This window comes from Chelon labrosus (assembly GCF_963514085.1).
Source record: "Chelon labrosus genome assembly, chromosome: 5".
Taxonomy (NCBI): domain Eukaryota; kingdom Metazoa; phylum Chordata; class Actinopteri; order Mugiliformes; family Mugilidae; genus Chelon; species Chelon labrosus.
The window spans coordinates 19,635,335-19,702,422 of NC_140341.1; the positions used below are offsets into that span (position 1 = coordinate 19,635,335).

At 41.8% G+C, this 67,088-nt stretch overlaps 2 protein-coding genes across 2 annotated transcripts in view; both read left to right on the forward strand.

Moving 5' to 3' along the window:
- nlgn4xb (neuroligin 4 X-linked b) overlaps positions 1 to 280 on the forward strand; it is a gene marked incomplete at its 5' end in the record, with an annotated part of 21,532 nt that extends 21,252 nt beyond the window's left edge. The window contains one exon of the mRNA XM_084544993.1: positions 1 to 280. This exon is cut by the window's left edge and continues 1,275 nt beyond it.
- Positions 281 to 37,670: 37,390 nt separating this feature from the next.
- LOC311488089 (matrix-remodeling-associated protein 5-like) lies at positions 37,671 to 53,703 on the forward strand. Its single transcript, XM_084544597.1, has 12 exons — positions 37,671 to 37,798; positions 38,341 to 38,566; positions 38,772 to 38,901; positions 40,446 to 40,687; positions 41,217 to 41,368; positions 42,090 to 45,784; positions 46,660 to 46,801; positions 47,498 to 47,633; positions 47,919 to 49,112; positions 49,226 to 49,433; positions 49,941 to 50,162; positions 50,247 to 53,703. The coding sequence occupies exons 2-12, from the start codon at positions 38,379 to 38,381 to the stop codon at positions 52,410 to 52,412; spliced, it is 8,475 nt and encodes a 2,824-aa protein (XP_084400723.1). The 5' UTR covers positions 37,671 to 37,798; positions 38,341 to 38,378; the 3' UTR covers positions 52,413 to 53,703.
- The last annotated feature ends 13,385 nt before the right edge of the window (positions 53,704 to 67,088 follow it).

Genomic DNA, 67,088 nt, shown 5'->3' on the forward strand with positions numbered 1-67,088 from the left:
CAGCTATGTGTTAAACTCTTGTAAATAGAATGGAAAGATACAGATGATATATTATGATTTATAGCATTTACCTGCTCTTGCATTAAAACATGACTTATTTAACCACATTATTGCTTTCATTTCAGATATTACTATATTATTGTATAGATGTCCTGAAGCAAGGCTGGTTGTCTTTCTATCTCACCCACTGTAGTATGTACACAGTACCTTTATTTAAAGCTATATTTGCTATGCACAGTCATCTCAATAATTCTTAACTATGTGAGCATTTAGGTACATGTTTAGTAGTTCAAGTATAAGACATTTTCCACACCATCTTGTCTAATTTTTGACCATTGGACAATGAGCTAGTACTGTGTAGATAATGCAACATAGGTTTGATGATGGAGCACCAGCCAAAAACCATTATCCCTTTGACCCTAACCGCTTCCTGTTTTCCTTTCCCCCTTTGTTCCTAAAAGTTTTCGTAAAGGCCTCACTCTTAATCCCCACATCCAACACAGATTAATGTCAGACAGGCAGAAAGGTAGTGATGATTCAGGGGGTCCTAAATCAAAGAATGTCCCAAAAATTCAAGGATGTCTTCTCCTATTTGTCTGACCTTTATGTTTTACAATTTACCAGGGGTCTCTTTTGAGAAGAACCCCTGATTGAACTACCTATCGCTGACTGTAACCCTGTCAGCTTAAACGCCACCAATTAAAAGAATTGAACCTACAATATCATTACGCCTCCTCTAAGACAACTCAAATGTGTAGCTCAAAATCCCCCCACACTGTCAGCCGTAGTCTGTAGAGAAACTGTGGCTGTGTCTCCCACATTTTTTAAAGGCTGTCGTTTGGCTTACTACCTGCCACGGTGGCGTCAATTGTATGGAGCCGAATTTGATTAATGAGATGGAGTCAGGGTGGAGCTGAGAAGGGATGATCACTGTGGCTTTTGTGTGATGAGAGACTTGAAGGCATACACGCCTCTTAACATGCTGCCTTTTGAGCCTTAATATTCTCCTAAGGGAGCAGTATTTTCTAAAAATAGTAAATTTCCACTTGGTTTTAAAGAAATGAAATTAATTATTAAGACCCCAACCAACATCTTTTGGAAATAATGACAGACTTTTACTGAGGTTTTCCTGCTGACTTCACAGTGAGGGCTTGAGGGCTATAGTGGTTGCTGCTTTGTGCCACCATATTAAGATATCAGGCTTTTGAATATCTGCTCAGAACTATTCATATGATGTCATGTATTTAAGATATGATGCTGTTATGAAAAACACAAAATAATCGAACCCTGTCTCTCTGATGAAGTTGAAAAACCATTTCATATTTTCCAGCTAACCCAAATTTCCAGTCCCCCCCCCCCCCCCCCGTTCCTTGCTCCCTTTCTTTACCCTAATCTGCCCCCCCCCCCCCCGTCCCCTCCCAGCCTCATCTGTGCGACTACATGCAGCTTTGTCACGGTGAGGCCTATTTAACCTCCGCTCATCCTAAGTAGCTTCTTCATGAGACATTTTAGTTAATTGTCAACAAAATACATGAAATATGAAAGCTGAGATTTTTGTGGATGGTAAGCAAAGAACTTTTACAAAATGATACAAAAATAACGTTTAAGAAGTTTGATTGACTGAATATTTTTTTTTTCATATGGGTTTGCTGACTCAGCGGGTGGCTGGATTGTGTCAAGCATAAAACATTTCTGCTGCATTTTTGAAAAATAAAAATACCAGTATTTTACAATTTATGAGCATTTTAAATGTCTTGTATTGATTCATTTCAAAATATTCACAGATCATTTGCAGTAATACAGTATGTCATTTAAAATATTACAAAAAGGTGTAGAATTGTACAGTTCTAGCTGAGTTAGCCTAGTGTAGCCAGAATATGAGCCTCATAAATACATGCAATTGGATTGTTCTCGTTGTACACAAATTCGACTCACTGGTGCTCAGATTACATGTATGACCACATCGCTGTTGTTCTTTTGTCCATCACCACATAAATTCCACCTTAATGATCTAAGTGGCCTGGCGGATCTTTGCTGCAGCATAATCATTTCCCAATGGAATGACTCCAGATCAAATTTACGCCACAAAAACTTTGTTGGCGGGACTTGTTGGGTCTGACTTCCACGCTAGAGCTAGCTAGCTCTTAAAGCTTAGCTTAGCAAAAAGACTAAAGGCAGAAGGAACAGTTAGCCTGGAGGACTCTGATAGCTAAAATGTCCGCCTTCTATCCTCTCTGAATAAAGAAATGGGTCATTTAAATGGAAAATTCAAGTCCAAGTTATCTGCAGAGTAATACAACGAAAATCATCATCAATTTAATCTATTGACAGCCTTAATTTAAATAAATATTGACTAAATATATAGAATAAACAGTGACTTCCTAGATCACACCTCAGTTAAAATCATTGTGCCCAGTCAAGAGACTTGGAAAACCACACTTGCTAATCTCAAACTTTTACATCTATTCACGAGTTTTAGAAGCGAGTGTTGAGGATATTTCCCCCAAAGTATTCCATTAAAGTTTAAAATCACGTCAGAGGAATTTTATATGGGTTATCTTCAGCTTTGCTCTGTAGTGCATATGTTGTTCAATTACTGAAGTCACTACTGCAGCAAAACAGGGAGACATCACTTTAAATCATCATGGACCAGCAGCCCCTGCCAGCTGGCCAAAGAGACCCTGTGAGATGTGAAAGAACCAAATTCATGGCTGACTTCCAGACCAGATTGATGTCTCCTACATTGTGTCCCTGCTCTAATCCCATTAACTAGATATAACTGCAGTTGATTTGATTTATAGAGGGCAACACATCAGGAAGCATGAGTTCAAGTCATGACCAGGTGTTTTTTTTTTATGGTGTTATTGTTTGACGTCAACATGTGCACACGGGTCCCGGAGAAGTCAGCCGAGGAACTGAAAAATCCTTCAGTTCAGGAAAAACTACCTGCTGACGGGCTGCAATTTTATGAAAGTCACTTGCGCACTTTTCTATGAATTAAACACCTCATATCTTAGCCTGTACTAGAACAGTTCGAGCACCTTGGCATAGTTTCATCAGGATGTTTTGAACAAATGCACTCAGAAATTATGCGTGTAAATGCGTGCAGATGGTGGGGATTCAATCATTTTCACAGACACCTGACTGATATTTAACAGCTGAAAGCAAAGCATCTGGTGACTACTTAAAGGTAGTATATATGGCCGAATGTTACCAACTTTTGGAGGTTTATTTTGCATTTGATAGCTACTAAATCACAAGCACCTTGGAGATATAAATTCATCTCTGAAGTGTTTTAATGCTGTTTTTTAATCTAAATGCTAATCTCCAGTGTTCGCTGTCCTGCTTGTGGTATGCTGTGAGCATAGTCAATCACTTTTTTTTGCAGACCACTTGCCCGTCTCATTTTGAAGAATAAACATCACTTGGGAAATTTGCTTGAGGAAGAAGCAATGCAACACATTCTTAATGGTGTTAGCACTTGTTTAACAAAGACTGGGCGAAGGCAACAAGACTAAGAGTTTGCAGCCATGCTGGCAGCTTTGAATTAAATGCTTTCTCATAATGACTTAAAATAACATGCTAATTGGCTCGAAACACAAAGCAGAGCTGAAGGATATGATGTTAATTTTGCAGCTATTTGGTCATGAAGAAATTACCTCACACACGAATCCTCCTCAGGGAAATATGAATGTCTAGACAAAATAACGTGGTAGTCCATCCAAAAGTAATTTCAATCTGGACGAACGTGACGGGCTGGCAGGCTGACAATGCCCCCTGAAGCCTCAACACATGTGTTGTTTGCACAGCTATCAAAGAAAATAATTTGATTGCAATCCAGAAAGTGATGAAATGCTGTCTGACTCTGGTCACGTTCTGGAGACACTTGCAAATCGGGCTTCTGATTTGAGCAGATCGTGCTTGCTCGTGTCTCATCCCACAGTCTAAAAGAGCGTGACAATGTCATCTCCTCCGATTTTTTTCTTTCTTTCTAAGGAAGCTGAAGGAACAAGCAGAAGAGGGAGGAGCTGGAAGATAAAAACAACAACAAAAAAAGGCAATTGAGCGAGGAGATATTGAAAGAGGAGTAGAAGCGGAGGATGCAAGATGAATGATAATGGGACATATGGGAGAGAGAGTGAAGGAGATAATGTAATGGAGAGTAAATAAAGGATGCATGGGTAACAGATAAGGGTAACTCATTAAGGAATGGAACACAGCCGACCTGGTTGTTTATTGGCTGGCAGTCACGCAGCACTTAATCACACCTGCTGACGTGCACACATAAGCAGTCGCTCCCCCGCGTGCAAACTCACACATTTTTGCCTTTGCATTACGTCTCCTAATACCGATGCATACATGTGAGCACATGTTCATGCATGCCTGCCTCATACCCACTTAATACACGTATCTGCACGCACACTCACACTGCTGCCCGCCTCATGGCAGCTTGAGTCACTGAGTCATTTTCTCTGTCGTTTTCATCAATCTCTCTTTCTCCCTCACTATAACACTATCCCCCTTTTATCTCTTAACGGTCCCCCGTGCCTTCCTTTCATCATTCTCTCTCTATATGTCTTGTCTTTCTCTCTCCCTTTTCCTGCCTCTTGTTGGTCTTCTCCCCCAACACAACCCGCCCCCACCCATTCCTTTGTCACCCTCCTCCCCTCCTCCCCCCGTCTGGATGGGTTCCCTCTTATCTAACAACCTTGAAATGATCTTCAAAGCGTCATTGCAGCAGAGCATGTGAGGTCACAGCGTCTCCAGTATCGTTTCTCATCTGCCCGCTCCGCTCTCGTTCCACTCCTCTCTCCTCTCCACTGCACTTCACTACACTTATTTATTTTTTTTTTTGCCTCGCCTTCTTCCATCTAATCTGCCGTCCTCCTCCACTCTCTCCCTCTGCATCATTCTCCTTTTTTTTTCATCTCACACTCCATTTCTCTCCTCCTCTGCTACAATCTATCTCTACCTCATCTGGTCTCATCGCCTCTCATCTGATCTTCGCTCCATCTCCTCTCCTCTCCTCTCCTCTCCTCTCCTCTCCTCTCCTAACTGATCAACTTCCCTTCTTTCCTCCCTCACCCTCTTCTCATCAGAAATGCAGTGAACAGAGGTGATACGAGGTTCCTTTGTCGTGTGTGTACATGCTTGTTGTTGCACGTGTCTGGGTTTTTGAGTGTGGGTGTGTTGTGTTGGGGATGGTACAAGTCTTTCAAGCAGCCGCGAGCCCCGCAGTGTTTTCCCTCTCTAATTAATTAAGCGTGGGATGCTTTAGTCTGTTTCTTGCTCCCGTGTCTCACTTGCTTTTTTTTTTTTTTTTTTTGTCTGTTGGCCATCTGTCTACGTCTCACCTTACTATTGCCATTATGACACAGTTTGCATACCTGCTTGGACATCTGTCTGTCAGCGTTTATGAGCCTGTCTCGCCCGTCTCACCTTCCTCTCTTTCTTTCGGTTTGTCTCTCTCTGTCTGACTGTATGCTCCATTAGACTTTCTCTCTGTGGGAGAATTGCTACATAATTCAGTTCTCTGTTGCCCGCTGCTTTTCATAAAGGAGCGTAAACAACAGCAGTAGCTCTCTCGATCCAGCTGAGGTCAGCATTGTTCCTGACTATTAAGAGAGGACATGCCTTGAACAGAGAGTCCAGAGCAAAGTTTCACTATTTAAAAAACCTTTATGTGCTATTTACTTTAGAGCAAAATAATTATGACATTACAAGGGCCCGAGAGGGAAGGGAAACTAATTTGTGTGTGCAAGCTGTGTTTTTAAAAAGCAGCTTGTTCACCCATGAGTGCAGGAATATTATACAACGCATGTTGGGCCTGTTTGCATATTAGTGAGGCATGACCTCCTCTGCTTTGTGTGTCATCAACTCGCAGTCATATATAAAACATAATTTTTTGCAAAACAGCACAGATTCACATCGAATGAATGCTACTAATACATTTCTCAAACACAGTTTGTTTGTGGAAAAGTGTTTTGGGGTAAGTGCATATTTTCACCAGGGTATATAACCTTAATAAATACAAAAAATATATATATTTTTTTAATTGTCCATCAGCATTCATCCCTTTCCTAAAGATGCATGTTTGCGTGGGTGTGCATCACTTGGACCAACCCTGTCTGATCTGCATGCACTACCCTCAAGTAGAGAGATAGATAGATGAAAATAGAGAGAATGTGTGTGTGTTATTGTTGGCCTGTGATGTCTCTCAGACAGGAAGGAAGTTTGGCTTTTCAGCATTGACTTTCCTCTCTGCAAAAAACTCTCATACCAAACGCACATGCACATCAACACACATGCACATGGTCAGGTTTCCATCCTTTCAGTGGACATTTCATTGACTGACATTCTCTTCCTGCAGACGTACCAGATCTTTACCCTAACACTTAACCATATAATCACTATGGTGTCTTGGTTTTTGGCCCCAAAGGGAAATTGAGTCTGCACAAAGTGAATGTGTAAACAGATTTATGTCCCCACAACATGAGAAAACATGAAAAACACACACACGCACATAACAAGGGTGTGAACTGTGTTTCTGGGAAGACAAAATCTGGTCATCGCACGCTCTGCACCCTCCGAGGCTGCAGGCAGAAAACTTAAGTCATTTCTATTTACTTTCAAATTGTTTACAAGTTTGCATAGTTTATGCCACAGTGTCCCCTGAAATAGCCAAGGAACCAGCCTAATTGGTATTGCAGTGTGACCTTTCGTGTCACACACCAACCCGCTGTGCTCTAAGTTTGTCTGGCTGCTTGTGTTTGCTTAATAAGAATTCAGTGCATCTCTGTATTCCCACTGGGTCTCATTTATTAATTTTTCAGTATGTTTGCTACATTAAAATGAGCTGACTAACCGAGTGTAGCAAATTAATGCGGAAAATATCTCATTGTTATTGCTCATGTTATTGCTCGTTTTGTCTTCTCCTGCCTGCACTTTGCTGCCTCAGCGATACCATCTGAGACTAGCTCCATCCAAGGTTCCTTATGGAGTTAGAATCATGCCAAAACCTCACACACACACAAAACATGTTTTACTCACGCCCAACGATTCACAAACAAACTCAGTGTGGTTTGCAAATACAAAACATCATTCACAAACTAATGTATTTTGTTTTGCAAATAAGAAACGTACCTATCAAATAAATAGATAATGCTTCAGAAACAAATGCAGTACGTTTTACACATACAAAGAAACATATTTCTTCAAGTACAAAAAAATATCCTTCGAGTACAACAAAAAATCCTTCAAGTACAAAAAAATATCCTTCAAGTACAACAAAAAATCCTTCAAGTACAAAAAAAACCCCAATTCTACAAATACGAAAACTGTCACGTGACTTTTGGCACAATCTTACCACTGTCACGTGACTTTTGGCACAATCTTACCACTGTCACGTGACTTTTGGCACTAATTTTCCGCCTTGCTGATCCACACACAAATGCCTTCAGATCCACACACACAAATGCCAGTAAAATGTCCTGTAATTCACACTCCATAACAGCAGGTGGCGCGGTTGAGTCAATTTAAGGCCGCCAGGACGAACTTTCCCTCCCCCCAAATCTTTATTAAGGCCACCAACAGGAGCTAGCCTACCATGTGTGGATTGGACTTGCCGCCATCGAATTTAACGCAATGAGCAGCCAACAGGTGAGTTTGCGGTCGTTGCTGGTGAAAAATCAAATGTTAAACTCACCTGTTGGCTGCTCATTGCGTTAAATTCGATGGCGGCAAGTCCAATCCACACATGGTAGGCTAGCTCCTGTTGGTGGCCTTAATAAAGATTTGGGGGGAGGGAAAGTTCGTCCTGGCGGCCTTAAATTGACTCAACCGCGCCACCTGCTGTTATGGAGTGTGAATTACAGGACATTTTACTGGCATTTGTGTGTGTGGATCTGAAGGCATTTGTGTGTGGATCAGCAAGGCGGAAAATTAGTGCCAAAAGTCACGTGACAGTGGTAAGATTGTGCCAAAAGTCACGTGACAGTGGTAAGATTGTGCCAAAAGTCACGTGACAGTTTTCGTATTTGTAGAATTGGGGTTTTTTTTGTACTTGAAGGATTTTTTGTTGTACTTGAAGGATATTTTTTTGTACTTGAAGGATTTTTTGTTGTACTCGAAGGATATTTTTTTGTACTTGAAGAAATATGTTTCTTTGTATGTGTAAAACGTACTGCATTTGTTTCTGAAGCATTATCTATTTATTTGATAGGTACGTTTCTTATTTGCAAAACAAAATACATTAGTTTGTGAATGATGTTTTGTATTTGCAAACCACACTGAGTTTGTTTGTGAATCGTTGGGCGTGAGTAAAACATGTTTTGTGTGTGTGTGAGGTTTTGGCATGATTCTATCTCCATAGTTCCTGCCCTTTTCTACTTCGTCCTTGAAAGCTCTCCGGACTCCAACTTAAGAATACACAAGTAAAGAGACGTCAACACAAAACACAAACAAACGCGCAGTGTGTGTGTTTAGTTGTGTATAACTTGAGGAAGCATTTTGGTCGGTTAATGACAACACATCACAAACAAGAATGGCGTTATAGGTTGAATGCCTCCGTCTACGAGTCAAGTTGCAGTTCGCATCCATCCATCCAGACTCATATACGGTGTATGTAGTGAAGACTTTGGAGTGTTTTTGCACATTATTATTATGACGTTTGACCTAAAACGTCATAATTAATCATTGCACCTCACATTTGTATGAAATTTTGTCGTAATTAATATATTACATGTTGAGGCCAAGACATCCTACTAGGTCATAATTCCCAAGGATAGCATGTACTTATTGACAATCCAGAAACATAATGTAGTGAAGCAGCACATTATCCTTTAGGGGTCTTAGTCTATTTTGGCCGTTGGTGAATACTTTTTGATTTTGCCTTTATATACCAAATAAAAAATGTTTACCATAACCATGTTTGGTATTTATTTTTTAGCACCCATATGATCAGATTATTCATTTGGCGCCTCCCCCAATCCACATCGGACCTCGCTGTTATATTTATCAGGTAGGGCAGTATCAGCTGAACCGACCACTTTTGCTCGTTTTGTGAGATGACAAAAAAATAACGAATACATCGAAAGAAATGCAACGCCTGCTCGTCATCCCACTTTTACGCATTGACGTTTGACTTATTTTGTGCTATTAAAGTATCAGTACCAAGTATCTTTGGTCCAGTTTCAAACTGCACTTTCAAGTGAAGTTGACAGCAGTGCTCCAGGTGACCTAGTTTTTTTTTTGTTAATGTGCTTTGAAAACGTTGCAGCATTTGATCACGCCGGTGTCATCATGGACTAACAGGTTATGATTTCACTTTTTCATCATCACGCATTTTATTCTAATAGAAGTGAATAAAATGTCATCACAAGATTAAAAAATATATATACTGTATGATTTTTTTAAGTGACAGTGACACTAATCCGTTCAGATGTAAAGAAGGTCTATTTCTACCTGTGCACGTCTAATCTGCCTGTTTAAGTCATCGGACCTGGAAAACTTCCTGTTCAAGATTAGTTCCTGACTTCCTGGTACCTCCCCCCTGATCTGCCTTCCATCGTCACCCATTCATCCGGTGTCCAGGTGTCAGTGGCAACCAATCTGACCGCTGTCCTCATCAGGAGTTCTGTTTGAAAGCTTCATTCAACTGCTATTTGAGGCAGCTGTGTGGTGAGGTGAACAGCTTGCCTCGGCATCAGGTTGTCCTCAGATCTGATCATTAGTTGCATGTTTTTGATTAGAGCCTTTCTGCACTTTTTTGCGAAACTTCTGCTTTATATTAGGTTTGTTTTTCATACACCCAATTTCTGACGTCTGCAAGTTCATTTTTGTTTATAATATATTTATTCGGAGTAGCGGCTGCTTCTGCTCCTCTTGATTTGTGTATTTGTTTTGTTTAAATCTGCTCCTATTAAATAATCATCATCCATTTTAGAACCTGTTACCATCTGGTTCTTTTTATGTTGCTCTGCTCTACCCCTAGGGAGCTGGGCCATAACAATGTCCATCAATGTTTTACTGAGATGTCTTGTTCTCAAGAATGGGCCATGCACGTACATGTATTTTGTGAGGTTACAGTGACCTTGGCCTTCGACATCTGACAAATTCCAATCACCTCACCCTTGAGGTCCAAGTGGACATTTGTGTCAGATTTGAAGAAATTTCCTCAAGGTCTTTCTGAGATGCAACCACAAGACTGTGATGCATGCACAGACATAAAGTAGAAAAATGCTGCAAAGTGAGAAAATAGTCACACAGTCTGACATTTGGTTAAGGTGGCCTTTTGTGAATCATATTTACATATATAAAGCAGACTCAGAGCACAAAGCGAACCCTATGGATTGTCTATCACAACTTAAGAGTCAGTGTCTGTCAAATAGGTATCTACAGGCTTATAGTGATAATCATCCATAATCAGGTATAGCTACAGAGAATCTGTAGCCTTGTGCTCATATGATGCCAATTTGTGCCAGTTCCTGTCTGAACAAATCCACATCAGCCCCTGCAAAACATAAATCAGATACTGAAAAAGCATGATGGCCTACACTACACTCAACACATTCCTTTGGGCTCTTTATTTTAGGCCGTTCAAATTTTGTATCCTCGATGGAAGCTCTTCTGCTCTGCATAATCCGATCTGCCGTCACATAAATGAATTACCTCTCAACATTAACAAGGTCAAATGGCTCTCATTCTGCAGATTTCAGTCAGTCTCATATTGCTCTATTGTTGAGTTAGTTTTGCACTAGGTTTACGCTTGCCACCACACAACCAGCTAAAGAAAAGCTGGACTTCCTAAACATAAATTTGTGCCGTTGCTTACACTTTGCCTCTCTCTCTCTTTTTTTTTTTTTCACCCACAACCCTCACTCATTATGCATGTGGAACCGCTCTGGCCTCTGTTTAAGTGACAGGATTTGCTGAGACAAATGGTCCTGCTTATCCAGTCTGGTCATGTAGAGACAGATGAGACAAACAGAATCACTTAGCCAGAGCCAGGTACTGTACTGACTGTGTGCTGATTCACTCGACAGATGCACGGCCACAGCCCGCCGAGACTGATGTATTCCTAATTTTATCTGGCCTGCTCCAGACCTGCACAAAGGCATCTGCAGTGCCGTGTGCGCTATGTGCATGTCGCTGTGCACGTAAATCTTCACCTCCTGTGCATGTTTGTGCGTCTCTCTCTCTCTGTGTGTGTGTGTGTTATGTAAAGTACTCCCAGGTGTCTCTCTGAGCTGTGATGTAACTTAGGTTAGTAGGCTCACAGCTGGGAGACACAGATAACTACATGAATGCGTGTGTGTATGTGCATGGTAATTTTTTTTTCTGTCCCCTGTGCACCCTGAATGTGCCCTTACAGTATGTATTTAAGCTGATTACATCTGAGCAAGGTTCTCATTTGACCTTGTGACAGTGCAATGTCTTCTTAGGAAAACTGACCTCAGCAGCTTGTTCTAGAGGACTCCAGCGTACCAGACGGTGTTCACACCTTTTTGTGCCTCATCAAAAGATCCCAAAACCCAAAGCAAAAGTCAGTCCAGGCTCTGCAGACCCTGCAGTAAGTGAACATATCAATTTATATAGCACAGTTGAAAAGCAGAAAAAAAAGACGCAACTTAAAGATTTCAAATGCAGAGTTTCTGGTAACTATGTGTGTGTGTGTAGAGACAGTGGTTGTGGTCAAAATGTCTTTGTCATAGAAGATGAACTTACCTTGGAAAATGCTCTTGCAGTCATCATAAGAACTGATCTCTTCAACATTTTCAATAAAGCTCAATGTGGTTAGAAAATTAATAAGAACATATTTCATTTTTACTACTGACATGCAATCAGCATTATCTGATTTTATTATGCATATGTGACTGCTCTAAAAGGCAGAAAAGTAGAAATTAGGTGGACTCAATAATCCAGCAATTGTAAAGCGACACATCCTTAAGCTGTTTACTTCTGAAACTTTAATATCTTCTTCTTCGTGTCTGCAGGAAATGAGAAAAGAAGAAGCTTCAGCTGTTGTTGGTGAAGGCAGCTTTGTTGACACTTGGGAGCAATTTTGTATTCTGCTCTTCAGTTTGTGATGGTTGATGCTGATATGACTTCCTACGAGTGAACACACTCCACACCAGAATACTAATAATCGGGACAAACGGGGTGAAACTGCAGTTTCTCAATTAGAGGGAAGGTGACACTTGGCTCCAGTGTAGCTCCACTTTCTGTTTTTTTGTCAGATGAGGCAAGTGCATTATTGCGTTTTGGAGTCATTATAAACCTCTGCAGTCTTTGCATCTTATTCATAACACAGCCGTTCATGCTTATCTGTGAATTTGTATAATGTGTGTTCCAGGGTGAAGGATTCAACTGGCCTTTATTTTATTTGAAGTGCCGTCTGAGTGGGTATTTGTGTTTGAATGGGACGGAGCAGAGATAATGATATGGAGCAGGCTGTGCAGAACAGAAAGTCAGAGGCATGAAAACTGAAAATGGCAGATAACAACTTTCTCTGTGTCGTGTGCAAGTGTGTGTGTGTGTGTGTGTGTGTGTGTGTGTGCACTTATTAAATATGTTTCGGAGTAACTGTATCTTTATAGGTGTCAGAGGTCAAACCTTTCTGGCCTCTCCTGCAGAGGTCAAACTCATATTTCCTTTTTCTTCTTTGATGTTAAGGTAGCCTCAGTCTCCTCCTCTCCTCCCCCTCCTTCACCTCCCCTTGTTACCTCTGCCACAGCACGCAAGGAGAATAGCAATTTTTCATCGCCCATCTTGCTGCCTTCCCCAGGCCCTGTGACTTCTTCTTTCTTCTCCATTCTTTCTGTTCGACCTGCCTGCTTTATTGCCTGCTTTCTCCCTCTCCCCCTCATTCTACCCCTGCTAACTCCTCAAGCAGAAGGTTTCACAAAATTTTCATCTGTGCATCTGCCGTAGTCCAACTTTGCTGGGTAGGAATGTTTGTCTCTTCCTCTATTTCTTGCTTCCCCTCTGACTATCTGAGTATCGAACAGGCCTAATAGCTCCTTTTGTAGAACTTGTCGAGAAATCAGAACTCTGTAGTATAAACACTCTGCTGGAGTTCAATATCTGCCGTCTGCCCAAAACAAATCCACTTGTCTGGGAAGCAGATTGCTTCGCCATTGCACAGCAGAGTTAACTTCCCCATGGCCAACTGAGTTACGCATTCACCAACTCAGATTGACTTCAAACGACTTCTCCGTTCTGTTATCTCCTTTCATCTTTCTTTTTCGCTCTTGTGTGTTTTTGCTTCTCGCTCGCGCGCACACCGAGACTCTTGCTGCCAAAGCTGATGGATTCCCACTTAAATTTCTGTCTGAACAGGCAGGTACAGTGCAGGTGTGTCAAGGCCAGCAGAGACAAGGCTACGGACATCAAACAGGTGTGTGTGTGTGTGCAAGAATGTGTGTGGTGCATGTAGCTTCCTGTGTGCACTTGTGTGTCACTCCGGGGGAGCGTGCAAGACTAGAGGCTATGATTTAGTTTTAGCGCTGACATTAGTGAGTCTCTCAGTGCAACTCGGAGTACAAACTACTACCTATGTTTCCAATAAATTCTTAACTAGGCTTCTGTGCGTGCAGCTTGTGTGTCTCTGCATGTGGCTTTTCATGCCGGTGCAAGAGTCTACGCAAGTGTCCAGTGGCTGAAGAAATGGAGCAGCCAGATGTCGGGGAAAGGAGCTCTTCCTTTAGCCAAAGAGCATCGTGCAACTCTGGTATTTTACTTTCAGACACAGAGAGCCGTTGTATGTAACCCTACATTCAGACTCACGGGTGGTTTGATATCCACTGACTGGAGAAACACTTAGACAAACAACACTCTCCATTGGGTAAGATTGCCTCTTACAGGAATCAGTGACCTGCTTGCAATAACCATCTTTCATCTGAGTTTCATCTTCAGCATTGCAGAATTTAAACCTGAGCTGCAATCTGCTTTGTCAGGAAAAATGAAACTGTAATATTTTAGCTCAAAGAGATAAAAAATTGCTTGTGGAGATACGCACAAGTACACACATTGCACACAATGATATAGATCAGAATTATATCATGGTATGCATTTCTGCAGACAGGCATCTCATCCTCCTCCATAAAGTGCTCTCAGTGCCAGGGAAATAAATCATAAAAAGGATCAATAACCTACAGTAATGTCAATGATTAAACTCTGTAGAACCATGCTTGTAAACATTACTGACATCACTTCTAACTAATTACAATCGGATAAAATGCATTTACATATTTACATTATATCCTAGAATCTGTCACCACCTTCACTAATTATAGCACATCAGAAACAGAATCATTTTCAGTCTCATTGTAAATATTTGGCTTGCGATTTGTGGATTTATGAAAATGTGATTATAACTGTACACATAGATGATTTCCTTCACCTGAGTCCCAGTTTGCACAGTTTAAATAATAATGGTGGTTAGCACTGATGCCTCACAAAAGGTTCTCGGTTCAGTTCCATCTGGGACCTTTCTGTGTTTGCATGTTCCGGGACCGGGTTCTGCCGGGTTCTCTCCAGGTACTCCGGCTTCCTCCCACCGTCCAAAGCTTGTTACGTTAATTGGTGATTCTAAATTGGCTGTGGGTGTGCATGTGTCTGTCTCGCTGTGTTAGCCCTGTGATAGACTGGCGACCTGTCCAGGGTGTACCCCGCCTCTAGCCCAATGACAGCTGGGATAGGCTCCAGCCCCGCCCCCGTGGACAAGCGGTTACAGAAGATGAATGAATGAATGAATGAAGTTTAAGATGTAGTCATGCATGCTGCTTCACAGTTCGTCTATCTTATCTTATCTTGTGCAGACTTTTGTCTTAATTGGAATTGGATTTGTTGAGTTGTTGAGTGGTGGCCAAAGGTTTCGTGAAGTCCCAGTCACATAGACTTTTGACCTCCTAAATCTAATCTGTTCATCCTTTAGTTCGACTAAACATTTGTGTTTGATTTGATAAAAGTTCTGTTGGTGTTTTCTTTAGATATCGAGATCACAAGAATGGGCCAGAGGTACTTACATTGGTACCTCTGGTATGTACAGAAGAATGACTTGAAGCACCCCAGGACCAATGTTGCCAGGGGGAGACAGGACTGCAGATTTGAAGGAACCCTCAAATGTGTGTAAAACTAGCTAACTGACCCGTAGGTTATAGTTGGTATTCCCCTTGTTCACATGTTGCCATGTTCATGGGTCAGTATAAGAAAATGACAAAGTAGGTCATTCTGACTTTCTACGGTGTATAAAAGATGGTATGACACATTACAGATGTTCACAACTTGTGAGTGCCAAACTCAGAAATTAAACTGTCTCTTCACACTAGAAGGTTCCTGCACTTTCTGAGCAGAAAGTGACATGTTTACTACATACTTAGCACTAAAGCTTTTAGTTTTTAGAAATTAGAGGCAGTTGTTCTGGGACAATTTGCTTCATTTGACCAACATTAACTTGGCTGACATTCTTGTTAATGTCTAGGTTAGCTGCAGTAGTGGTGGCGGTACCTGCAACTGTTTTTACTGACAAAAAGGCTCCATCATCAGGCTCTTCATTGCTAGGAGTGGTTCGCTTGCAGCTCCTCACTGAAGAATTTGACTGTTGAAGTGTCACGTGACTGTGTTCATGTTCTTGTTGTGCCCTTTTAGATTCAGGCCAACTTCACTGGAAGACTATGAACGGAGAATGTTATTTATACGAGCCACCGAGAGAAAAAAAGCAAGCAGGGCCAGTAGGGACAGGTGAGAGTCAGATAGTGCCCCCCGGGTAATGTAGTTTATTTAGGGCCACTATGAATCAACCAGGGACATTTGTTTAACTGTATGTCAGTAGCTGTCAGAAACAAACATCATCTCTGCCCTCTTTGTTCCCTCCAGCTGAACATCACACACACATTCTTACAGTTTGGCTGCATGGACTTAGGTTACTTTATTGTCTTCTGTACAGTAAAGTAAAGTAGTTTAATTTGCTGTCTTGTCTTACTCTTTTCACATCATCCAGAATATCTAGTAAAAAATGTTTCAAACAACTCTTTCACATGATTTATTTAATAACACTTTTTAAAGGTTGTGGCGCCATCCATTTATAGGTTTCTATATAAAAACATATTTCACTGCAACAAATGAAAAGGAAATAATTCAGACATAAACACCATATATACATATATATATATATATATATATATATATATAAAAAGCATGCAGATTTGTTGCACCAACAACAAAGAAAAGAAAACTTATACATATCCCAAAGTAATTTATAACTGTGCCACGTAAATGCGTAGACTCCTCACAGTGTGGGATACATTTCCTCCATGTCAGTGCCCCGGTTGGCTCAAGGTGAAAGGTCGGGTGTTATGAGTGAAAGGTGATGTAAATGGAAAGGCAAACGCTGGAAGTGAACTCTTCATGTCTGCCCGGTCATCTTGTCTCAATCTCTGACCTTCTGTCAGTGAATCTGTTAACGTCTATCTGCGTCTCCTGTCTCTACTGTGTGTGTCAATACTTGGCTGTGTATCTTGACTTGCACCACAGGTCATGTTTGTTTTTGTGGGCCAGAGAAACTGGAGGATCCGGTGATACAATTTTCCATCACCAGGGTGGTACCATAACTCCACATTTCTGATAATCAAAAATAAATTGTCCAGTTTGCGCTGGCCCTGAATTTCAGGCAGTAGTCCCTCATGAGATACTTTTCATTTAATTATATCCAAGGCAAAAGCCATCAGAGAGTGTGATCAAGATGGGAAATTTGAATTATTGAATTTGGTTAGCCACTGCAAACATGTATTCGCGACAGGGGAGACCCTAGATTAATGTGAATTGTAAACTTCAGTCTTCTGTCTGTCTGGTCCTGTAGTTTGGGCGTCTCTCCAGAATAACTAAGTTAAACAAAAATGTAACTCTATCACAGGGCGTTTCCCTCCTTCTTCGATGTGTGATGCAAAAACTGAAATTTTATCTTTATTCATTTTTTTCTAAAATAAACGTTTGAATGAAAACTCAATTTAAGACAATGTGTCGAAAGCAGTTTGTTAATCCTGTCATCTAATCTGTCCAGATTACACAGCCAGGTATCAAATCATTGTTTATGGTCATTCAAGAGATCATCTTGAAGGGAAGACAAAGAAGCAATGTTTCTACAGACTGCATGTGCTCATTGTTTGAAGACAAATGACACAACCAAATCAAATCATGCCAACCCAGCCCACATCAGGGGGGGAACCAAATAGGATTAGGCAGCAAGGTTTGGTGTGTGTGTGTTATGTGCATATTTTATGTGCACAAAAGGCCGAAAGATACAAATGTGAGTATTCTTGTGTACAAAATTGTTTGCACGTGTGTATTTGCCTTGTTGGTATACATGCATACGCGTGTGTGTATGTGTGCGAATGCCGCAGTACTTGGCTCTTTAATCCTGAAAGTGTTTCCGTGTGTCAGTAATTATTCTTCTGTAGGTGGTCACACAGAGGCCGGGGGGGATATGTAATACCTGTACACTCATGTACGCGCGTGCAGCGTATGTGTTGATGAGGACGCTGGGCGCGGTCCGTTGATGAAGCCTGTGTGTGTGGTTTTGATAGCGTCTGTATCATTTACCATGCTTTAGTTTGTCATGCTTTTGTTGATTGCAATTATGTGCTTTTCTGAGCGTGTGCATGGATATAGTTACGTGTGTGTGAGCTTTTTTAAAGTGTGCTTGAGCGTGTGTTTCTGTGTGTTTTTGTGTGTGTGTTTCTTGGCCAGGCAATGGTCTTACTGGTACCTGGGGATCAATGATGAGTGTTATTGCTACCAGCAGCCGCAGACAATCAGTTGAACACTGGACTCATTCATGGTGAACAAGAGGTGTGTACGTAGGTAAGGTGTGACTTCACATACCTTACACATGCAGTGCTCTTGAAAATGCAGATGCAGGAATCCAGACGTCGGAGACAGGTAACAATTTGAGTAAGTATCACCTGATAAGTAAAATCAAATCTCGCAAGCTCGTATTAGTGAAGAATATTTGTTTGAAAGCTTTTACATTTGGGTGCTTTTGAAAAACATGCTGTAGCTTTAATTAAACATTTTTCTTGTTATCAGGTTATATGCACTTATCTCCGCACTTTTCATTTTCCCATTTTGTTGCACTGTTTAATTATACTACACATACACTCTCTTATCCTTTTACATAGCTTTAAAATGCATCTCCCCTTATATCTGCAGTGGCCACGTATAAAATCCTCTCACACTTCCCCGCTATATGTGCAGATTTTACATATGCTACATCCATTGGGACAAAGTAGAATACTGTGCAATCAGCTGGTCAACACAACGCTAACGCCATTACAGAACCCTAATTACCGTTTGCACTGTTTGCAGTGTGCGCATGCTAATATGATATACAATGTGGAACATATAGATATTTATTTATTCATCTCTGCTGAGACCTGCACAAAGCTCAGATTATAACTTGAACCCCAGAAGCATCCAAAGGCATCGTAATCAGCAGTGATTGAAAAATAAATAATAAATGAAATAATAAAATAAAAAAAGAAAAAGAAAGAGCCCGGTCATTACAAAAGAAATACCGTCAATTAACTCCACATGAATAATCTGCATACATCAACACAATCATATTGGCTAGTTAACCACATGCCAGTAGATTCTTATGATTACACACAGCCAATTCATATTCACTATTTTAATTCGTTAATGAGTGCAGTTACTTAATGGCTAGAGAGGTAAAAGATACTAAAAGACTCACCCTACCAATGAACAAACCTCACAGTGTGTTCCTGGAGATCATACCTAGTGGCGCATTTGTGCCTTTCTTGAATGAGTGAGGCAAAACTCTGCAGCCACAGAAGACATCAGTTGAGTAGGCAGTCCGTCAGTGTGGCCAGACCTCACGTATGTCCACACTGCTGAAAGAATGTGGTCAGATTTGACCCAAACCACCTCCAAATGTGATCTGAGCCATTGGGTGCGTCCTTGATACATCAAAACTCTACAAGTCCAGTTGCCTTTCTTTAACTTCTTCTGGCTATAACATTACCTGGATGACTGAGAACCTTCACAGACATCTCGGGTGTGTTCACACCTGTACTTGCCACTTGTGATCTGATCACTCAGGATGTAGGCCTATGTTAACACCCCATCTATACAGGGCTTCAGGCACAGCAGCAGACATCCTGCCTTATTTTAGGCCTTTAGTAGGACAGATTTGATCTTTCTTTGTTTTTTTTCAACAGTCACAGCATGGTTTCCTCTGGTTTAAAAAGCCAAAAGATAATCTTATCTGTGTCACAGTTTCTCTTTCCGTGGACTGAATTGTATCAGCAGATTCGTTCTTCTTTCATGGTGAAAAATTAAAAGCTGGGTCAGAATTTAGACTTGTTCAGCGACTGATGTTAGTTATGTAACCCAACCTAAAGTCCAGAGGCTTTACACATCCTCTCCCCGCCGGTCGTCATAGCAACATGGATTTAGATAGAGGGGGGCCGTTACATTTTCAATGATTTTACCATGGGACGGCGGTTTAAGTGTCTGTGTGTGTCAGTAGGATTGATGAGCCCCTGGTTTTCTTGGAGACAACAGGCGGAAAGCAGCTTAACCCTACAGCTGGAAATCTCTACTGTTCATTTGTTAATGAATGTTTCATGTGTATGTAATGTTTTTTTAATCACAGAGAGGCTGTTAATGTTTATGCATGTCCACAATTTTCTTTCCCCCGCCCCCCCAACTTCACTGCCTCTCTCTGTTTAGTCTTCAACAAGCCACATTAATAAGATTTACCACTGGTGTTCACAGTTCCTTTGAGTTTTTTTTATAGTTTGTTAAACCAACAGTGGCAGAAAAAATGTCAGGCAGAATTTGATGAATACTAAATGGAGTTTAGTTCTAAAGATGAAAAATAAGAAAGTCTGCTTGTTAAGCCCGCTCAAAAAGTAATCACAGGGCTTTTGATGGTCTGATCAGGAATCTGCTGCTTGTTTGTCAGAGTGGACGTTTCTATCGGAGGCATTAGTGAGATCTAGACATGCTCTCGCCACAGGGAGTTTTCCGCTGCTTTCTCAAAGGTCATTCTTTGAGAACAGATTGGAGGAAAGTGTGCTCTTTATCAGAGGGGCAGGAGACGGTGAGTCAGTGGACGCAGAGCTTTGATGAGCTCATAAAACCAAGAGCAAAACTGGACAGAGATTACTCAGACGTATTGGGTTTAATTAATCTCTTTGGGTCACATCTCAGGTTTGGCATGGACACATGGCCAAAGCTGTAGTTCCAAATCGGACTGTGCACACGCAAATGTGTGCACACGTATGTCTTTTTTCATCTTCAAAGGGTTTCAAATGACATCTCCGAAACTGTCTCTGGTCTTTCTCTGTGGGATTAGCTACTTTAGATTGCTCTGAATCCAGGGTACAGATTACACTGTGCTTCAGTGTCCTCTTGGAATAATTTCTGCAAGTGACTGAATAAATATGACTTTGAAAAGACTGAAGTGGGAGCCTCTTGAAGAGCACATGACAGTGAGCAGAACAGAAAGATAGAAATTCAGAAAATTGCATGGGAATGAGATGAAACTGTGTGTACAGTTGTACGCAGTCAGACAGTGTCGAGGTGAATCAAGTGGGTGATTCGACCTTTCCTCCAACATGAAGGGATTTTGTACGTATAATGTGGGATCAAATTAGACTCGGTTGTCGATAGGCCTGTCAGAAAAACTGTCCTTTTTTTTTATTCTCATCTAGATCCCGTGTTCCTCGAGCAAAACAGCTTCTCTCTTTCTATTTACATGTTTGCGGCCAAGTCTGAGCTACCAGCGATCCACCACATGAGAGAGAAATCTGTGGGAAATCCTGCAGAATTTCCTGTTTGTGGTGTTTCCTTTGCTCTACCAACACATCAGCAGCAGCCTCTGTATACATCCACTGTGTGCATTATACAGTACGTGTGTGTGTGTGCTTCCGTGTCTTACATGGGCACAGTCTCATTATCTGTATGTTTGTGCATGTGTGTGTGTGTTTGCATGCAGTGGGTATACGAGCGCCTGTGTGTGTGTGTATTTTATGGAAGTTTCTGGTTTTGCTCTGCCTTTCATTTAGTCTTTGGCTGTTTCTCTCCCATTGTAAAACGTATATGCAGTAACTGGATGCACATGTTACGGCAGCTTTCTATAGGAAACGAGAAAAGAGCAGGAGAGAGAAAGTAGTCAGCTTATTCCCCACGCTAGACATCTACCGCAGCCTAATACTCTTTACAATGAACAGACAATACCAAGTGTCAGATTATCTGTCCATCACGAGCGGCCAACCAGAAACTTGGGAAATGGTTTACAGACACAGAAATACGAATATCGACTGTGTCAGTTTTGCCAACGAGAGGCAGACGGAGAAGTACTTAGCTGCATATATGATGAAACAAGAACCAGCAGCCACGGCAAAATAAAACCCAAACACCAAAGGTTTGACATACTGTTGGGACAAAACAAAATTCAACTTTAATTTGGGTCAGAGGATGACATTGCTGCAGAAGTAGCCTGCGGGGAAACCAAACTGCGCTGAGTTGTTATGAAATCTACCTCCTCTTTTTGAGATTTTATTCCTTCCCATGAATCTTCCCATTATGTTCAGCTGTTAAACTATGTCCCATCATGTCATGTGATATATTTCAATCAGAAACACAACCAGGAACTGATCATCTATGTAAAATTTGGTAATAGATTTAGAGGAGCATAAATATTCTTGGAATCTTTTTGCATACATGAAAAAAAAGTACAACACAAAGAGGTGTCAGAGGGAGCTGCTGAGGAGGAAAAGAGGCTGGCATCAACATAATAATCGTGTCAGCTTATAGCATCGCTTTAGAGTATACCTGCATGCATATAATTGGATTTTACTAACCATAGCTGCTGTGAATGACTTCGTAATCCCAAAGCTTGAATTAAACAGCCAAATCTTAGCAGCCTATGCAACCACGCTTCTTTAATATTTCTTTTTTTTTTTTTTTTTTAAATAGATCTGTTTGTAGCAGGTTTCTTTTATTGACACATAATAAGATAGTATGGTTTAATGTTTGTGCAATATGTTTTCACATCTTTTTTTTTTTTTTCCTGAATTATTATATGGCACAGTTTTCTCAGCATTCTTTGGTAACGTTTTACTTAATCACGGTCATATCAGTCACACACATTTAAATATAAGCAAGAGGGAGGAAGAGAAAGAGGAAAAGAGGGGAATCCATTTTATGATATTCAAAAGGAAGACGGAAAAAAAGAGAGACAATCTGGAAGAGTCTCCGCGCTAAATCTCCTCTGCTTTCATTCTTAATCTCTTCATCTCAGTTACCCTTTATCTCTGGCCATTTTTATGTGTCTCCTCCTCTCCCTCTTACTAGACTCGAGGAGCATTACATTGTCCTTTAATGCTGAGCAAAATAAGAGAGCGACAGGAGGATGAAAGAGAGAAAATGTTCCATTCCTTTAGGATTAGACTGCTTTATCTCACAGAAAATGCGTATGCCCAGGATAAAGCACACACACGTTTCCCTAGCCCCTAACCCTAGCATCTAAAACCAAACTCTAACCCTTACCCTAACAGTAACCTAACTGTAACCTTTACCCTGGAGGTGTGGGCCCCAGCAAAAAGGGCCCCACAATAACAACACGGCCCCATAGTGTTAGATTTCGCAAGAGTTAATAAAGACAACTTTTGACTGTGTGTGCTGGACCATGTGCAAATGTCCAAAACCCCATGGAAGATAGCACTAATCCTTCTAAGGAATTACATTGACCTTACTTTTCATCTTTCTTTACAAGGTCCTCATCCTTTCAACGCTCTATCATGCTCTCTGTCTCGACTAAACCTCTTTCCGCGTCCTTCTTCCAGTTTTTGATCATTCTCTTGCGCGTCTTTCAAATCCACTTCCTCCTCAAAGGCCTGCCACTATCAGATCTCCAGATCACAGTGAGCTCTAGCCACAAAATCCCCCGTCGCATCTGATGATTTGAAACGGCAGATCACCCTATCCAGAACAACACAGAGCAACAGAAGCCTTTGAAAAAAAGGTTTGAAGACGAGCCATCAAATCTAAGACTGCCGACATATTAATTTATTTATGTGCATTCGCTTGGTTTTTCTCCATCTGTCAGTCTCCCTCCCTCTCTGTTGTTGGTCATCTGATTGCTCAAATTGGTTTGAAACATTTTCTCTGTATCAATGATTTGCTGTTGGCTTGCCAGTTGTGCGTGCTCAGCTGTCCCATGGGATTTTTTCTGCAAAAATAAATGCCCAAAACTCTTTGGCAAAGGCAGGATTTAATGGTACCCGTTTCCAGATTTTTCTCCCAATTGAAAAGGATTCAGGCCAAATATGTTGCAATTTGCTGGCTGTCGTTCAAGAAAACAGAAAACATTTATTTATGCTTCCAGCCCTGGAATTTGACTGTTCTGACAAAACGTGCCTCTGCAGAGTGCCACTGGTTTGCATGGTTTGGTTTTTAGATGGTTTGTATCACAATTTCTACACCTCATCAATCTCTATATTTGCTTTGTGGCTTTGTTTGCTTCCTGTTTTTGGCGGGTAGCCTATACACAAACTGTGCCATGAATTACTATGTGTGTGTGTGTGAGAAGGGTGGGGGGGCAATCACTTCACACCACAGTGATGAAGCACAGTGCACTTCACTCCAGCTGGTCAAAGATTAGAGAGCATGCCCTCCACCAAAACACACAAATACTCACATCCACTGTGCCCACTGACATTTGAGATTCGCTCACTTCACACTCAGCCTTCGAATGCAACGTGCGGAGTGAAGGCTGTATTAGCGCTGATCAAAGGTCTTGGGAGTGCAGGCAGGACAGAATCAGTGAAAATTTTATTTTACAAAGGCGATCTACAAAACAGCTTTGTCTTACCTATTTCAGACATGCTCTTTGTTGTATTTTTGCTGTGAGGTGTGTGACACAAGCACTGTGTGGTAGAGTGAAATCCCTTAGGTGAGGCTGCGGGGCAGATTTCGGAGTAAAACCGTGTCTATACTGATCAAGAAAAATAAACCTCCCCTCTGAAAGCTCTCTTGGGAATACAGAGAGCTAAAGGCGCTGCGGATTGAGATGCTCCAAAAGAAGGAAGAAGGCAAAAGTACTTATGGGGATAACATCAATTGCTTGTCTACAAATCTCCTTCCAGATACCTTGCATTTGTCTGAATACACACAGAGGGACAGAAATAGATGTGCAAAGAATGAAAAATGCTCTCTTTAGAGAAAAGTTAAAAACCTGCTTGCGTTCTCACCTCAACTTAACTGGGCAGTCGCTGTGTGAAGTGGATTATGGGAGACTGGGTTTTGGAAAACTGCATGTGGTCGATGTCCAGCCTGTGATGATGGCCACAAGCTGACACATGTCAGTCTAACAATAACGTTGACCCATGTACTCTGTCCTGTAAGCGTTGCTTGAGTTTTAGTCAATTCATGCTTTTTCCTTCCTCCTTGTACCTTAGAAATATGTAAAGTTGAACCAGAAATCAGGCGGCACAGTGGTGTGTCAGGTAACGCCTCACAGCAAGAAGGTTCTGGGTTTGAAACCATTGGCCGACTGGGCCTTTCTGTGTGGGGTTTGCATGTTCTCCCTGTGTCTGCATGGGCTCTCTCCGACTTCCTCCCACCATCCAAAGACATGCTTGTTAGGTTAACTGGTGATTCTAAATTGGCCGTAGGTGTGAGCGTAAATGGTTGTCTGTCTATCTGTGTTAGCCCTGTGATAGACTGGTGACCTGTCCAGGTTGTAAACCCCATCTCTCACCCAGTGACAGCTGGGATAGGCCCCCCCGCAACCTTCCGGAGGACAAGCAGCTACAGAAAATGAATGAATGAATGAATGAATGAATGTACCAGAAATCCTGACTCTTCTTTGGATAATTAAAGAAATTTTTGGAATTTGTGTGATGAAGAAAACCAACCACCAAGAATACAGGCACAAGGAAGTTTACACTATGTTAGGAGGATATGTACTAGAGCGGTGCTTTGGCGGTAGGCAGATTTAGACAAATGTATGCTATTTAGGATTACATGATGATGCCGATGGATGGAAATATTAAGTATCAGCAATCAATCTAGCCTGAGGGGGGCTTAAATGCCTCTAACAAATATCACGGCAGTCCATCAATATTTGTTGAGAGCTAGATAATTTAGTCCCGACCAACGTGATGGACCATCAGGCCAACTGTTTCGTCCGTAGAGCCACAGTTTAACATAAACTATTAAAATGTAAAAAAAAAACACCATATGACATACAGGGACATTATGTATGCTCTTTTGGCTACAAGGAAACAGCATAAAATCTCATTGCCTCACTACACTGTCAGAGCAGTGCTTTCAGATGGATCCATTTATTTTCCTTTGGAGGATGTAGTTAAAAATATAAGCTTTTAGTAATTTGCAAACATTTTTTGTCATAACAAAGCAGCCCCTGCTTCCAAGTGTGCTAATTACCTGCTGAAACTCAGTCCAGCACTTTGAAATGTAACCTCTTCTTTATTTATGACATTTCATGGAGGCAGCGGGGCTTTGGAGGTTGTTATTTATATGTGCACGATTGCTTTTGGCGTCATAGAGTGCCAGTTCACTGCCATGTTTTGTTTGTGAGACTGCTCTTGTTCCAACAAGAGTGCCTGTTGTCCTGCAAGTGTATTTATGTGCGTTAATGAGGCAGCCTCCCCGTGTTATTGGACAGTTGATAAGCTAAACTATAGGTTAACGGTTTTTACAGGGGTTTTTACCATGGTGTTTAGGTGTCTGCATGCATTTGTGTGTATGTCTGGAGCCAAGCGAGGTTCCCCCGGGGCGTCAGACTCCTCATTAACCTTCACTTCATCTTCCATTCCTCTCTTTCCTCTCTGGGCTCAATCCGACATTCCCTCCTCCTCTTACTTCTCTCCAAATGCTAACATTCACATCAAAGAATATCCTCAATGGTAATTTACTCATTCATTAAAGCTTTCCATCTGTTATACAGTGTTTTTTCTTCTATGCTTTACTCTTTTTTTTGTTGCTTGAGGGCATTTCTTCCATTTAAAGACACCTGTTTTGTATGCGTGCATGTGCATATTATGAAATTCTGCACATCTAACCGTGGGAGCATTACCATAATTTTAAACTCAGATAGATAGATAGATGTAATAATTTCTTTGACATATCTCGTTTGTGTCACTTAGGGTTAAGAGCCAGATGTTCGATATGAATCCAGGCTAATACTCCCTTCGTGATGTCCTGTCCTCGTTTAAAAGAAAAGCCAAATATGACAAATTATTTTTCCAAGATATGTCACAACATAACATAAACATGCTGTAACCCCTTTTAAAATGCCAAGTGACATTGATTTTGAATATTTAAGTGCAATACAGATTCTGTATTTCAAAAATCAATCTGCGATTTCACATTAAACATTTCTCTTAATGGCAAATAAATGGATCTACAATAAAGCAGCAATGTATGTTCTGATGAAGGAAAAACCAGTTCGCTTTGGAAAGCGGGGTTACAATTGTAAAGAACAGCTTTCTGATGTGTTTTCACTCCATGGGTTTCCCTGTACAGAACGTCCCCTCAAGCGGAGTGGAGTTTAAGTGTTAGCAGTATTGCCACCGTTGTGACAAGAGAAGCCTCTTTACTGTCCTTTATCGCTCTCCCTCTTTCTCTCTCTCTCGTGGTCTCCTTCTGTTCCTCACACGCTTCATTTGTCTTTTCTCTCCCCTCCACCCCTCTCTCGTTCTCTGTCTGCTCCTCTCCCAATCTCGCTTTTCCTGTCGCTGTCAGAGGGGAATGACGACCATCTGCAGCCCTCCTGCCCCCTGACATCTGGAGATGGGCTGAGAGACAACTACGGGAGCGTGCACACACTCACACACGCGGACTGTCGTCATGGCAGTGAAAGTGTTGCAGCAGAGAGAGAGGAGACAGGGAATGAGGTATAGGGTGGAGCAGAGTGAAAGAAAGAAGGAGCAGAGAGGAGCTCAGAGATATGGATGAGGTCTAATGGCAGTCACATATCACGCCACTGTCGGACTGTCATTATTCAGAATAGATTTTATTCTCGTCAGGTAGACAGTAATGTGAGTTATTAAAGCAGAGTAGAGGAAGCTATGTTATGAGGGTTGCATGGCCTTCTTTATCCTCGGGATGTCACTTGCATCTGTACCTGTACTGTATTTCTGTCAAAGAAGCTGTCCTATTATTTATTTACCATTTTACAATTACATCTTCACACTTACATCTTTAAATTTCTGTCCTTACTTGTGTTTTGGTTTAAGGGCAGAGCATAAAGAGGAGAAAAACAAGAGAAATGCTAAATTGAAACCATTATTCTAATAAGATGGGAGCATGCAGAGGAATAAAAAGAAGGTTTGACGTTTTCTATTTAAAGGCTGATCTGTCTCAGTTGAATACTTCACCCTGAAGCTTGCATGTGTCTTACCTGTTCTATACTGCAGCAGTAATTGATTTTCACCGTGGGACCATTATAATTGCCATTTTTTCATTTATGTTTCTTTTTTAATTTTGAAATCTTCTACGTTAATGGTGCGCATAATGATTTCCATTATTATATCTTGGCAAAAAGCGCCCAACCACTCTTTCTTTTCTTTCCTCTGTGAGGTTTTGTCGGTTAGAGATGATGTCATGTTTAAAACTTTTAAAGCCACATTTTCTTATGCTTGTCACTGAATCCTTCCAGGACAACAAAGCTTTTTTCTATTTATCCATATCAGAGCTGCTTTGGTGGCAAACTGTGCCGTATTATGGCGTGGTGTGCGGAGAGATGCAAAGAGCAATGTGTTTAAGGCTTTGACTGCAAACATGTACAACATGTGCAACAACTCCTGTGGACTCTAACAAATTGAATGGATTGTGCATGCGAGGAATAATGCTCGGCTAACACAGGTATTATTCCTCAGAGTTCAGAAAGCATTTTCTGCCTCATCATGCAGAAATAATATTCCCCCAGGGCTTACAGTCCCATGTAGCTGCTGATATTTTCAAATAAAAACTAGAATTAAGTGATTTTGTGGCCACTTGTGAGCAGTAATACAAGCTGTTAAACACAACACTGACATATTTTTCTTTGACAACATTACATTCATTTGGAACAGTGTTTTGTGCTCTTGATCATAGCTTACAAAAACTCTGTATTTTATTTTTTATAACTACTAGGGGCAAAATCTGCCCCTTTAGCTGGTAAATGCTGAACTTGGTTCTCTATCTTACTGATAGCTGTGTAGCTGTGGTCGTAGCAGCATCACTAAAAACAGCTGCCTGCTGGCGCTAATGGAAACAATGCTCATGATAGCAGTGGGGAACAAAAGAACAAAACAGCAAAGCTGTGGGTAGGAAAATCAAAGGAATGAGCTGGAAGATGCCACAAAGCATAAAGCTGAAGGAAACTCAGATTTTTGGGTTGTTAATTGATCTGTTGTTAGCATACAGTCTTAATTATAATAGCTTTAATACCACACACGGCTCTAACCAAAGCAGAAAAGATGAAACAAACATTACGGCATACCTCCAAACCATGTTGCATGTCAAAGTTCGGTATATTTCATAGTCTATTGTCTGACGGCTTGTCATATGGCTGGTTCATAGCACCTCTGAAACTGTAATGTTTGTGGTTGCTCCCTATCAACAGAGGTGAGTACCTGCTAACAGTGACCTGAGGTGGGACAACCCATGGTGGCAGGGTGTTATGGAAGGTGCTGCAACAAGTCTGATTTGCAGTGGCTCCAAAACAGTGGAGTTCTTAAAGATCCAGTGCTCAAGAGGGCGTATGATGGACCAAAAGCATCGTAGCTACTTGGGGTGGGATCCAACCCTTAGGGTGTTGTTCTGAGTATTTATAGTGAACACCCTCCCTACACAGAATTTTGAATCTAAGTAAGAGTGTGGCATGTAAATTTCAATAGTAACATTATAAACTTTCTCACAGGGTGAGTCACTTTCTAGCCTTGAACTTAGCCCAAGTGCAGCACCCGCCGAAATGATGGATGGCCAACTTATCGTCTGAACTAATTAGGAATACAAGCTCTTGAAGTGTATGAAGAATAGTATTTCCACCAGAGTGAGTTTAATCAGCTTCCTTCATCTCAGTCATACTTAGTGCTAATACAAAGGACAAGCTCTCGTTGGAGATGAAGGATCATATTTCTACTGAAACAAAATTAAGTTGTCTTCTTCATCTTCCATAATAGGAGAAAAGCCCCACTAGTGGTAAACAAATGATTTGATTACAAACCCTTAAATTGCACAAGAAGAGTAAAAGCAAATCACCTTGATGTGTCTTTCCCAGACATGGTTGCATTTACACAGTCAGCTGTGTAAATGCAACAACATAATAGTTTTATAAATGGTTGCACCACAGGTTTAATGGCAGTTCCTGATGCTCATGGTTGACTGGTTGACCATTTTGGTCCAGACTGCAACAACTATCCAATCACTTCCATTCATGATGCTTAGAGGATAGATCATACAGATTTTTTGACACAAAATATTTGCAAACCTCTGCACTCAATCGGACAGTAAGGCCTAGGTGGATGTTAGTATTCTGTCCATCACCACATAACACTCGCCAAGACAATTTCATTGTTCCGGGGCATAATCAGTTCCCAACGGAGATGCTCCAGACCAGAAATCCCCCTCAAAAATTCTGTGGATGGGGAAGTTTGGGCTGGCTTCCGACCATAGAGCATCACTAAAAACAGCTGCCTGCTGCTGCTAATGGAAACAGCGACTGATGAGAGCAGTGAAAGGGAACCAAAACAGTAAAACTGTGATAGATCATCAATAGATCAGTGCTTTAAATAAGCTGTGAACATGGTAAATGGTAAGCCTACTAAACATCAGAATTTTGGCATCACCATTGTCATCAGCCAAACGTTACCATTAGCATTTAGCACAGAGCCACTAGGAATGCTGCAGAACTGACCTGCTGTTTCCAATTACATTATTTAAGCCTCTTCCTGCCGCTCCTTCACTTCAGAAGGGGCCAGTTGAGGTGGTTCGGCCATCCATGGATGCCTCCAGGGCGCCTTCCCTGGGAGGTTTACCAGGCACGGCCACCTTGGAGGAGACCCCGGGATAGACCCAGAATTTCCTGGAGGGATTATGTACAGTAACGCGGCCGTCCTGGGAACGCCTTGGGATTTCTTGTTAAGTATAATGTGTTGCTAGGGAGAAGAACATCTGGAATAACATGCCAAGCCTGTGTGTTCAATAGAGAGCAGATGAAAATGGATGCATGGATGATTTCACCCTAGTAAAGTTGGCTACAGTGGCAAGTGTCATCTAATTCCAGAAAGGCTTTTTAAAGTTTGACAAACATGACTTTGTAATAAGTTTGCTGCAATTATATGTGAGGAAAACCCTGGTGCTGGTGGTCATCTATATCGAAAGATGAGGCAGGATGTTGACTCAGCCTTGGCGCATAATAAATGTTATTACTCACTGCGGCCTTTCTTTTACCTCTTTATAAATGTAGGATACACTCTGCAGTGCGGTAAATGCAGGTGCAGACGTGGAGACCAATAATTGAGACGCATTAGTGTGAAATTCAGACATTAGTTTAATTAGTGTTTTCAAGATGTTTCTGTCTGAGGCTGGCTCTTACATAGGAAGGCCTAAATTCTTGTGTGAAGGTTCAAAGCAAAAGTCAGAGTGTTCCACTGAGATAATTACAGATTCAGTGTCTGACCTGTGGGGCAGCTAATGTGTCTGCTCTGGCGCATTTGTGCATGTCCATAGGGGCTGATTTGGATGTAAGGCCATCTTGAGGTCTATGTGTAAGAGAGAGAGAGAGGGATAGAGAGGAGGAAAGATAAACAGATAAAAAGTGCATCAACAGAATAAGACTTCCAGTGTGTGTCTGAGTGAGAGCACCGACAGCTCTTGCTTCTGGTTGTGTGCCTTTGTGGGAACTGGTGAAAAGCTTTTGTCATGCTGAGAAGACACTCTTTGGGTCCAAATTAGAGCCCCTGTCATTCTTCAGAGGACATGTTTTCTCAGCCTGCAATCTGACACTAATGCCCCTGAAGTGCTTGATTAATCATGTAGATTGTGTTATTTATGATGTTTTCTTTCTATCCCAGCTGCTTCAGTCTGTCTCATAGACACCTTATCTGAGCCTGTCCTTACCCATTCCTTGTCTGGGCCGGTCAGTTTGCTGCTTCACTCTCTCTTTGATATAGCCAAAGTACAGTGGCAAGCTGTAAAATGCCATTACTTTTTAATTTCAGTTATGTGGTTGCCACGCAGCCATATATTGTGTTTATGTTATGCAAGTTGTGTTTAGGACAGCCTATGATATTACCTTGTATAAAACGCATTCTCCTTCTCATATTAAACTTAACACAATACTATTTTCATGTCCCTATACAACTAATTATGTATCCTGCATCCACACATAGGCTAGTGAGGTCAACAGTTTTATGCATTCGTACCAATAGAAGAGCAGAATTTAAGGCCTTGGCCCTCTACACACCAGATGACCAGAGTTTATACCCCGTGTCTGCAAACATCCGACGAGGTGTTAATATGAAACGCTCCAGGGGAATGTAGCACAGAAAACAGTCTGACTCGGAACATCGATACAGTTCAATATTTCAAATGTTGCATTTGTGGAGCAAAATAATTATGTTGTGGACAGCAAGACAAACAAGATTGAGTCTGCACAATCATTTTTAATTTTAACCAGACTTAGGTCCAATTATGCCTTGTCAGTTCCAGTTTCAATCAAAGGGATATTTCTACATTATAGTTGTTTTTTCTTTCTCAGAGGTTGTGTAAGTCTTGAATGTCAACGTTTGAGCTAAATTAGTGAACAAAATCTTGTAGTTTGCTCTTAGCCTCCAGCTATGAGTACTATAGGAAACGGGGGCTGAATTACTTAAGGGAGCAGAGAAATTCTCTAAAAAGATTCAAGTGTTTGAGTTGGTTAGCACAATGGCTTACTCACACCTCAGTGTGAATGGACTTTATTGATGTGAATGGTGACCTGAACCAATTACAGCAACTGACTGACTAAATAGTTACATAGATGGAATCACTACAGAGTAAAAGATACAAAAGACACACTTCAGTTTTATGTATATTTTAGATTCTGGTCTTTTCAGATGTTTTAAATCAAACTGTGGAAATGTGTAGTCTCACCCGGGATCCAATTTCATCTAAAAGTACTGCTGTGGTTCTCTGTGAAGGGCCACAGCAGAAGCACAAGAAACAGGCCCCCGAGGAATTTTGTAGCTCTAATGAAAAAACACTTCACAGAAGATATGGGTTCCTCTCGGGTTCAGCTGAAAGGCTTATACAGTGGCATGTTTTCACAATTCGCTTAGCTTTGCCACAAAGACTGGAAAAAGTAATTTGATTCATTAATTAATCAGTTAATTTATTTATTTATGGTACTTCTTTCTGCTTTTCGGCAGAACCCGGCGAGCTGTTTCTTTGTGCTACCAGTTTTGTTGCTAAGCTAACTGACTACTGGCTGTAGCTTCATAATAACAGATAAATTGAGTATAATATGCATATAATGCATTTGCGCATTTCTGCCAAGAGGTGAGTAAAACTGTGTACATACAGTATGTCATATAACGCGTCAGTAAATTTGCAGCCGAACTTAAATGTCTGTTTTAAACTGAACTCATTATTGGTCCAGCTGCTCTCTGTGTTGAGGAACATGCAAATAAGGCGTGTGAGTAAATCATCTTTATAAGTTTACCACGTGTAATTCATGGGTCTAATTAGAGCAGGTTGACACCGCATTAATTAATTTATGTTGTTTGCGTCTATTACACAGTGTAATGAAATCATGTGTAATTCTGCTAATGAGCTGCCCTTGCAGAAAAACTGAGGCAGCGTGAGATACTCAGAGGAAAAGCCATGTGACGGATGAGAGAGAGAGAGAGAGAAAGAGAGAGAGCTGTGATGGAGGGAAAAAGAAAAGAAATTTCTCACTTGAGCCTTTGTTATTGACATTTTCTGTGTGACACTTTGTGTGTTGGGTGTTTCATGCTGATTTAAAAGGCCCTGTTATGTTATGGGGCGCATATGTAAAGGACTGCAGGCCACCAGACGACTTGCCTCCAGGATCACCTCACGGCAGCCCCCCACCTCTTTTGTCCACCTCTGACCTTTTTTTTTTTTATCAGCTCTCTACACCAGGCCTGGAAGATCTCTCTTCCTTTCTTTTCTGCCTCCTTGACCCCCTTGACATATCCATATTTATTTCCTTTCCTTTGTGTTCACATCTCTCCATCCGCTACATCTTAAAACCTTTTTGTCTCTGTTCCACTTCATCAGTGACACCTCTCTTCTACCAAAAGTCAATGTGGTGCTCCGTGGACACGAGGGCTTTGCGGTGCTTATTTATGCTTGATAAGTCATAAGTGTAAGTTTGTGTGTCCATCTGTCCAACAGACCAGTGGAGCCCTGTCATGGCTTACCACTTGGCCCCTAAGTTCCAGGCCGTCTCCTGACCAGAAAGGCCTTGACCCCACAGAGTGCTGGAGCCTCAAATCAATAATAGACCACGGCACCCTGATCCTGAAGCCACAGCTTGCCTTCAGGCTCTGTGAGAAGCTTCAAAGTCACACAACAGGAAGGTTAGCAGTCAGCCAAATCTCAAAAAGTTGTGAGAGTGTTAAGACAGACTTAAATTATGCAAGATATTATTTTTTTTAAAACTACCCACTGCTGGAAGATTCTACATAAGCCTAATGCTGGCACTACATAATGTAGCTAGACAAGTTGTCTGAACTGGTTTGATTTAAAAGTGATAAACAAGACACTTTGCTTCTTTGCTCCTCTGCAATAAATGAAAATTGTAGCACTTTTTTTTTTTTTTTTTTTTTTTTTACACTAGCAGCCAACTGACCATTCAAAGCAATTGATTTATGTGTGTTACCAGTGTGCTTGCTAAACAAGCTGTCCCTGCTTTTAACCAGCACTGAACAATTCTGCAGCCTCACCTGCTCTGAGCCTTGAGGTCATGAAGAATGTAATTAAAGGTCTTGGTCCTCTAAGGATAGCTCTTGGCTCGTGGCCCTTTCTGGTCTCTCTATTCCTGTTTTCACTTTTTGAAATGACCTTGACAGTGTAGGGGGCCTTCTGTGGGGATGCTTGTAATGTTTATTTTTATTTTCTCTTATTAGTTTTTACTTTTCAGCTGTGTCACATACAAACTCCAAGATAAACAAGTTATGCAATACATTTTTTTTTTTTTTAGGAAAAAGGGATCACGACAGTTAAATGTATCCAGAGATGATGTAGCACCTCTGTACAAATATCTCTGCACCTATTACCTTCCCCTCTTTCCCTCAATTATTTTTTATTGCTGTCAGAAATACTGGCACACTGAGAACTGACACAACATTTACTGTAATTAAAGAAAAGGGCCAAAACTGTGGGTGAAAAAAAGTTAAATAATGCAAAGACCACAAATGAGAGAAGAGCCCAAGTTAATAGAATGCAATGAATTGTAGCCAGGACTTTCAAAGAGGTTTTTATTCCACAGATCAAAGCCAGATCAAAAAGAATACATAATGCACATGATTTGGAATTATGTATCAGCAAGCTGGTCTCATCTCAGCACGGAGTTGTTTACTTCCCGAATTCACGAATCAGCACACCAGCAGCTGACCTAGATAGCACTGAACCCCAGAAAGGAAAAGACAGCAAGCGCTGATGACCAGTGCACTTTTTAAAATCTGGTTGGCAGCACAGAGACCCAGATGATAACTTATCAGGGACTGTACAACTGCTCCAGAAAGAGTTTAGACCCCCACATCACCTTTAGCACATACATCAATCAGGCATAACATTATGACCACCTTTTTAATATTGTGTAGGTCTCTCTTGTGTCTCCAAAACAGTTGTGACTCATCAGAGAATGGACATGGGCCTTCTGTGTGTGGGTGGGTGGTACATGTCTAAGTAACATCCACATGAATGCTAGGTCCAAAGGTTTCCCAGCAGAACATTGTCACAAGATGGTCAATGTTATTTACTTCTCCTGTCAGTGGTATAAATATTGTGGCTGATTTGTGTACTGTAGTGTTGAAAACTAATAATAACACATGATGACAAAATCAAACCAAGGTTGCAGAAATCCTTGCAAATGTATCAGAAATCAAATACTGAAACTGCTCTTTCACAGAAGTATAACAATACTTTTTATAAACTCCTTCTCCAGCCATTACAACTTTAGGTCATCTTGGGTAGGTCTCTACAGGCTTTGCACACCTGGATTTTGACGGTTTACCACATTCTTACTGCAGATTCTGTCAAGCTTCGTCAGAGTCTGCAGGAATCATCCTGCAGGTTGTGCAAATGTGTTTTGTCACTGGAGCAATTTGATGATAGTCAGTAAATCCCTCACATCTGGCAGCAATTTAAACCATAACAATTAACTTTGTTAGAATCAGTAACCACAACATGATGATCATTTCCTGAAAAACACACTTGAGTGTTGATTACTGACCACAACATGTTGCTTTCCATATTCTCATTTACTTAACCTAGGTACTTTGACATATATATGTGACTAAATATACCAGAAGGGATACAACCAATTCATTTTGTTTTTGAGTAATTGGCAAAGTAATGTCAATACATTTTCAGTTAATGGTCTGAAGTGAGTAACTGATGAGCGAGAAGGTGAGTAGTGACGGTAGGTCATTGTGTCATTCACTTATTAATTTACTGATTGACTGATTCATTAGTTTCTTGGTGGTCACTGTAAGTTAACAGCACACCTTTAACCTTCTTTGCTTGTCTCCTTCATACTGTCTCATCTCATCCATTCACCTCCCCAGAGGAGCCATTGATTTTGTATTATGTCTTCATTTGGTACCTGTTTCCAGTCAGACAGACAGTGAGTCATTTATTATGGCGCAGCACGTTCCAATAATAGTGATGAGCATTGTAATGGAGTGAGCTGGGATTTGGCCTAATGCTTTTTGCAGCCATATTACAGCTACAGGGAATCAGTGCAGCTTTAGAACTGCTAAGCACTCACAGACCAACACTGCCTGCAGAGACAAAGGTTATAAGGTGGTGGAGATTGGATCATCTGTTGAGAAACATCAGAGAGGATTTTGCTGGTGATTGTAAAGCATCAAATTACATCTGCCAAGATGTCTACGAGATCCTCGCTTGTCGTGTGTCAAGCTGGGGGATATAAACAGTCATTCAAGATAAATTTTACAATCCATTATTCAGGCAGTCGAATGTATAAATTCAGAACCCTTCAGTGGTGACCTTATTCTCACATCTGCTTCTGCTCTCTAGCACTGCTGCCTCCTGTGGTGAGCAGATAAAACTTTCAATTGCACAGGAACAGTCACAACATGTATGAAGAGACTCAAGAGTATATATTTTTTTATCCATATAGGGGAAATACTTGAAAACCTTTCTTAAATTAACCAACCTCGTGTGAAAACATCCACCGCCTTTGCCTTCCTGCTTGGCCCACACTTGCAGACTCTAGGCCACATACACACAAAAGACTCACAGCGGCTGGGTGGGGTTACTTACAGAAGACAACAGCTGAGGAGCATCAGTCTATTTTTGTTCTGCCGTCATTTAAGTCTCTCAGAAGGAGGTGTGATCATTATGGGATGCCTGGGAAGCTGGGATCACACGAAAGTCAGGGCAGGCCCTTATTTAGTTGCCCTAACCCACATTTCAAGTGAACTATCTGGCCGTTTCAAATGAGAATCTCCTAAACAATGAAGCTGCGGTTTAGAGGGTGGTTCGTCATTGTACTGAGTCAAAATGGCATCAAACAGACATGGATTAGAACAATAGAGTTTTACACATGAACACAAAAACGCATGAGCCTAAATCGGCATCAATGGCTGCTTCATCTAAATATATTGTCCAACTAGGACCAGAGTTACTTATGAAGAAACAGATGTCATGTATTTTATATTATATCTGGTATTCTGAGGTTATTAATGGTCTGAGCAAGTTAAGCTGATTTGATGAAGAATGTGAATGTCTGAATTGTTTTGGAACCATCCCACTATTTTATTATGCCAGGTTAAAGCATTCAAGGAAATGAGGAGAACGCATCCTGAAGTGATTGGTAAGTCTCATCTTTGTCTCAATTCCTGCAACTTTCACTAGAAAAAAATACCTAAAATGTTACAACACATATAGGATGAGGATATAGGATGGAGTTGTGGAGGTTTGATAATCCGTCGCCTACATGCAGAGTGAGCAGCAGCCTGAAGCGCAGTAACTTGTTGCCTCTTGGTTTCCAGAAAGCCCCTCCTCGGATTGCCCCCTCTCACTGAGCGTCACTTCGTTCACTTGAGTTCAGTCCCCGTTCCTGAGCCCAAATACACATTCACTGTCCCGGCACACACAAGCGCACACACCCACACAGACACACAATCAAACACACGCACAGTCACACTGCGCCAGACGCTTTTGCAAATAGTCCGCCTGCCGCTTCAAGCGTTACTTTTCTCTCCCAGGGACGCACAAGAAGACCTCGTGGATAAATGCAGTTTTCAAAGTTTTTGCTTTGTGGAGTTGACAGAAGTGTCACTGCTTTTCAGGGGGTTCCTCTCTCTCTTCAGTGACATCTAAGGTGACAACTTTTTTTGGGGGGGTGGGGGATTTCTTCTTAGTATCGGACCTAATGAGCGGATAAACTGGTTAGTAGCGTATCAAATCTGCAAACCGCGCAACTGGATATAATTCACTTTATGATGGGCACAATGAATAATTCTGGGAAGTAATTTACCCCTCCGGTCCAAAGGATTTCGAGGTATGCTCTTATCCACCATGACCATCCATTACAATAATCTATTCATCTTGAGAGAGCCTTTGTGCGCAGCGTAATTTACTTCAATTTCATCCTGAAGTTAAAAATACTCTTTCGGGCGCAGCTATGGGTTTACAGTTGGTCTGATGAATTTCAGTGGTTTAAGTGCATTTCTGCATTTGTGTGAAAGAAGACAGAGAGAGAGGGAGACAGAGAGAATGACTCTTTCTTGATTTTTTTCTTTTTTTAATCCTGTTGCGCATTTTTACTTTCAGTTATATCTCTGGCGTTGAACTAACCCCCTGAACACAGGGTAAAAGTGTAATATTGGAGACAGGTGCAATGTGCATGTATGTATGTATGTATCTGGTGATCTGTGTGTTAGAGTAGAGGGTGTTATTTGTTGTTTGCAAAGCTCTTAGCGTTTAATCGGTGGCTTGGTTATAAAGGTGTGCATGTGTTGGGAGGGGGTCTGGATTTTGGGACAGGTCATTTTCGTGCTTCTCTGCGTTTGGACTTCCCTTTTCTCCTTTCTCTTTTGGCAGTAACAACCTCAGCGTAGCTTCCCCTCTTGTGAGCGAAGATGTATCGGAGCGTGTGTGTGCCAGCGGCATTGCTGGCTCTCCTGGTGCTTACAATAGTGGTGCCCAGGGGCCAGTCCTGTCCCAGGAGCTGTAACTGCTACCAGGCCAATGAAGTCCACTGTACCTTCCGTTCGCTGCTCACTGTACCTCCTGGCCTGCCTGCACACACGCGCCGCATAAACTTAGGGTATGAGAACACACACCTTCTTACACACACGCAAGTATGTAAGCGTGTTCACACACACAAATTCCACGCTTAATTGTTTATTGATTTACCTGCCTGCACTCCCATAGAATCTGGAATCAGGCATCAAACTAGAGTTAGACTAGAAACAATATTTAAAGACGTGTTGACATCTCCGGCTGAAGATGCTGTTTCTGTGCTTCTGTAGGTTTAACAGCATCAACCGGCTGCATGACAGGTCTCTGGCTGGGCTAAAGAAGGTGGAGCTTCTGATGCTTCACAGCAACGATCTCCATCATCTTCCGGAGGGTGTGTTCAGAGATATGAAGTCACTACAGGTAAACAGGGAGACGAGATACACAAACACGCACCTCCGCACCTCCATAGTCATGTTACAGAATCTGGTTGAAGAGACAGTGGATGGCTAAAGGGTTGGATAGAACTGCAGTAGTCCTGTCTCAGATAGCTAATTGATATTTAATACTGAAAATGACTTAAAATGTACTTTGCCAAACCTAATGCTCAGTTGGAAGATACATATGTCAATATATATGTTAATGGGGCAAATAAATCAGTGCCTCAACACATATTTAACCTTTGACTCTGTGGAGGGTTTGTTCAGGACACAGATGTGAAAAGAGTCCGCACAATTTGCTGTCATCACTCTTCAGCCTGAAACAGGGAGGACCATTCGCGGAATCCTGTACTGTTTCAAATGCTTCGCTGCTGAAAGCTCAGCTCTCAAACATTCCACATGTGCTGTACTTTTGGTTTACAGCCCGCACGTCTCTCTTAGTATGAGCAATCTGTTTAAACAGCTTGTCAGAAGAGATTTCAGTTTTCAATAACATGAGTAATGCAGGGATTATCAAGATATATGGCATTTGTCAAAAAGGTTTTAGAAAGGATTTAGAAAGGACACAGCAGTAATAAATGTGCCTAAACCTCGTAATTATGCTGCTAATAAATTGATTTATAAAACAAAGCTTTGATCTCATATGCAAATGAAATGACAGTCAACATGTTTCTGTTTACATTTAAGACACGCTGTCCTCATTTCTGTGCAGATAATGCATAATTTAAGTGCCGTCATTCTTTCCCCCGTTCAGTGACAGGAAACACACTGGACATTTCAGCAGCAACCTAAGGGCAGAGTTAGCAGTCCGTGGGGAAGTCATATTACTCAACAAGCAATTGTTCCCTTCATCTCCCAGCCAGATGCTGATATATTTGCCACTCTGTGATAATAGGATCCATATTTCCATGTGCTGACATGTTCACGTGCTAGATCTGTCAGCAGCTGGAACTCTTCCAGCTTAGTAGCCTCTCTGGAGGGCAGATTTATCATAAGCCTCACAGAAACAAAATTCCACAACCTGATTTTCATGGTGTGCCTTCTTAAATTTTTGGGGGGTTATTCACACATGACTAGAATCGCAATAGATTCCTTAGAGTCTTCTGTTGGGGATAAAAGGCTAAATTTCATATCTGGAGAGCTGTAGGCCCTCGGTGTTCGAATATCCTTTTAGTTTTCCCTTCTTTGGCCCAGCTCACAACATGAATATATCATCTGCTTATATGCTGTGGGCTATTTTTTAAATTTTTAAATGCGAGATGGTGAGCTGCTAGAAATATTTCCTCGTATTTTAAAGTTTTACACAGGGCACATTCAGTCATTTTTGCTTACAGGGACTTTTCTACACAACTCTTCGTCCTCATTCCAACCCTCTGCACACTATTACTTATAAATTCATTTTACAAGCATGTGGTGTCCAGTGACAGACTTACGATCGTAGCAGAGACTTGGTTTTTAATCAGCCTTGATTCCTGTTCTTCTAATCCCTCATTTCTTCTGCTCACTTCATTTCCTCCACCCCCACAGATACTAAAGCTAAGCTATAACAAGCTGAGAGAGATCTCTTCATCTCTGACCTTCTCTGGCCTGACCTCACTGCTGCGCCTGTACTTGGATCACAACCTCCTCCAGCACATCCACCCCCGGGCCCTGCTCCAGCTGCCTAGCCTCAGGCTGCTACGTCTGCAAGGGAACAGACTGCATCAGCTGCACCCTCACACCCTTTGCACTCTGTCCCTCCTGAATACATATTACTTTTCTACACTCAGGTGAGCTTTTACAAAGCACACAGATCTGGTCCTGTTTGTAGTTCTGACAGCAAGGACAACAGAGAAGTGAAAACAATTGTAGCTTCTGATCAGAACATGGGCCAGTCCACCTTAATTAAACCGCTCTGTGCGGTCATGAAGAAAAACAAAAGTATTATTAATCGCTGACAAGCAATAGCAAAACACTGTTAAACTGATGACATTACCACACAGATCTGGTCATAATGTGACACTTGATTGACTCATTTCCACTGCTCATTATTGTTATCTAGACAAATAGACATCTATTTCTAAAGCACAAACAGCTCTTCACCCTTATCCATTAATATAACTGCAGCACAGTCTAAATATATATAACCTGGGTCTGAACAGGAAGGTGATGATGAAACCTGTAAAAATGATGGATGATTTTCTTACCTCCAACCTGTCATCTCTCACTTTTTCACCAGTGACTTTGATTCAACCTCTGTGTTCTCTGTATCCCCCTTCATATAAATCTTTTCTTGGCTCTGTCTTCCCCCCCGTTTAGACACCTCGACCTCTCCAACAACAGCCTAGCCACTCTGCCCAAAGACACTTTGGCAACAGCGCCTCTGCTGGAGACTCTTGTGCTGCAGGGTAACCCGTGGAGCTGCGACTGTAGGATGAACTGGTTTCTCAGCTGGACTCTGGCTCATCCAGGTGACTTTCATATCTGAAAAAATTCTTTTGTTTTCTCCTATTGTTTTGTCTCCACTTGCACACGTGTTTTATGGTTGTCAGTTGTTATTGTGCAGTTGAGCCAGTTTGATTCAATTTGAGATGTGAAGGGAAATGGGGAATCGACTGAGTAACAGGAGAGTGATTTGCTAATAATTAGTTTGTAAGACTAAAAATTGCATCATATATCAAATCCATCCAGATGCTGAGAGATGGGATATATATCCGGTTTTGTTTTCTTGACACATTGACCACAACTCTCAGTCTGCTTTTTATTACGCATTCTTCAAAGCCCTTTTCTGTATCTCTTCCAGTCTGTCTTGTGGTTCATATTGAGATGTGAAAGAAGGCAAGACCGTGAAATGTGTCTCATTGATATGCCAGAATTAACCTGCCGTGACTAATCCGTGATGACAGCACTGATGTGTGGCAGCCGAAATATAGGCTAATTGTTGCTGTGTGATAATGAAGTGATGCATATTTTTGATTTATGAGTGGATGAAGTAACCATGCCTAATTAGTAAGCGATACAAAGTGTAATGAAACCTTAAAATGATCTGGCATGACTAATAAATGACTCTAATAAGTGCACACAGCTGAAATGTGGAGTAATGCATTTGTATAGTTGTACGTAGTTGACATGCCGAAGTTGGTAAGACTGTTTTTTATGACATAATTTTCTCTGTCTCTCTCTTTCAATCAGGGTTAATGAAATGTCCCGGTGGCCCTCAGTGCCCAGTCTGTGCCTCGCCCAAGTCGTTTCAAGGGCAGGGCTTGCTTGAGCAGACCGCCCTGGTGTGCACTTCACCCGTCATCAACTCACCAGGAAAAGAGACACCTTTGGAAACAGAACTCACTGAAATCCAATCAAGAGAGACCTTCAGAGAGCCTTTAGGCAGTGTCTCTCTAGCTCTATCTGACCAGCAAGGGAACAGTGTTGAGCTGAGTTGCAACATTACATCTGACTCTCAGGATATTGCTCCTCCTCCAGATCTCTCCTTGTCCTCCTCCTCTCCTCTCCCCCTTGCATTGTCACTCTCCCTGGAGTGCCCCGTGGAGAGGCATAGCTATGAGAAACTTTGGAGGATTCTGGCTTATTACAGTGAGACTGCAGTTCGCCTCGAGAGGGAGATCATGCTGAGTAAAGCCCCGGCGTTGGCTTACCGCTATAGGCAGACAGCAGAGACAGATGGATATTATCACACTGGAGTAAAAGCTTCTGTCAAAGCCAGACCACAGTGGTTACTACAATCGTCCATTAGCATTCAGCTAAACAGAGCCCAGTCGAATGCACATAAAGTTCAACTTATATACTCAACAAGAGTTTCTGCTCATCCCGATTCTACCTCTCCTCTCTCAACATCCTCGCCTGCTTCTCCCCCCTGGGTGCTGATTTCAACTAATCATACTACCCCAGCACTGGCAGCAGTAGCAGGCAGTAAGGTAGAGCTATCCTGCCCTCTTCTCAGTTCCGGCAACCAAAGAGTACAGTGGATTCTCCCAGATGGATCCAAGCTGTCCCACTCCAGCAGTCCCGATGGTAGACTCCGGGCCTTACTTTCTGGTTTACTACTTCAAAAAGTAAAGCTCTCAGATGCTGGGATTTACTACTGTGTTGCCTGGGCTGGAAGGGATGTAGATGTTCTACCCTTGCGACTGACAGTGGAAGAGTCCTCTGTTCCACCTTCAGGAGAGCAAGTGGCATCGTCTATCTCTGGAACAGTTGGGGAACCAGTCAGTCTGACATGCGGGGTATCTGGTTCACCAGAACCTTATATGAGTTGGATTTTGCCAGATGGAAATGTAATACGTCGAGGACTGGCTGTATCAGGTGGACTTACAGTAGAATCAAACGGTAGTCTGTCTCTGCCTAAGCCTTCTCTGAGAGACGCTGGTCATTACCGCTGCATTGCAGTTAACCCCTATGGTAGTGACTCTCTGTCCATGCAGGTGATATTAAATTCAAAAGACATCCCTCCACTTAGGAATTCATTTCATAGAAAGCCACAGTCAGCTGCTGGCCGCTCAACCAAGATACGAGCCCCTTTATTACGTCAGGTAGATGAAGGGTCAGGAAATGGTGATGAAGAAGAAGAAGCAGAAGAAGAGCAAACTGTTGTTGGCGATAGGAGGCGCCCAATACATCTCCAACCACACCTCAACAGGCGCTATCCAGTTGGAAAGCCACAAAGGCGTGGTCCTGTGAGAGAAGGCCTCCCGAGAAGAGGTGGAGCACCTGTTTCATCGGTGGACCAGAGAAGGAACCGCTTTGAGAACAGACATAGAGTTACCACAAACAAACAAAGGTTAGACCCTCAGAAATGGGCTGACCTCCTGGCTAAAATACGTCAAAAGACTACTCACACTGATAACGGCCAACCCGCCACAACAGTTGTACCAGTCCAAGGAGACAAAGATAAAGACACAAGAGGACACGAGAGAGACAACGAAGGAGAAAGCGGCAGGGCAGAAATGGAAACAGAAACTGAAGGGTCGTCTGTTGATGATGCTGTTCTACAAGAGGAAGAGCTGCAGCCTATTCAACCAGCTCTTGCAGAGAGAAGGACAAAAGCAGACACAGACATACACACAGAGATAGAGAAAGATACAGAAAGGTCAACAGAAAAACAGACAGACATAGAGAATGAGGCAGAGCATATACAGACAGAAAAAACAGGTCTGCAAACAGAGACACCAGCAAACCCAGTGACACAGACAGAACCAACCACATCTAATCCAACGTCAGGAACAAATGAAATAGTCCCAGAACCAGTTGGAGGAGAGGAACAAGGAACAAACCCCAACCCATCCAGAACCACGCCTCAGAGTCCTCGACAGGGTCTCTTCCCTAATTTGGTTCCAAACTCAAGACCTCAAAGTCCTTGGAACTCACGCAGAAGGATCGGACAGAGGAGACGAATCATCAACAGGCCCCGGGGTCGACCTCTGAACCCATCCCCACCTCTTCCTAACCCCACGAACACAAGGTCACACGCGGTGACACCTGACACTACCATAGATCAAATAAATATGTTGTTGCTGGTGTCATCAACCACATCTCATCCTATTCTGTTGACACCAAGGGGCCAGATAAAGACCACTCCAAATGGTATGTCTCTGGATCCTGTGTTTCCACCTCTTTCTAACACTCTTGGCAACTCCACTTCAAAATCACTCTCACACTCAGTGACTCCCTCCCCCTCCCGCGCAAAGGCATACACAGACACGATGACTCACTCAGACAAGACACCAGACACTGAAGAGTCGACTCTTTTCAACGGACCAGCACCCACTCGCTCTGTTACTGCGATTGCAGAAACACGTGTGGCTCACACACACGCCAGCACACCTGCACATCGCACACAGACACCGTCACAAACAGTCTCAGACAAACATGATGACAGACCCCCAATGAAACACACTGAAGAGACCCACCCTTCAACTACTCGCTCCTCTATGATTTCCTCAGTCCCCAGTGCATCTATAACTACTACTGCAGAAATCACAACTACTTCATCAACAGCTCTCAGAGGAGCTTATTCGACTAGTTATGCTGACAGCACTGAGGGTACATCTACTACTACCATGACTACTAAACGCCCACTTCCCACAACTACTACAATTACTCCTATGACTACAAGTCCCACCATGTCTGCCAAAGCTACTATTATTCCAACATCTAGCACTACCAGGCATACGACAACTGTTCCTACCTCTACTATTCCCACTACCACAAACCCTATTCCTACATCTACTACTCCTACTACCACAACCCCTATTCCTACATCTACTACTCCTACTACCACAACCCCTATTCCTACATCTACTACTCCCACTACAACAACCCCTATTCCTACATCTACTACTCCCTCTACTACTCCTACAACCTCTACCACTACAGTTAGCCCGACTACTCATATTATCAGTACTGCTAGTAGTACTACAGTCTATGACATCCCCAGAACTCCTGACCTCCCTTCAACTTCTACAATTAAGTCTACTTCTACTTCAGCTCCTACGACTACTTCTATTTCAACCTCTACATCCACATATACACCTACGTCTATCTCTACATCTACGTCTACTACGACGACTACTGCAACCAGTAGTACTACAACCACTATTTCTGCCAAAAATCCTCCAACTACCACGAGGGCAGCTACACCAAGTACACTTTCAATTACTACCACAACAATGGCATCAACAACTACCAAAGCATCAACCAGAGAGAGGCCAAGCACTGGCCGAGTTGACCCCAGATGGAGGCTCGTTCCTGGTGCTCCAAATCAGAGTCGACCCCCTACTGACTGGAAGAACCCTGCAGCTAATTCCATTCCAGATTCACACAGCAGCAGGTCTCACTGGTCTTCTCCCCCCTCGCTCCCTGTCGTTCCTGGCGTGAGTACAAATGGTTTTAAATTACATATTTTGTACAGTGCAGTATTACTCAACTATGGGTATTAAAACAAAAACACACATACATTGCAACGTAAATAAGAAACAAGCCAGGACCACCAATTACTCCTGATGTGTTAATTTACTGTCAATGATTCCAAATATTTTCTCACTTTTAGCATTTTATTTGTTTAGTAATTATTTTTTTAAGTGCACTTTTTGATACAGTTTGCAGCGTGTATATCTGGAAGTTAATTTAACATTTCTTTTCGAAGTCTAAGAGTGCTGACCCAGAAAATAACAGCACACACACTGCACCCAACTGTGTAAACCCTGAAGGCAAAAGCTTAGCAGAAAAAGCACAATAGATCAGAAATCACTCTACTCTTTATCCACATGACTTGCTATTAAAACTGAGGGCTGTTTATGACAATTCTCCCAATTTCAAGAGCTCTGTCAGAGATATAAAAAAGGGATGAAAAACATGTGTTCCGTAGTCAACAACATTTTGTGTTTTCGAGCTTAATCCCAGGGGATTGGAAATAATCAATTGTTAATTACATTTCAGAGCAGTGTTGGCAAGCCAAGTAGACCAGACCTCTGGGCCCACCAACAATGACTCATTTTTAATCTAGGATCACAGGAAAGCTATATTGAATTCGGAATCTTATTTTTGTCTTCATTCCACAATACAAAAGGTTTTTACTATTTAATAAATACAAGTAATTTAAAGTTTATTTTTACATTAAATATTTTATAGAGTACCTAACATATTAAGGCCATCGTGTGTCTGTTTTTTGCTTTTCATAATGATTTATTTTCCACCTCTCTGTAGCTTTATTTGCCTGTATAATGTGTTTTAAAAATGTTTTCTATAGGCTCCAATTGTGAGATCCAGGCCAAGGATTGCAGACCCACACATCAGGACAGTGTCTTTCCCAGCAGAGAGTACTGCCAGGCTGGCTTGTGAGGCTCAAGGAGAGCCTAAGCCCTCTATCACATGGACAAAGATCGCCACAGGTACACAGAGTGAAGCAGACATTTATTGCAGCACACATATGCTCGTACTATAACAAAAACTATTTGTCTCAATGTGTAAATCAGGGAAGGGTTTTATCTTCAAACTGAATATATGTTAAAAAAAAAAAAAAATCCACTTATCTGGCTCTAGACTGATGTAAGAACACATCTAGCATTTAATTTAAACCTGCTTCTAGCAACATCCTCCAGGCCAGTATTTTCATTATGTTGAAAAATACAGAAACACTTATTTATCATTCATAAGTCTATTATATATATATACCTGTATCTGTTGTTTGAAGGCCAGGTGGTGGTCAGAGTAAATAAAGGTTTGTGTTTCCACTGAAAGGAAATGAATCTCAGCTTCAGTGTGCATGCCTGAATATGACATTTTACTGCGATTAAAAAAACACATTAACGCCCAACATTACACACTGGCATGTGCACAATAGGTGGTTCTCTAGCCTGCCATGTGGGGAAGACATTGCAAGCAAGTAATGGAACATTTTGTGCTCTGCATCATCGAGTTTACTTCACACTGTGCCATTCGGTGTGCCCATGTTCCTCCTTTTCCGCACTCTCTCTGACTCACTCTGTAACTTTATTTCCCTATTTGTCCCTGTTTTCCCCACTCTGTCTGCTTGCTGATGCTGTGCCTGTCTGTCTTTTCTGTCTCGCTTTCTGTCTGTCTCTCAGGAGCAGTGATGTCAATCCACTCCAGGGCTCAGCGTTTTGAAGTCTTGCCAAATGGCACCCTTGTTATCCAGAATGTTCAGCTGCAGGACAGGGGCACGTACATCTGCAGTGCCCAGAGCTCCCTGGGTCGCGACAGGTGAGGCTACTGATATCAGTTATGAATGTTAATGCAGTATTTGGTATACAATTCAGTCACAATGAAAACTGGACAAAATCATTTCAGTATTAATACTGCAGGCCTGTACAGAAAGCTACAATCATTGTGTAATATGCATAATGTGTTGTATATTTGTTCTCCTTGCAAACACAGCTACAAACCTGCCTCAAGGCATATGATAATCTGTCTATACAAAATGCATTCTTATGTGAAAATTTGTTAAAGTGCTAACGATTATGTGCTCACTCTGCTTCTTCATGACAGGTTGCTAACTACCCTGGATATCTGGACCCGTCCCCCTCGTATGCAGATTGCTAGTTACAGAGAAACCACCATTCATCAGGGTGGAGGAGTGCACTTGGAGTGCCAGGCAGAAGGTGTTCCCACCCCACTGCTCTCTTGGGTTCTGCCCGATCGTTCTGTCGTGACCTCCACCGGCCCCTCCAGCAGTCGATTCAGCATGGACACGAATGGAACCCTTCATATCCCAGTAACTTTACCAAGTGACCGGGGAGTGTATCGCTGTGTGGCCTCAAACTCAGCAGGTGCTGCCAGTGCCTCTGTGCGCGTGCACATGTCCTCATTGCCCCCGGTGATACAGCAACCCAGAGAAGCACACCTGCTCTTGTCTCCGGGGATGCCTGTTTATGCCCACTGCTCTGCCCGAGGTGCGCCACCACCAACCCTGCGCTGGCGAATCCCAGATGGGACACTAGTTCGCCCATCCCAGTTTCTCCACGGCAACCTCTTTGTCTTGCCTAATGGCACACTGCATATTCGGAGAGCTGGGCCAAAGGACTCAGGGAGCTATGAGTGCACAGCAAGCAATGTTGTGGGGGCCGATAAGAGAACAGTGAGGGTAGAAATTAAAGGGGGAGCAGAAGAAGTAAGAAAACAGGGAGAAGCAACAAACCAAGGGGCAAGAATAGTTGCTACAGAAAAACCATCTCCTTCATATTCTCTCATTAAAGACAAAACTTTGATCACCCCGAGCCACCCATCAGATCCACTCAGCTCCACCAAATCCTCCCCTCCACCTCACTCTGACAGATCCAGGACTTTCCAGCTCACACCAAGCTCTCCTCACTCCTCTAACTCATCTCCTAAAATCAATAGAACGGTCTCTGCCTCCCCCACACACCTTACCAACAGCAGTAAAACAAATCCTTCTTCTTTTTCGCCACTGTCCACTGTGCCAACAAATAACACCAAAGTGTCACCCACTACAAACAACACAAGGGTTACGTCGTCATCCCCCACTGACAGAAGACCCTCTGCTGTTTTGCATCCCTTGCCTGTCTCCCCTTTCACTAAAGCCCGTATTGTTTCTACATCACCCTCCATCTCTTCTGTCCACTATGGTGGGATTTTGCACCTCCACTGCTCTGTAACTGGCAACCCAGCCCCCATCATTATCTGGAGGACCCCCAGCAGGAAGCTAGTAGACGTGCACTTCAGGTACTTGGGGGTTTTGTTTGTAGTATCACTGCACATTATGGTAATTCTGCTGTGAATGTATCTAATTCAAATGTGTTTTTGTCATTTCTGCACATCTTTCCTTCGAATTAAAGTTTTGACCGACGTCTGAAGGTACAGCCTAATGGGACCCTGTCAGTCCAGGCAGTAACAGAGAAGGATGCTGGAGACTATCTATGTATTGCACGGAACAAGGTCGCAGATGATTATCGTCTCCTGCGTGTCTCCGTGGCCACCGAGCCTGCCAAGATTGAGCCAAAACAACCACTCAATCAGATGGTGTCATTTGGCAAACCACTCAAGGTAAGCTGAAAAAAGTCGACTTGCACCTCTCTGACAAGTCCGACAAAGACCGGTTGGTGTTATTTTTCCTAATTTCCACCCAAACAGCCTGTCGTCCACACCTCCACTTTTGAGTTTTGATGCTTTATTTTCTGAAGGGGACGTGATCTCCAAGTGGGGGTTATATTCATTTTTTGACTTCAAAAGAAACAAAAATCTAGGCAGTCATGAAACATCAACAGAGGCCTTTAGGGGATATTACTGCACACATCAATATTTAAAGACTCAATAAAACTGATGTCAAGTAGGGTGAAGTGCAATAAGACACTGAGTAATTGTGAGAATGTGTTGCCCTTCATTTTTAATTTTTTAGTGTGAATCTTCCCTTTAAAGGGCCACAATGTAGTCATAAAAAGCCTTAATATAAGTTCATTATGTATCACTCATAAAATATAATAAGTTAGTATTTATTAACCGTTCCCCATAACTTACTGTATTAATGATCTCTGGAACACTGATCTTCTGCAGGTGGACTGCCAGGCATCAGGACTGCCTGACCCAGATGTCCGGTGGAGCCTACCAGATGGAACCATGGTGAACAGTGTGTTGTACGGGGAAGACAGAACTAGCCGAGCACGACGACTGACTGTGTTTGACAATGGGACATTATTAGTTCCAGCAGTGGGAATGGGAGAAGAAGGGGAGTATACGTGTTATGCCGAGAATCAAGGAGGTCAAGACACCATGAAGGTAAGATTTCTTTTTGCCTTAGAAATATGAATATTTAAAACCAAAATAACGTAATTATTTCCACTATTTATTCGTTAATTTAAGGTCAAAGTGAAGGTTATGAAGACATCTGCACCAACCTTCACTGACGACAGAAGTTATCACGTGATAAAAGTGCGTCAGGGATCGACCGCCACAATTCCCTGTCTGGCCACAGGAGATCCTGTCCCTACAGTGACGTGGTTTTCCCCGGCACACCGTGTCATCCCACAAAGCCTGAGATCTGGCTATTATTCTCAGCGAGTTGTGGTGGTTTCACATGGTACTCTGGAGGTACGCTTGGCTCAGAAGATTGACGCAGGAAACTATACGTGCCGAGCAATCAACTCAGCAGGGGAGAGGAGAAAAGTGGTTGGCCTGGAGGTGGAGGCCCCTACCAGTGGATTCAGTGGCCAGGTGGGAGGCAGAGGCTGGAGTATTAACAACGGGCCTGGCAGCAATCATGGCACTAGATCAAGGGATAACATCAATAATGGAGGAATAATCCAATATGGATTTACCAGTGGAATCACAAACAAGCTTGGCAGCAATAATGGCAGCAGTAATAGCTATAGTGATAATAATGGCAGGACAAGGAACATTGTACCAAACACTGGTGTTAACTTAGCAGCCAGTGGCTCTAATCCTGCCCTTAGGAGTGATAGTCAAAATGGATTTAACAAGCCTGTCAGTGGAATTACAACACAACTAGGTAGCAGTGTAATCAGTGTTGGGGTGAGTGGGGCAAGACATGTAGGCATCAAAGCAGATAATACTGTAGTAAATAGAAACGGACCTGGCATTTTGAGTAGCAGTAATAGTGTGGGCAACAGTCACAGCACAGTTAGAATAAACGGTGTTGAAAGGAATCCTGGGACTAATAACAATAATGAAGTCAGTGTAGGAAGGGCTAGTAATGACACTAAGATCAACAGAGTCCACGGCGGGTTAAGTAGTATTACTAGAAATGTTGGAAGCTTTAGCAGCAGTGTATCTAATAATGGAGCCACTACAAGCATACTCAGAGGAAATGGTTTTAGGAGTAGCAGTAATCTAGGTGGGGCAGATGACAGCAGAAGAAATAACGGTGGTTCAAGTAGTACTACAGGAGCTAAAAACTTTACCAAAACAGTTGTGAGTGTAGTAACAACGGTGAAGCAGCAGGCAGTGAAAGGCCAAACTGTTCTGTTGCCATGCCCCTCCCACGGTTCCCCTCCCCCACGTCTGGCCTGGCTTTTGCCTGGTAACGGCATGTTGCCTGCTCCTTACTATGGCAGCAGACTCACTGTGCACCGAAACGGCTCCTTGGAGCTGCGTGCCGTGCGGGCGAGTGATGCCGGGACCCTGATTTGCGTAGTGAAAAGCGACAGAGAAGAGATGACGGTACGAGTGGAGCTGGAGGTCTCAGAGCCACAGGAGGAGGCCAGATCTCCAGACAGGGGTCCAGCAGTGGAAAGACCTGCACAGAAAATTGCTGCGGTGCCACATGCATTAGATTCAGCTCAATCTCTAAGCTCAAGGCAAGGGTCACCTCTACTGCTTCATTCAAGAGTCCCAGTTACTCAAAAGCCTCTGCAAAGGGGTCTGAGTTTGCCTGCTTCACCTCGCCCAGTCAGCCCTCCACCCTCACAGCCAGTAGTGAGCACCAGAACAGCCCCCCTGATGAGCATTATTAACGGAGAGACCCTTCGCCTGTCTTGCCCTGCTCCTCAAACCCCTGGATACACCCAGGGCTCTCTCTCATGGACCATGCCCAGTGGCAAGGTGGTGTCCAAGGGTGAGAGTAGCGAATCAGGTCGCTACTTTGTCCAAGAAGATGGAACACTAACAGTTCAACAGGCCTCCGTGTACGAGCGGGGCACCTACACCTGCAGATCCTCCAGTTATGACTCCTCCTCCGTTTCAGTGGTCACAGTTCCTGTCATTGTCATTGCCTACCCTCCTCGCATCACAACAGGGCCATCCCCTGTGACCTATACACGTCCTGGAGTTGCTGTGGAGCTGCCCTGCCTGACCATAGCGACACCCCGTGCGACAGTTACCTGGGAAACACCAGACCTGACACAGCTGAGGGTAATGGGTCAGCCCCGTATTTATGGAAACCGCTACCTTAGCCCTCAGGGTTCCTTGGTGATACAGAATCCGACAAGTAGGGACACAGGATTTTACAGATGCACGGCCAAAAATGTAATAGGAGTGGACACCAAGGCAACATACCTGCATGTTATATAACGGGAAGAAGCAAACACACGCAAGCAATAGAGACACCAAGACTTCATTGGTCTTTTGTACTGGTGAATAACCTCTTGTTCTGTTCACACTATGTGTCCCTCATGCCCAAAGGAACTGCAAAGCTCTGAGCAGGAGATACTGCAGAATCTCAGAAAGGACGCTACTAATATACAGTATATGTAATTTCATCGTATAATTATGTTGTTGTATGTTGTATACTGTTTTTTTTCAGAAGTTGAGAGATTCTCTGCAGATACAGTGTTGGGAATTTTTAATCTGCATAAACAAAATGTCTGGTGGTGGCAGTGCGCACACTATTTGTGCCTTGGGCCTAAAACCCATTTCAAATAGTAATAGTAAAAATGACTTATTGAGTATTTTGCATAAAACTGTCTCTCTGTCACTCATGTGAAGGATTTAAAGATTATTCTCTTTTCGTGCACCGTTTGAGACTCTATAATTGCCATTCTCAACAATACAAAACAATAATATATTACAAACCAAATGGTGCTTTTCTTTATTAATTTACTAAACATCTGTACACCAACACTGAACTACAGTGTAATACGCAATACTGTATGTCGTTGAGTCACTGAATAATACAGACACCAGAAAGCGTCCCATCATGAGGCTGCTTTTCTATCTGCAGTCATATACATACTCAGTTTGATGTCACATATGTTGATCTGTTTGATCATGTTTGATCTGATTGTATTTTCAGAAAATGTCACCTTTTCAAATGTTTCAAATTGGGACAAAAATAGATATAAAATGTCATCTTGACATTTACCTTAGCTACTGTTGTATTTTTATACACTAACTGCGTATTACCAAAGGTTGGATTTGTCGTTGCGGTGCATATGTAGCAAGCCGTGACTTCAACTGGCAGCGGTATATGTGTTGTACTGCCGACATGTTAAACTGATCCTCGACAGACACGATGATGGAGGATTTCAGCATTATGAAGATCATCTTGTGACTTTTTTGTGGGATACAAAACAAGACCCTGACTGTATCCCCCACCAATTGCCAGTTGAAGGACTGACCTTCATGAATATGTTGATATTGAAAATTGTATAAATGTGTTTCTTTCAAGAGCCTACCATTAGCTTGTTCACAAAACTAGCAGTTTATAACCACATGTTTCTTTCCATCTTTAATGTTTCCATTGTTCATTGTGTTGTTAAATTATTTGGGAGAAATATTGTTATATTCTACGCCTCACTAGCCAGTGATGAAAGCTTGCTATATTTTTAACAGCTTCATTTTATAAATAAAAAATGGAAGAGGACTGACAGTGTTTACTCCCTGAGTTGTCAGCAGCTCGAGCCGAGTTTGTTCAGAAGTACAGTACGTATAGAAAGTGAGTGTGTGTGGAGTCAGAGTGAGAAAAGTAAACACCTTGTGGGAGGGCGAGAGCGAGGAAGGAAACAGTTCCTTGTGTATATTATGAGAACAGAAACTCCTTATCCCAGAGTCAGCTGTCAGACCAGGAAATGGGGTCTTAACTGTAGATGAGACACATGTTGATGACATCACGTTCCTCTCCCTGGGAAATGCAATAAAAAAAATCACTGCAGAGCCACTCCACTCTTGGCCTTGCATGAGCTCACACCTGGTGTTTACACTGTGATTTCAGCAAATACTAACTAATAGGGTAATTTGGACATTACATGCAAATACAGTGCGTGCACTATTTTGGCCATGAGTATGAAAGATACTGAAGGTGTCAAGCCAAATACCAAAACAACAGAAATAGCTGACAAAAAAATAAATATATAAAAAATCTGCACCAAGAATTTATTACTGAATGTTTTAGTTTTCTGAGCTGTCAGCAGACCTGGAACACCATGCATGCAGTAAATCACAACGTTTTGACTATTTTCACTTTTTCCAGCTGCGTAGGGCGTCTGCACTTCTGTTCTGCATTGCACCGTGTGCATTGCACACTCAAAACTTGAGAAATTTTCCGTCAGCACGTTGTCGTTTTTATGTATATTTTTGTGATTTAGTTTTGTCATTATTATGTATGAGCGAGAGAGCACAAGTTTTCTTGCACATTGTTGTTTAAGACAAAAAAGTAGTTGAGTCATGATTGATTCTGGCCTAAAATCTAGCTTTATTTTGAAGGAATGTTTGTACAATTAAAAAAAAATTTGAAATGTTTATAGCTCGGGGCAAAATGATCTGGGATCAGACCATTTAGTCCAAAGGAATACAGTCAGTCTAACCCTGCTGATAGTCAAACCTGAGAAAAAGAGAGTTGCTGAAGAACTGACATGTTAAGAAACAAAACAATCTCGAGCACTCCAGAGATGAAACTTACTGATGTGAAGTTGCGCGCAGATCAAAGGCGCTGCTTATTAGATTCACTGCCATGCACCACCCAGCAATTTGAGCAGTTTAGTTTGATTTGAGTTTTGTATCTAGAGGGAAATACAGTGCTGAGAATTTTGTTTTGTGCTCCACTTCTGATGAGGCCACTTGTTTTCTGTCTCATGTTTTGAATTATCTGTTTTATGATTCTGGAGAGCTTCCCTCCATTGTGACACATCAATTTTATGGTAGTGTTTTTTGATCCCTTTTAGACAATAAATTATTGCTAATCCCATTTTTTGTACAATTGCAAATTTACAAGCATACAACCAACTAATAAAGTACAATAGAGTATCATCATGAGATTACAATTCTCTTGGCAAGACTGAACTGGCTACAAATATAGGGCAAGAAGCAATGCGATTGTGCCGTGCCTAATGAAGCAGATCAATTACATTCAATGATTATAACTCCTCAGAGCCTTTTATTTATGCTTATCCACTGGAGATTTAATCCATGAAAAGGACTGAAACTATGAGCTTCTGAGATTTTATTAATAAATTATTCATGTTGACACTCTTACCTGGATACTCAGAAGTACACAGAACACTTTGTAATACAAAATAATACAAACCACACATGGCTGCTACATCTGCTCGCATTTTATATATTCACATCAATGGTGTCATCACAGATTAGTCATGCCAGCTAGATCTGGCATTCAGCAAGGCACATGTCACGGTCCACCCAGCTTTGAATCACAGGGAAAAGACAAGCAACAGCGAGTCATCTGTTTCTGTGCGCTCCGGTTTTTCATTGTGTGTTTGTGCTAGAATAGAAAACACATAAAAAGAAGAAATACTTTTGATCGTGTGTGTGTGCTTAAATAGAAAACACACGTAAACAAAAGAGTGCTGAGTAAAACTCCTTTTCTTAAGAGTTTTCTTAAGAGTTTTTCCTGCCAGGGTGGAAACTCCGTTTGCAGTGAGCCACATGTATTCAGGTGGAAGATTGATTTCAAAATGCCCTCTGCTATTGATTATCCAATTAACAAAAAAGTAAAAAAAAAAAAAAAAACAGTGAAATTTACAAATTACTATATAATTTATACTGTGAAGGTATTCCTCCACCCACAGACAGCACCATTGCTTTCATACCTTTAATGTTGTTTTAGAGCAACAATGCAGTTGGGAGTGAAAAACACATTTTGTCTTGACGCGTCATTAGGTCGCCCAATGCGAATGTGTATTTTTTTTTTCAATTTTTCTCCTCTAAAGGAAATATTAATGAGATGAATACATGACAATGGCTTGAACACTTCCCTTTCACAGTAATAGCAATTATATAACTGGAAATAATTGGAAAATTATTCCTGCATGGCAGAGCACTTGGGAGCGGCAACGTTTAGCACACAACAATTTCACCCCGTGGCTACAGATACTTGAACGCTTTATTTTTACATTACCTCAACTGCAGCAGATGTATTGTAATGTTAAAGGGTAGAGTCCGAGCATATTTCATTGTATCTACACCCAGTATCTGTTATTTCACTGCTGTCAGTGTGTACCTATAAGCTCACATTCCATATAGATTTGCTCTGGGGTATGACTCATTTCCTTTTGCTTTTATCAAGACAGCAGGAGGACTATATGCATTTCATTAAAGATCCACCTGTGCAGTAATGAGCTGATGGAAAAAGAAATGAAGCTAGAGTGCGTGGGAGGAGGTAGCAATTATTTGGGACTTGACTTTTTACCCCGGGCTTCAGTCATCTGTTGTCATATAGATTTCATAGACAGAACTTGATGGGAACACAGATGGCGACCAAAAAAGAAAAAACACAAACAAACTTAGATTTGTGATGAAGTTCACAGACAAATGAACCCACATGAAATGCACTGAAATATAGCAATACACCATTTCAGAGTAGCCATATGAAGAACATTTCAACACATGCATCACTTCATGTGTTGTGTTGTGTATCACTTCACACAGCAGGCTGTGTTTACATTAGCGCTAGATCCATTAGCAACTCATGCTAGTGTTGCAAACGTGATATATGTAGACATATGTTTCTTTTGAATCAAAAGGAAATTCTCAAGAAACCTGACCAGCCCAAAAGCTACGAAAAACAATATGATGATTACCTGACCTATTTCAGCTGTTGATTCTAGCATTTAGAATTTGGTTAAGGAAATTACTCTTAATAGTGCAGAAAATTATGCATGAAAATGTTCTGATCCCTTGAATGTTTTGACCTTCTGACATTATTCCTAACACAAAAAGTTTCTAATAGCATTGGAATGCATTCAAAAGTAGAAATTGCAGCACACGGACATGACTGGGATTCATCTGGATCCAGCTGAGGAATAATTCATCCAGCCCAGCCCCATAAGTGGTCTACAACAACAGCTTAGCATGGCCATGTATTCTCAGAGTTGCTGAGCTGAAACCCATTTGATTCACACATACTGTATGCACGGTGTTTGAATACATTTTAAGTAACCACTAGAGAATGCTAAATGTTTGATGAGCTCGGCTCTGCTTCTTATGTGCTGCCCTGCTGATCCTGCAGTCACGAAACTCGGCCACTGCATCTGTATTGATTCAGTGTCAACGTTTTTTTCCCCCGGGGACGCTTAAATTTCACCTTAAGTGTAACTTTACCTCAGTTTAATGCTGGAGTGGACATAGCAATTGAAACAATAGAGGGTTTTTTTTCCACATATCAAAGGAAATAAGATGAAACTAGACCGAATTCAGTTCTAGTGTGGACATATGGTGTAATTTATGATAAGTGGTGACAAATACATGCAGTACATAATGCCAAAACCTGAAAACATTTAAGAAAACTAAGCAAAAAGACATATAATCTAAGAAACAACAGAGCTGAGTCCAGGTCAGTATCATCGAGTTCAGTCCGGTTCATGTCAGTATTCATTAGAAGTCAGTGACCTCAGCATCAGATTTTCACACCAGGGGAGACTAACGGTTACAGTATCTATCATGAAATAAAGCTGAGATCAGACTTTGGGTGTGTTACAGCGCATGAAGCAGGTTAACAGTATGTGTGTGTTTAAGTGATTTTCTGCGTGATATTACTCTCCCGTGTAAGCTGATATAAAAATGAGTGTGTATGACTGTTGGGGTGTGTTGGTCAGCTGTTAATGATGCTGTCATGTCAGGGAGTCTCCTGTCTCAAGAGAGAAGGCTGAATCATGGGCTTACTGGCTGGCCTACTTTTCACTGGAACTGGAAACTGGATCATTGCACGACACATACTGTACACACACAGGCACATATGCAAGGGCTAGTTTGCAGTAGTTTGTGCGAAGACCTAAAAACCTCGCTCACAGTTAAGCTGAAGATGACAGATGAATACTCTCAAGGGAGAGTTACACATCTTTGATTTGTCACGTTTGAACAAAGCCTGCGTTGTCCGGCTTGTTAGAGAACATGCTGTGTTTAGTTGACTTTGTTGATGTGTACAGTATATACATGGATACGAGTCTTTTCAGCTGTTACATCTTTGACCTCAGTCCGTCCTGCTGGCTAAAACATTGTCAAGATAACTGCAGCTTAGATTCGCCCACTCACCAAACTAAAAAAAGGGTTGCTTTATTTATTCTTTTAATTAATTATTGCTTTATTGCTTTGTTGGTGCAGTTCAGGCCAGACTTCTAAAGTCCAGTGGGTAAAACCAACACTGACAGAAAGAGCTCAGAAAACAGATAACGATTCATCTGCTCGACAAAGGGCTATAACTCTGTGATACGATAATTACTGTTATGTTTTGGCCCTAAAGAGCGATTCAGACTTAGACACATTATTTATTTGTCTCTACTTGCAACACTATAATCCAAGTTTGAAACAACAACCACAAGCTGAACATACGTAATACATTTCTCCAAAGAAGCAGGATGCATTCAAAACACATCTCTTTGCACACACTTCACGCGATGGTTTCACCTCACTCAACAGGCTGTGTTTACATTAGCGCTTAGACCCATTAGCAACTCATGCTGGTGTTGTGGCGTTAATAAAAGACTTCATTCAGGTCCAAAGATTTCTTAGACATGTGTTTGTTGAGTTAAAAATATCCAAGAACACTAACAAGCCCAAAAGCTGAGAGAGATAATTTGGCATGATTTTGTTCCATGCCTTGCAGTGATTTTAACATTGGGTTGAGGAAATGGTTTAAAAGCGAAAATTAGTGGTTGAACTAAACTAAAGTTGTACAGACACATCAGTCAAGGGGTATTGTTTAAATGTAATTTATTGTATTGTAATTAGGGTTTGAATCCATCGTCTGACTGGGGCCTTTCTGTGCATGTTCTCCCTGTGTCTGCGTGGGTTCTCTCCGGATACTCTAGCTTCCTCCCACTGTCCAAAGACATGCTGGTTAGGTTACAGTAACTGGTGAGTCTAAAGTGGCCGCATGTGAGTGTGAATGGTTGTCTGTCTCTCTGTGTTAGCCCTGCTATAGACTGGCGACACGAAGAGAATTGGTGACACAAATACTGCATCAGTAAGAAGAGTGTTTGTGCATCCAAGATGAGATCTTAGGGTGCTTTACCACCTATATTTCCTTACAATTCAAGGAGCAATTAATACAATATCACTACAATGTTGCATTTAAATTTGGTTTGATTGGTGTTCACAACGCACCAAGCAACCAAGACAACGTTCTGACGCACATTCAACACAATGTTTTTGTTATAATTTATTTTTATTTTTTTGCGTAAAAAAAATGGATTTCAGGAAATCAGGAAATAATCAAATCGAAAATTAAATGAAAATCATCAGCAAGTGTGGACCCTGGCATTTTTTTTTTTTTTTTTTTTTTTGCTGTTCTATGACTCATGCACCAATGTTCTGTATGTTAACAACATACTCAGTTTGTCTGAGCATCTAGGTTACATGTAGACAACAATATTCACGTATACATGATGAGAAGGCGCACAGCGCACACTAATCCAAAGAAGCCTCAGGTAAACTGCCTGGTTATATAATTATAGTATATTCGTATCGGTCTGTGGGTACTGTGGGTGCATACAAACCGCCTCGGGGAGCGATTGCAATCAGGCTGAGTCCAATCTCCCTAACCGGGCTGAGCTCGGGTTGACTTGTTCCGCAATGGGGTTTGATTGCTGCGTACACACCGGCCCAATGAACCGACGTGAGGGATGAATGCTTCCAGTTTTGGACCAACGGCCTAGGTGTGAAAGCACCCTGGTGCACTACAACTGATGCTCAAAACAAACCTCTTATTAGTAGCATCTGTTATTCAGACAATCCAGTCAGCCCTAATGTTACTATTTTGTGTTTATTGAGTTGCCTGAGTTGTTATATTAGATTATAATTAGAATATTATGCTCCATGTTAATGTACCTGGGGAGAGATAATTACTTCAGTTATCATGCAAAAGAAAACAATCATAGACTTTCCACTGCTAAGTGACAGAGCTAGAGGGTTTTTTCTGAATATTGTTCATCCAAATGCAAACTTATCTCATGGGCAGTGTGTGAGAAGTACTTATTACCCTGGTATATACTATAGCAGTATATGTGTGGGGAATGTTTCACGGGATAAAAGTTGAATCTGTATTATGTTGCTGAAATTTAAACCATATTTTATGTGTCATGCTGTATTGTAGTATTGCAGATACAATCACCACAATGTGCGAAGATTTACGGTAGATAACACACACTGAAAAAAAGGAATACTCTGGAAAAGAAGAGGTCAGTGGCATGTCATACATTCAAATAATTTATTCCACAAGACCTCAGCTCGAGGAATATTTTTCTGGCCATTTATCACGTTACTATGAAGAAAGCTTGTTTTCCTGCTAAAATGTGACGAAGAAAATCTGTTAACCAGGTGTGAATCTGTAAGCATCGATGCTTTGCTCACTGAGTCATGTCGAGGCGGATCTGGGAACTCCCGGCCCTGTGGAAGACCTCAACAACAACTGACTGAAGTGGATAGGAAGTCTTAGATTTATGGAGGGAAGGGTGCCTGGGAATATTGCAGAGGGGAGTGTTTCTATTGTCAGTATAACACAGTGATTTAGAAGAGAAACACTTAAACTTTCCTCAGATTCAGTAAATTCTGTGTCACACTGGGACTGCGGGACCATGAAGACTAAGTAATGCTCTTGTGTTGTGGGAGAGCCCATAGAAACAGGGCCGCAACACACTCTGGGCTGAATAACTGCTGATTTAGTAATTGAAAATGCGGTATTTTGAAAATGCTGCTTGCACCAACATCCACACACCCATGCGCAAACATTTGCACGGATAACATTCTTGGTTTAATGCAACATTCTGCTGCAACAGTATGCTGTAATTGCAGACATAAATTGTAGAGCGGCTGCGAGATGACCACGTCTTTCGGGGAGTCAAATAGAACACACAGCTTGCACTTTGCACCCCACCAGCCAAGGATACACACAGCTGCTCGCGAACACTAGTGTGCGCTCATCAGGTGGCGGGGATAATGAGACTCTTTCTATTCGGCAGCAGGTGAGCTCGCCTCAGGTGATCCGAGACGGAAAAGATTAACGGAGAATAACAGCGTAGAAAAAAAAAAAAGAGGAGTAAAGGAACGCATGGATTAAAAAGACAAATACGAGAAGGATTTACAGAGAAAACACTAAGCAGATGCAAGTTTACTATATGTTAAACAAACAGCTGATTTATGAGACAGAGTCAGATGATCCTTCAGAGCAGGAAAAAATGATGTTGGAACAATCTGAATGAATGCAAAGATGATGGATGTGGACAGATGGTTGTACAGACTTATTGGGCAGCTGATAGGTTTGTAGTGAGTTGATGTATCTGTCCGTTCCTCTAGAGTGAAAAAGCAACTAAGAATTTAATTATACACCGTATCTGTTAGTGGATTTTTTAGCAACCGCGTCAGTGAAGTGGCAAACTAACAGCACTGATTTATGTGTGTGTTTGTTCGTCGCTGACAAAGAAAGTCAAACAATACTTGTCGGAGCACTTAGTCCTCTGGAAGTCATTATATTGCTGATGCTATCCTATCATCAAATACAGACAGAGAAAGTGGAAATGTTTAAAAAAAAAAAAAAAATGCAGACTATGGGATGCACACACAAAGAAAAAGCCAGACGGGAAGACAGAAAAGGGGTACAGGGGGGAAAAGGGCAGAGGCAGAAAATATACAGCTGTGAACTAGAGGTGGGTGAAGATTAAGTGAAAGGCTAGAGAGGTGGAGGAGCAGGAAGAGATATAGGCAGGACGGAGGGGATGGAGAAACATCTGCTTTGTGTCAGAGGCAGGTTACAGGCTGATAGTGGGCCTTAGAGAGAGAGAGAGAGAGACAGAGAGAGAGAGAGCGATAGAGCGAAGGAGAGTGAATAAAGAGAGAGGTAATTACAGAGGGGAAAAACAGGACAGACGAAAGAGGAAAAAGTGCAAGGAGTGTGGAAAACATCACAGAGATAGAAGTGTCTAATTGGAAGAGACAGACATTATCATAAGCTGCAGAACTCTGAGGGCATGTCTCATCTATGTGTGTGTGCGGGAGAGGGTGTGTCTTTGCCGTGGATAGTGTGTTTTCATGTGTGCGAGCCAGACCTGAATATTGTTGTATCTCATTATGGAGGATATTTCTGCATCCAATGTGTTTTATGTTTTCATTCCTTTCTTTTTTTTTTTTTTTCCATTGTGTGTGTCGTGCCTGAGAAAGAGAGAGAGAGAGGGAGAGAGAGAGAGACAGACTGGAAGAGTCAAAGATAAAAACCGACAGATAAGAAGGAGACTAAAAAAAGCATATCTATGCTTAGAAGAAGCCATAATAAAAGATGAAAAAGAGAGCCCTGTGTGGGAGCAATAAAAGACACCATGACACAGAGAGAACTGGTTAGTATCAGGAAGCCATAATAATACACAGGCCTAAGGAGACAGGAGGCAGGAGCCTTGTATCAGGGCTATTTTACTGTAACATTCCCTGGTGTCTTGTAGAAATCTCCCATTTCCAGCCGTGTCTTTTACACTTTCCCTAAACAAAGACAAACACCAGACTGTGGGAAACTTTCAGGTGTAGAAAAATTTCCAAAGTCTTAAGAGTGTTTCCTCGTTAAAAGGGTACTTCTTTTTCCAAGGACACAGATAATCATTTGCTCTTACAGTTTATGTCAGGAGACTTCCTCGGAGAGCTGTGCGCTTTATGAAGACAGTCCGGTATCTTTCCCCTACCTTGCCGTTAAAGACATCACACTCTTGTTCTATAATGCTCTCTCTAAATTAACTTTTTAAATTTTATGAAAACTCAACGGTGCCATTTCAATTTTTTGACTAAAGTGCGTCGGCGCAGCTGAGGGAAATTAGGTTTCTTAAAACACAATAAGGACCGAGGAGCTCTGGCGAGGGCCCAGACACAGTAATTATGCTCTTCTCCTCCGAGACAAGAGAGGAGGTCTTGCTAATATAATCTCGTCTTTTCGGTTCTCTTCGGTTGTGAGTCAGGCTGAGAGACAGAATAAAAGGGAGAGAAAGAAGCGAAGGGGCTTCGACGAGAGGAAATGGAAAGACGGGCAGCGCCATTTCAAATTCACAGTAAAGGCTGCATAATATCAATCCCTACTTACGGTGATGTCTTCTTATTCCCCAGACTTTATCACAGCCTACGTTTAAAGTTAAGTCACTCAGGCAATTCCCCTCTGTGCACAACGACTTTCAGGCAGAGCTTCAGATATTCTAAACATACCTTCATCCCCTTGTGTCTGTTCTTGCTTAAATGGCATTGAGTTGTCAGACTTTCTGCAATGACCTGCACAGAATCAGTGACTTATATATCTTATGGCATATACAGTATGCTATATTAAAGTCTGCCAGAGCGGCTTTCAGATGGAGCAGATGGAGTGTAATTTGCAGTGTATTTTCAGTCTGCGCCAAGCTCCAAATCATAGTACCTTAGAGTGCATAGTATCACTGGTTTTAAAAAATCTCTGGCTCCAACAGACTCCTATTAAAAAAAGAAAAAAAGAGTCAGTGTCTCTCAAATCTTTATAACATCACTGGCTAAATACTTTTTTTTATCCTGTGCTGGTGGTCACTTTGAAAATAATTCCAGAGCATTGTTCACCTGTGAACTTGAGTCAAAATGGCTGATATAATGTCATGATTTGTCAGTGGAACAGATGATACATTTCCCCCACAGAGTGTTTTGGTGTTCGTTGGCTTATTTTTCAGTTTTAAGTACATGTGATTGTGTTTTTTCCTTTGGCTAATTCTACCAAAAGACCCTCATGTGACTGCAAGATGCAGTTTATTCAAGAGGTAAATGATCGTATATTTTCATAGGGGTTTCAAATTTGAATGCACTTTGTTGTTGTTCTACTTTGTAGAATGAGAACAATGCATCTTGCCAATTAACTAATGTGCCAATGATGCTGTGGTGCTGAAAGAGGAAGCTGTGTGCTCAAATCACAGACAGTTCGTCTGTTTATTTTTGAAGCAAAAAAACTACAGACTGGATTATGTTTGTTGAAACGTTTTCTGAAATTGATTAACATGCAGATTAAATCTTTGTGTATGAGCATATGGCTGCATTTGAAATCGAGTATGAGCACAATATGACATGAGGAATAGCAGGTAGCATAATCATGTCCCTCACTCTGTTCAATCTGATATCTGTGTTTTGTTGCATTATCAGTTGATATAAAACCAAACCAGTACATGCTTAGCTGTCTATATGAAATCATTTTCATATAGATAGCGTATAGTTGTGTGCAGAGAAATCCATTTATTCTCTGCCACAGAAACATAAATGCCATCAAAGCAGAACACATTCAATTTCATAGACAGTGGATGCTATTGTAGCAAGCCAGGGCTTGCTGTTGACCGGGTCCAGAGGCTTTCACGTCTTACACTAAAAAGCTCTGTGTTCCATTATTCGATGTGACAAATTGGATCGGACTCAAATATTCAGAGGTGCCAGGCTCCACAACAGTTTTTCTGTTCAATTTGATGACAAGTTAACAGTTGCAGCAGATTTTGGCAACGAGACCTGGAGGGCACATGAAATGAACAAGAACCAATGAAAATTAACTGCGTAGCACAAACTCTTAAACACAAGCAATGAATGTACACAACAGCATTTGAACAGCAACGCAAGCACATTAAGCTCAGTTAGCCATTATGGCCTACTACGGTGCCGTTTATCCATGACAACTAAGCGTTTCACATTCAAGCTGTTGTGCACATGTAGCAAGACTTTAGCCAAAATGCCTAATTATAAACGTGAATGTCACCTCTTTACACATTGTACACATTGGACCGTGTTTAAAGGTCTTTAACTGGATCATTCACCAAGTGTTTATGGAGGCTAAACTGGATTAAAGATGTGTGTAGGAATCTTGTTTTTTTTTTTTTTTTGTTTGTTTTGTTTTTAATGAAACTGATTGTATTTTGATTACAATCCTGCTGATTGATTGATTAGTAAATTGCATGATTGCGTGTATAATCTGGAAAGCCTTCATCTTATTGTTTTTCTAATTAGAAAATCACTTGGAAACTCAAGTAGATACCAGCTAATATGAACCAGGACTGATTGACAAAACATTGCTGTGCACATGTAGCAAGGCTTTATCATGAAGTCCTGACGAGTGCAAACCTGAATGTCACCTCTGTTTTGGCAAAGACTTTAATTTTTGTTCGTGATGAGACAAATGAAAACACAAATATTTTCTGTTAACACTCATTTTAATCACTCCAGGCTTGTATAACAACTTTTTGCCTCCCTTGATCATATGCGTCGAGTATATTGTCTTCTCTTTCATGTGCGTGATTGCAATGATCCTGTGCTGCCAAAAACCGAGTGACCTAAACTCAACACTGTGTTTGAATGCATCCCGTGCAGACACAGCTGCTGCTGCTATCATGCTGCGTTCACTTAGGCACAACGATGCTCTGGGCTAATTGTTAGCATCGTCACGCTAAAATTTGCTCATTAGCGCAAATTAACCGCAGTGGCAGATGTCACAATTGGACAAGCTGAAATTTCAGCCTGCTGGTGGTGTGAGAAGAGAAGCTAAGGGTTGCTCAAACCCACACGGTACATCCAATAGTTGTGTGACATTCCAGTGAAAAACAAAGATGACGACCTCATGATGACACTAAAGGAAAAGTCAGAGAGTCAATATTTCATGACAGTGCACTGAGACATTTCAATCTGGGCCGAAGAGTAGACGCACAAACCCCAGTTATGAGAGTAGCTCGAAATTAAATCTAGAAAAAACACAGACACTCAAAGACATGATTATGTCAGCGTCTCAGCATGGATGGTTGGTTATGTATGTGTATTTGTTCATGCATGAAAGTGTGCATGCATGGCGGTATGTAAACTTGATGTGTATTAAAGCATGCTTTATTGTGTATATGTCTGCTGCTCAGTGAATTTGGTGCAGAGCAAGGCTATCCAAGGCCTATGTACGTGTGTGTGTGTGTGTATGTGTGCAAGCGTGCATGCCAGGCTACAGGGAGCGCAGACAACCCCACTGGAGATTTAACGAGAGAGGCTTCTGAATCAGCGGACCTGAGGGGTTCTGAGTCAACTCACGGCTGGTGGGTGGTGTTTGTGCGCGAGCGACGCTTGTGCACAATCGGAGTGATGTGTGTGACAGAGACACATGCTTGTGTCCGACATGTGAATGAGTGAAAGGGCAAAGGATGATGTTGACGGTTATGCGGCGAGTGGACGTGTTAAATGACCGTCAAAATTTCTCATCTTTCTGTACACACCATTTTTTGTAGGCACTAACCTTAGTTATATAAAAACTAAATATTTTATGCAAATCTGATAAGAACCATATGGGCACAAAAACACTTAAAAGGAGAACACTTGGTCTTGATTATGATTTGATGCCAAAACAGCCAAACAAAATCATGAGCCAAATCAAACTGAATAAGTTCCCCAGATCAAAACTACAGGAAATTTGGGTAATGCAACAAATAAGATTATTCTGTCATGTGAAGATGCTTTCGGAAATTAAGAAGAATTAGCCTTTTGTGGAAGAGAAAAGTCTCTGTCACAACACAACATTCGTAAAGGCGAAATAGATGGAGGGCAGATGAGAAAGGATTGAAGACAAAAAAAGGAAGAGTCGACCTACGAACGGGCCGCTGAACAACTACGCGACTGAGCCGATAAAAGACAGCGAGACAGACAGTCGGAGAGAGGAAGAGGGATGGAGGAGAGGGGATCAAAACCGTGAAGACAAAGGAAGAGGAGGAGAGAGGAGAGGAAATGTCCCCTGAAGCGATCGCCTCATATTTAGACAGACAGACAAACAGAAGAGCCAGCCTGCCAACTCTACTTACCAGACGGGTT

Excerpts from the sequence above, each read along its gene's own strand:
- LOC311488089 (XM_084544597.1), top strand. The coding sequence starts at position 38,379 with ATGTATCGGAGCGTGTGTGTGCCAGCGGCATTGCTGGCTCTCCTGGTG. Across the intron at positions 47,634-47,918 it reads AGCTCCCTGGGTCGCGACAG|GTTGCTAACTACCCTGGATA; the intron begins GTGAGGCTACTG and ends TCTTCATGACAG. Across the intron at positions 49,434-49,940 it reads CATTTGGCAAACCACTCAAG|GTGGACTGCCAGGCATCAGG; the intron begins GTAAGCTGAAAA and ends GATCTTCTGCAG.